Genomic DNA, 69,800 nt, shown 5'->3' with positions numbered 1-69,800 from the left:
AGATCAGTTCCACACTAATACTTTGTGGAGAGAAAGTCACTGATCAAGACATGTTAGAGAAGACATTCTCCACTTTCCATGCATCAAATATGCTCCTGCAGCAGCAATATCGTGAACGTGGATTCAAAAAGTACTCCGAGCTAATATCTTGCTTACTAGTTGCTGAACAAAATAATGAGTTGCTCATGAAAAATCACCAATTGCGCCCAACTGGATCTACACCATTTCCTGAAGCAAATGGAACTGCATTTCCTGAAGCAAATGCTAACTCGGCTCAAAATCATAACAATGAGAGAAGGCGTGGGCGTGGACATGGGCGTGGCCAAAGAAGAAACTATCATCAACAAATTGGAAAGAAACCTAAGACAAGCCACCAGCAGTGGAATTTCAGTAATGAAGAAGGAAATGAGAAAAGTTCAAAGGAGTATGAGGATAAATGTTATAGATGTGGGGTGGAAGGACATTGGTCTCGTACCTGTCGTACAACAAAGCATCTTGTGGATCTTTACCAAAATTCGATCAAGGGAAAAGGAAAAATAGAGACAAATTTTATGGATACTGATGATCCAGTTGATATAACTCATTTGGATGTCTCTGATTTCTTCGCTCATCCTGATGGAAATATAGATCATTTGATTAGGGGTGGTGTGTTAGAAAACAATGAATAATTATTTTCTATGGCCTTGTTTCTACTTTGGAGTTCAATTATTTCGTTTTTAGGTTATCTTGGTTTCGCTTTGGTTTTCAATTTCAATTCATGTTAGGATTTTTGGTGATGTATTTTATTATTATTCAATAAATTTTACTTATTTTTTTTATAGCTAATTGAGTTATATTTTATTTTAGATTAATGATGAAATATCATGATGAATGCCTCGCAGACAGTGGTACAACACATACCATCCTTCAAAACAAAAGATATTTTTTAAAATTAACATTAGCTGAAAATAATGTTATAACAATATCTGGTGCATCAAAAATTATTGAAGGCTATGGAAAGGCAAAAATCATTTTGCCAAATGATACAACCCTATACATTGAAAATGCACTATATGCTAGCAAATCCAGCAGAAATTTGCTCAGCTTTAAAGATATCCGTCGAAATGGATATCATATTGAAACATTAAATGAGAATAATGTTGAATACCTTGGTATTACATCTATTATATCTGGCCAGAAGCAGATAAAAGAAAAGTTATGTGCACTCCCTTCTGGGATATATTTTACCACAATAAAAGCAGTTGAAGCAAACACTTGCACAAACCAGAAGTTTGTCGACCAACAAAGCTTCAAACTATGGCATGATCGGTTTGGTCACCCTGGGGCAACAATGATGCGCAAAATAGTAATGAACTCACATGGACATCCTTTAAAGAACCAGAAGATTCTTTTGAATAATGATTATTCATGTGTTGCTTGTTCACAAGGAAAACTAATTATAAGACCTTCCCCTACAAAGGTTGATGTTGAAATTCCAACCTTCTTGGAAAGAATACATGGGGATATTTGTGGGCCTATACATCCACCATGTGGACCATTTCGCTATTTCATGATATTGATTGATGCGTCTACTAGATGGTCACATGTGAGTTTGCTTTCAACTCGAAATATAGCATTTGCTAGATTACTTGCCCAAATTATTAAATTACGAGCTCAATTCCCAGATTATTCAATCAAGAAAATTCGTCTTGATAATGCTGCTGAGTTTAAATCGCAGGCATTTGATGAATATTGTATGTCAATAGGGATTTCAGTTGAGCATTCAATTGCCCATGTTCATACACAAAATGGCTTAGCAGAGGCATTTATTAAACGGTTGCAGTTGATTGCTATACCATTACTGATGAGAACGAAACTTCCATCTTCTGCGTGGGGTCATGCCATAATACATGCTGCATCATTGGTTCGCATAAGACCAACTAATTATCACCAGTACTCACCCTTACAACTTGCTTACGGTCGAGAACCTGATGTTTCTCACCTTCGAGTATTTGGTTGTGCAGTTCAAGTCCCTCTACCACCCACACAACGAACCAAAATGGGTCCACAACGTAGAGTTGGGATTTATGTGGGATTTGATTCACCATCTATTATTAGATATTTGGAACCTTTGACAGGTGATCTTTTTACTGCGAGGTTTGCAGACTGCCACTATGATGAGTCGAAATTTCCAACTTTAGGGGTAGTAAAGTTGTATCCTGAAGAACAACGAAAATTTAGTTGGAATGAGAAAACACTATCCCATTATGATCCTCGAAATAATCAAAGTGAGCAAGAAGTTGAAAGAATTATTCACTTGCAAAGAATTGCGAATCAATTGCCCGATGCTTTTGTCAATACAAAGAATGTGACAAAGTCACATATACATGCAGAGAATACCCCCATGAAAATTGATGTCCCTGTAGGAACAACTAATATTCAAACTGCAAATGAATCTAAAATACGCTAGAAGCGTGGTCAACCAATTGGTTCAAAGGATACTGTACCTCGAAAAAGAAAGGTACAAGATAAAGAAAATTCAAAAGCTCCCGAAAAAGCAATTCCGGATGATATAGTAAGAAAAATCAATGAACCTGGTGTTATAAATATTCCTGAAGAATTGCAGCTCAGTGAAAATAATGAGATTTCAACAAATTACATATCATCTCGAAAATTGTGGGATCGAAATGACACAATTATTGATAATGTCTTTGTCATAAATGTGGCCCTTGACATTATGCATAATGGGGACCTGGAACCACAATCAGTTAATGATTGTCAAAAAAGAAATGACTGGCCAAAATGGAAGGAGGCCATACAAGCTGAATTAGATTCACTAGAAAGACGTAAAGTGTTTGGACCCGTAGTTCGAACACCTGAAAACGTAATCCCAGTAGGATACAGGTGGGTTTTTGTACGAAAAAGGAATGAAAATGACGATATTGTAAGATACAAAGCTTGACTCATAGCCCAAGGTTTCTCGCAGAGACCTGGAATTGACTATGAGGAAACATATTCGCCTGTGATGGATGCCACTACTTTTCGATTCATGATTAGTTTAGCAGTATCAAAAAGTCTTGATATGCAAATCATGGATGTAGTAACTGCTTATCTTTATGGTTCACTTGATAGTGATATATATATGAAAGTCCCTGAAGGACTCAAACTATCAGAAGAAAATAATTCAACTCCCAAGACTATGTTATCAATAAAGCTGCATAAATCCTTGTATGGATTAAAGCAATCTGGACGCATGTGGTACAATTGTCTTAGTGAATATTTGTTAAAAGAAGGGTACACAAATAATTCTATTTGTCCATGCGTATTTATAAAAAAGACAGATAAGGGTTTTGCAATTGTGGTGGTATATGTTGATGATCTAAATCTTATTGGCACTCCAGAAGAGCTTGCTAAAACTGCCAATTACTTGAAAAATGAGTTCGAGATGAAAGACTTGGGAAGGACAAAATTTTGTCTTGGACTACAGATAGAACATTTACAGGATGGGATATTTGTTCATCAATCATCATATATAGAGAAGGTATTAAAATGTTTTTATATGGATAAGTCACATCCATTAGCATCGCCAATGGTTGTTCGATCACTTGATGCTAAAAAAGATCCTTTTCGACCACTTGAAGATGGAGAAAAGATCATAGGTCCAGAAGTACCATATCTAAGTGCGATTGGAGCATTGTCATATCTAGCAAATTATACTCGTCCTGATATAGAATTTTCTGTTAATCTTCTAGCGAGATATAACTCATGTCCAACCCGAAGACATTGGAATGGTGTAAAACACATTTTTCGTTACCTTCGTGGTACAACTGATGTGAGATTATTTTATTCAACAAAATCAAAGTCTTCTTTAGTTGGATATGCAGATGCAGGGTATCTTTCCGATCCACATAAAGCTAAATCCCAGACAGGTTATGTGTTTACATGAGGAGACACTGCCATATCATGGAGGTCAGTGAAACAATCCCTAACAGCAACATCTTCAAATCACTCTGAGATTATGGCAATGCATGAAGCAAGTAGAGAATGTGTATGGTTGAGATCTATGACGCAACACATCCAAGAATCATGCGGGTTGCGAACAACCAAATATAGCCCAACAGTTATATACGAAGACAATACTGCATGCATTGCACAATTAAAAGGAGGCTACATCAAAGGGGATAGAACAAAGCATATCTCACCGAAGTTTTTCTACACACACGAGCTTCAAGAAAAAGGTGATATTGATGTCCATCATATTTGTTCAAGTGATAATGTAGCTGACCTATTTACAAAGGCACTGCCGACATCAACTTTCAAGAAATTCGTGCACAAAATAGGGATGCATCAGTTAAAGGACCTTAGATGATTGAGATCAGGGGGAGCATCTATTGCTGTACTCTTTTTTCTTCGTTCAGGTTTTTCCCATTGGGTTTTTCTGACAAGGTTTTAACGAGGCAGCACTCAAGCCCCCATATTTCTCTGTAGCGATTTGTTAATTCAATAATCATCTAAGGGGAAGTGTTATAGATAATTTGTTGTAGATGATCATTGAGATTAGGTTTATCATGTTATCTACTATTCAAATATGTGAATACACTCTATAAATAGAGGACTCCAATAATGAATAAAGCACTCATATTCATTCTCTCATTTCCATATTCTTTATACCTTTAACACTAATTAATATTTTCATTATTTTTGGATTGAAAGTTATTGCTGTAAACATAAAATATCATATTTTTTTAACCATATGTCTGCATTGTTAAAAATGGTATTTATCACTTAATACTCTAATTTTGTATTATTTATTATTTTTATGATATATTATTATTTTTAAGTATAAAATTTAGTGATATTTTAGTAAATATATGAAAATTTTAGGAAAATGCTTTTTTTTTGTTAATTAACTTGTCCATTTTTTGGCTTTAGTCCATGAGCATTTCAATGTTTAGTTTTGGTACAATAACTTCTAATTTTTATAATTCTTGTCTAATTTTTTATATAGCAGCTTGATACGTCAGCATTTTCAGGTGTCATGTCAATTTTCATCATTTTCCGATGTCATATCAGTATTTTTTGGTGTCACATCAGAAGTTGGACCAAAATCATTGAAAATTAAAAGTTAGTGAACCAAAACCAAACTTTAAAAGTTAGTGAATCAAAACCAAAAAATGAACAAGTTAATGGACAAAAAAAAACTAATTTTCCAAAATCAATAATGTGAAGATAAGTATATGTTCATATATTTATTTTATTACAATTATAATTATAATATAATTGAATGACTTGATTTTTTTTATTTTTATTTTTTGGAAAATAACACCACTGATTGAATTGTGTATTATTTTTTAAATTTAATTTATAATATTATGAGGGCAAAATTGAAAAAAGTATGTATGTGCTAGATAAAAGGATTAGTTTCGTTTAAATTTTTTTATTTGTTTATCGATGGAATGAATCAATATTTTCTATTATAAAAAATTCCAGTTGGCCAATGAAAATTTGGTTTTTGGATTTTGATATCCGAATTCTATAATCTTGTATTTTTTTTTATTGGCTCTTGAATTGGTTTTTACTAATTTCGATCATAACTTTCTTGCCTCTGCTATTATTTTAGTTATATTATATTTGTTTTGTTAGATATGGGTGATAATTAGTTACAATAGCTCACTTGACCTTCCCCTAAAGGGTCCCTAATTTTATATATGGAGACGGTTTTGCAGACAAAGGGTCTATTAAAATCAGATCAAAGTAATTTTAAATTTTTAAATAAAATTTTAATATTTCAAATGTCACGCGTATTTCAAGTCATTAATACGAGTTTAGTGAAATCATGTATACCAATAGATACATAATTTGATTTTATCTAAAAACAAGATAATCAAGTTTGAACTAATATGAGTGGAAAAAATATTTTATCAATTAAGAAATATTTTATCAAATTACTTTTGTATTAGAATCAATAACATAGAATGCAGTTTTAATTATATTTGATGTTATCATTAGAAAATTTACAGTGTAATCTGCTAGCTATTTCAGCAGTTCGAAACCCAACACAACAAGATAATAATATACAATGAGATTATATGAGTCATATGACAAATGGAGTTTTTAATTATAGCAGTAGCTAAATTAGTTCAAGTGCAATATTGTTTTGGTTGGTAATTAACAAGACAATATAGGAGCATGTACAATAATATTGTCAAGTTATTGTACCGAAAATATTTCGATACCGTACCAAAATGTCGGCATACCGAAATTTTGGTATGACATAAATCCATATCGATTTTACCGAAAAATTTTGTGATATCGAAATTCGGTACGGTATCGGTATGATACCGTGTATACCGACATTTTTTTTAAAAATAATAGTTTAAAATTAAAATATTAAAAATGTCGGTATACCGTGTATATCGATTTTTTTAATATTTTTTTCGATATACCAAAATACCAAAAATTTTCAAATCCTATACCGATGCCGATACCGAAAATTTCGGTAAATACGGTTTTTTTTTGGTACGGTATATACAGTATGACGACTTTTTTTTTTTTTTCCACCTCTAATTTGACCACATGCTAATTTTAGCATTGATAACTTCATTAATTGTGTGATCATATAGTTGTTAGATGATGTTGTCAGAGATGATATGTAAATAATCATCTACAATTATATAAGAATGTATTCAACCCAACACATGCCATTTTTCCTAATATTCGAAAAGAATTATAAATCGTTATTTAAAAATTCTATTCTGCCCTTAATTTAAGTTATTTTTGTTGACCCATATTTTCTTGGAGATTTGAATTTTCACGATTCATGTTAAATATTTTGTTTAAAGGGTACAAATCAAGCCTCGTGGATGAAAAAACAAAAAAAACAAAAACAAAAACAAACATTATCCCCTATGATTTTCCACACACTGTAGACAAATTGATCATAACAGGAAGAACTAAGGGCAACTTGGGATTCAGTCCCCCATTTTAAATATAAGTTTAGATTCAGTCTCTATTTCAGAAAATTTGTTTCAACTCTCTGTTCCACATTTATTTTCATAATAAAAATCGGTACAAAAGGTTAAATATATGGTACAAACATATGATATTTGAGTATTAATAATTTTAGATCTGGTATAAAAATTAAGATTTTGAGTATAACATTGAAACAATTTTTTTAATAATAAAAGCTTACCGTACATACATGTTTATCTACAAATATTTATATTAATGCATTTGTTCATTATGAATCAGTACAAATATCAGTATTTTGAGAATCACAAAAATTAAAAATTTATGCGCACTAATTTTAAAAATTTGAGTACAAAAATATTTAATTTACGTATTGATTTATATATTTATGGCATCAATTGCCTCAAATGGAGTACAAAAATCACGATTTATATTTTCAGTTTTAGAGAGATGAAATATAACACAAAATATTTATACCAAGAAAACTTGTTTTTATACCACATCTGAAATACTTAGTACTGAAATTTCATATATTGGTACCTGATTTTCAATTTTTTTATACTTGTTTTTAAATTAGAAAATAACTTGTGGGCTCAGGGAGTAAACACAAACTTTTCTTGAATCAGGGAGTGCAGTAAAAGAAAATTTCTGTCCAGAACTAAATCTTAACAAAACATATGGAATGGAGAGTTTTTACCAATTAACTCAAGAACTAACCGTTGACATGAACGTGACGTGATACACATGGACATTATTTTGAAGTTTGAAGATTGCGAAACTCTCTCTTTTTCCATTACTAGTATTTCACCCGTGCGATGCACGGACTATATCTTGTGTATAATATAAATAAATTTGAATCAATGAAAATATTGACTATAAAATTAAAATGTTAATAAATTTAATTTTACAATGAGTAATAAGAATAATAAGATTAAAAAAATTACTTTTTAAAACGGCAAAAAAGTTCAGCACACTCTATCCCAAAGTAAAAAAACTACATTTTCAGTGATGTCAACAACTCTCACTTGTATATTGAACCTAATGAAAGAATGATTCAAAAATAAGTTTCATTAAATAATCAATGTAATATATGCAAATTATGATATATATTTTTTAGCAACCCTCGTAGTTTCTTGACTATCGAAATGGTCACACTTTTTCACAGTAAAATTTTTCACCCACTGCATTGAGTTTCTTAGGACATTTTTTGTATGACAAATACCATCAATTTTCATTTGATTCCACGAATACTATTTTTGCAGATACCCAAAAACTACCTACCTGTAAACAGTACAAATAAATATTCAATTACAAATACTCATATTATTAAAAAAAAATCAATCACATTCACACCTCGTCGTTTTCAGTAGTCCTGAAAATATCCTTTGAATTTCTAAGTTTCTCGATAAAAGTTCGGGCACATGGCAATGACATTGTGTTGATTGAATTCTCTGGAGTACTGCTTGAGGTGATCCTAAATCTGAAAAGAAATTGATTTTATGTAAATTATCAAAATAAATTTATTAGAATTTTAAACAAAATGAAGTAATATAAGAGTAATATTACCTGTTTAAAAATTCCAGAATTTCGCGTATTCACCTTTTAACATCAATTTGTTGACATAAAATGTATTTGAAATACCTACTTAATTCACCTTTATATCTTCTTGCACGATACATTTGAAGAACCACAATCACCGACTCATCACCAATTGTATTAAAAAACGTCATCATTTCATCTACGAAACTTTCCAGCAAAGTGCATGGTAACTTGTTGTGCCTAAAAAATTATAAATATACATAGAATATATCTACATTAAAATTTCTTATGACCAGAAAAATGTTAGATTATAAATACTTTTACACTAAATCTTCAATGGAAAAATCAATTATCTTTGTAGGACGTCCATTGATTTCTCTGTTTTAGGGTTGTCACTTGAAATCATTACAACAATCACATATAAAAAATACACAATGATCAATAAACACATTAATATTTAATAATAAAATGCTAACATCATTTAAATTCACGAAACTTCAAAAATTAAACATACCAAAAAATTTATTTTCATCGATGATTTCTGTGCTTGTCAAATATTTGAAGTTCTTGAATTCAAATATCTTTGACGGAAAATTATGATCTTTTATTTCGCATACATTTGTTTTGTTGATGAGATTAATTTTGTATATGCTCGAGGTGGTTTTGATTTTCATTTTATTTTGTGCAACGATCATGTCTTTGATGGCATAAAAACGTCTTTCTTTGAGTATTGGCCTCAATTTATCAATGACACCATATTTTATGGTTGCATGTATGCGTGTTCCCTGGAAGCGAGAAAAAACATAACAAATCGAAGTTAGATTGATGATAAATTTAAATCGCAAATATTTTATGTACCTCAATATTTTGGAATATACATTTCATTGTAGCTAGGATCTTCCTTGCTTTTATATGGAGGTAGATCATAAATAACGTATTAATCGTAATTTCAGTGCCCAATACCAATCTGAAAGATTTATTTCACGAATAACTTTGAACAACGGTGACATTTGGTGAGTATCGAGTGGAAACTATGTTGTGATTTTTTGATTGAAGTTGAAAATATAATTATATTTATACAATAATTGTGCTCAATTCAATATTGGAAATGTTCTATATTTTTGATAATTTTTAGATTTTGTTGTATTTAAGAATGGGTCGAGAAGTTAGTAGTGATTGTATAGTTTTAATAACAGTAGTGATTTTTTATGCTTTTAATTACGGAATTATAGATAGTGATTTTGTATAGTTTTAATTACTGTTTTTATATTTTTGTATGTTTTTTATACGGAATTAAAAATAAAAATATTATTTAATTTTTAATTACATAATATTGTGATTAGGTTTGGAATTTGAATGTTTTGTAAAGATTCCTCCCTAATCAAAATATGACAAATATAAAATAACTGATTTAATAATTTGTAGAAGTATGATTTTTTTAAGTCAATCTTTTTTTTAATGTTTAGAATAATTTAAATAATATTCTGTAATTTTAATTTAATTAGATATATATATATATATATATATATATATATATATATATATATATATATATATAAATATGAAAAATTATGGAATGTTTAATTATATAAATAGATGAAAATATTATGGAATGTTCTATATTTTTGTTATTTTTTTGATTTTGTAGTATTTAAGAACGGGCCAAAAAGTCAGTAGTGATTTTGTATAGTTTTAATTACGATAGTGATTTTGTATAGTTTTTAATTACTGATTTATAGATGTAAATATTATGTAATTTTTAATTACATGCATATTGTGATTAAGTATGGAATTTGATTTTTTTGTAAATCCCAACCTAATCAAAATATTCCAAATATAAAATAATTGATTTAATAATTTTTAAAAGTATGATTTTTTAAAACCATCTTTTTCCGTTTTTGTTCTGAAAAATTCCATTTTCGAATCTTAGGTTGAATTTTATTTTAAATGTTTCTTTGTGATTTTTAAATTTTTTTTGAAGCAAATATTATCAAAGGAATGCTGAAATCAGGGAATAATGTAAATAATGTTGTGTAATTTTAATTGGATATATATATATATATATATATATATATATATATACATAAATAGATGCCAATATTACGTAATGTTTAATTATATAAATATTGTGAAATTATTCCGTAATCAAAATCGGAAATATTTTATATTTTTGTTATTTTTAAGATTTTATTGTATTTAAGAATGGGCCGAGAAGTCAATAGTGATTTTGTATAGTTTTAATTACGGTTGTTATTTTGTATGGTTTTTTATACGGAATTAAAAATGCAAATATTATTTAATTTTTAATTACATAATATTGTGATTAAGTTTGGAATTTAAATGTTTTGTAAAGATTCCTGGCTAATAAAAATATGCCAAATATAAAATAACTTATTTAATAATTTGTAGAAGTGTGATTTTTTTTAAATCAATCTTTTTTTTTCGGTTTTGTTCTGCAAATTTTCATTTTTCGAATCTTAGGTTGGATTTTATTTTAAATGTTTATTTATGATTTTTAAAATTTTTTTGAAAACAAATATTATCAAAGGAATGCTGAAATCAGATAATAATGTAAATAATGTTGTGTAATTTTAATTGGATATATATATATATATATATATATATATATATATATAGATGCAAATATTATGGAATGTATATTAATATTGTGATTTAATTTCGTAATCAAGATCGGAAATATTTTATATATTTTTTTATTTTTTAGATTTTATAGTATTTAATTAATTACGGGCTGAGAAATATTTCATGATTTTGTATGGTTTTTATTTACGAAATTTTATATATATATATATATATACACAAAGATTACGGAAATATACATAAAGACTACAAAATTATATATTTGTATATAAATATATGTAAATATTCATACGTAATTAAAAAATGATATATAATTTACGAAATGATGTTTATATGTTTATATATATATTTATGTTTACATTTATATTAAACATTTTTCGAATCTTTGGAATTTGTTTTAAATAATTCATGATTTTCAAAAATATTTTGAAAAATAAATATTGTAAATATACATGTATGTATATAAAAAAAATATATGTATATAAAAAGATGCAAAGATTATGGAATTATTAATGTATATATATGTATATAAAAAGATGCAAAGATTTTGTAATTTTTAATTAAATGAATATTGTGATTTAATTATGGAAAGTTTGATTTCCGTTTTTAACAATATGATTTTGGCGGGATTTTGCCAAAAATGGCAAAAACTCAGTTATTATATATATATAGATATATAGATTTTTAATTACATGAATATTGTGATTAAGTTTGGAATTTGATTTTTTTGTAAATCCCAACCTAATCAAAATATTCTAAATATAAAATAATTGATTTAATAATTTTTAAAAGTATGATTTTTTAAAACCATCTTTTTTCGTTTTTGTTCTGAAAAATTCCATTTTCGAATCTTAGGTTGAATTTTATTTTAAATGTTCTTTGTGATTTTTAAATTTTTTTTGAAGCAAATATTATCAAAGGAATGCTGAAATCAGGGAATAATGTAAATAATGTTGTGTAATTTTAATTGGATATATATATATATATACATAAATAGATGTCAATATTACGTAATGTTTAATTATATAAATATTGTGATTTAATTCCGCAATCAAAATCGGAAATATTTTATATTTTTGTTATTTTTAAGATTTTATTGTATTTAAGAATGGGCCGAGAAGTCAATAGTGATTTTGTATAGTTTTAATTACGGTTGTTATTTTGTATGGTTTTTTATACGGAATTAAAAATGCAAATATTATTTAATTTTTAATTACATAATATTGTGATTAAGTTTGGAATTTAAATGTTTTGTAAAGATTCCTGCCTAATCAAAATATGCCAAATATAAAATAACTTATTTAATAATTTGTAGAAGTGTGATTTTTTTTAAATCAATATTTTTTTTCGGTTTTGTTCTGAAAATTTTCATTTTTCGAATCTTAGGTTGGATTTTATTTTAAATGTTTATTTATGATTTTTAAAATTTTTTTGAAAACAAATATTATCAAAGGAATGCTGAAATCAGATAATAATGTAAATAAAGTTGTGTAATTTTAATTGGATATATATATATATATATAGATGCAAATATTATGGAATGTATATTAATATTGTGATTTAATTTCGTAATCAAGATCGGAAATGTTTTATATATTTTTTTATTTTTTAGATTTTATAGTATTTAATTAATTACGGGCTGAGAAATATTTCATGATTTTGTATGGTTTTTATTTACGAAATTTTATATTTATATATATATATACACAAAGATTACGAAAATATACATAAAGACTACGAAATTATATATTTGTATATAAATATATGTAAATATTCATACGTAATTAAAAAATGATATATAATTTACGAAATGATGTTTATATGTTTATATATATATTTATGTTTACATTTATATTAAACATTTTTCGAATCTTTGGAATTTGTTTTAAATAATTCATGATTTTCAAAAATATTTTGAAAAATAAATATTGTAAATATACATGTATGTATATAAAAAAATATATGTATATAAAAAGATGCAAAGATTATGGAATTATTAATGTATATATATGTATATAAAAAGATGAAAAGATTTTGTAATTTTTAATTAAATGAATATTGTGATTTAATTATGGAATATTTGATTTCCGTTTTTAACAATATGATTTTGGCGGGATTTTGCCAAAAATGGCAAAAACTCAGTTATTATATATATATAGATTAAATTAACGAAGTATATGATGCGTCTAAAATTTCAAAAACTTAATTTTTATATTCTTCCATATTTTACCAAAAAGTGTCCACATGTGAACAAGGGACACAGGCACAATGCGCGGATTAATATCATATGTTGTAATTAGCCAAGACTTGCTTTCTCATTATTAATTAATTTGGTTCTTTATATATATATATATATATATATATATATATATATATAGATAACGATTAGGCTTCTTTAAGTTTCAACGTTTTAAGTTTCAACGTCAGAAAAAAAAAACTTCGACCACAAATATTTTTTAGTTGTATATGACTTATTTTTAATCACACTTATTAATTAATATCTAGCTATAATATAACGTTACAAGGAATAAGAAGGTCACCCACCATGTCAGTGGGCCTAATTAGTATCGGCAAGAAACTAAACTATGCCTTGAACCGGACCTATGACCGGGTTAGACTAAATATATTATACATTTCATCTTCGAAAGCTTTATTTTCTATAATGTATTTTAAAAGGATACCAAAATGAATTTCGTAGACATCTTAATTAATCGTTCAACGTATAGTTTACAAATTACAGCTAGACACTTGAATTCATTTAACCACTTGTGGTCAATTTTAATATTTATAAATTATAAAATAATACAAAAATTTTTTAGAACACTGTCTCACGGGTTAATTTTGCGATAGATCTCATATTCGATTTGATCCATGAAAAAAGTATTACTTTTTTATGATAAAAGTATTATTTTTAACTGTATATATGAATTGAGTCGGCTCATCTCACGACTTATAAATATCCACGAGACTATCTAAAAATGATACGTGTCCAAAAAATAAAAGAAATTAAAAGCACAAGTTGACCATGCAGTGAATTTAGTGTATCAAATAAAAAATAAAATCCTATATAGGTGCAAACAAGACAAGAATAATGTTTGCATACATCGCAAAACCATGGCAAAGGACATTGAGAAAGCTTCTGTTTATATAAATTAAAGTCTAATTGGTAATTAATTCAATGTAGAATAAAATTGCTAAAACAAGTCATTATTATATATAAAACTAATTCTTTGAAAACTTTAAATGCAAATAAATTATATTTTATCACTTTAAAGCACCTAATTAATTAAGTCGGTCGAGAATCAGTGCATGCACAGATGCCTTGCTTATTGGTCTCTGATAGCTAGCTTTCATACGTAGAAAAATCTTGGGATATTGAATCAAATTTCAATATAACATATGATTTTATACACAATAACATTTTTTGTGAAATTTAGGAGTGGGTAATTTGTGTTCCAAAGTTGTTGTTTTGTTTTGTACATTTAATTTTTTTTTTTTAACAAATACGTATATATGAGATGAGAAATGTGAATAATATATGGGAAGACGTAAGCAGGCACGTGCCCATTCACCAAAAGAGTGATACACAATCTTGACTAAAAATGTAAACTTAATTGGAAATAAGAAAACAATAAGTGCACGAAATACACAATCTTGGAAACAAGAGAGAATTACTCACAAAGAAGTATCAACATGCACAATTGCAAATACAAGAGAATAGGAAAGCAAACTGATTCTGATGACAAAAGAAATTTCAGATCTAATTCACTTCACACTCGATTAGTACACACCAAAATGGATACATCACAAGACTATGAGACTCGAGGGGAAAACAAAAACAAACTCTAGCTTCTTCCAACAGCCATATATTTTACTCGAGCTTCTTCCGTTGCTCCTTTAGGCTTTTTAACCTTTCGGAACCGCCAACAGCCAACTCTTCCTTTGACTCTTCAACTATGCGAAGACAATCCTTGCGGATACCAATCTGCGAACTACACCCTGTCCGAATTTCCACTTCCTTGACAATGAAATATCCGACTTGTTGTATGCAACATACGCTAGCGACAACGAACAGTGATGCTATGTTGTTATTAGCACTCACGTACAGGATCGAGAGACAAATTGAATTTATCATGTTCCTAAATCCATAATCTCGGTATTCCACCATCGCAAGGGATGCAAAGAATATTGTGGCCATAAGCCAGGAGCACATTTCCACTCAGCCGTTTTTTGGTATTCTCTCGGGCAGAAATGTGGAACAAGCGGGAAACACAAAATATCCTATCAGTTGACACACAGCCGACCCTAATCTAGCCAAACAACTTATCAGTTCATCGGGGTTGGTGGTTCTTGCAAGATTCTGGAGCTGAGAGTTCACTAGATTTAAAAAGCGTATCCCACCGATTAAAAAGAACCAGATAATGATGGCAAGTAAAAAGTTTCTGATCCTCATCCATACTTTTGCAGGCTGATATTGAAACGACTCAGAAATATAGGGGTATGCCATAAGATAGCATATTAGCGAGATTACCAAAAAGTTCATTTGCAGAAGATTCATCTCCATTTTTTTCTCTATTGTTCAAATAATGCGAAGGGATTCAGTTGAAGAAGGATTACGAGACGTGAAACAAAGAATGAAAAAAAGGGATCGAACAGTAGAGAACCAAACAAATAATATTCAGATATCACTAATCAACCACCACAAAAGAGATCTGAATATCTTAGGCGAGAAAATTGCTACAAACAGATAGCATAGAAAACATACCGTGCTTCGTTGCCAACAAAATGTGGATTTTAGTCAATTGCTTTGAAGAATTTTGGTTCTTTGACACTCGATAAACTTATAAATCTACATCCACCATATGAATTTATTATTCAGTGAAATGAAAACGTGTTCGACCCAGCTTTTAGGGTTTAGAACCGGCGGGGTGGGATGCGAACACTATGTTTAGCAACCTGGATTTTGGGGGATTTGATGGGATTTGGATTTCAAAATCCCATTTCTATTGTTTGGCATTATGGCTTTAAAAAAGGAATTTGAATTTGTTTAGGAATTCACATGATTTTGTGGGATTTCAATCAATGTAACCAAATCCTATTTTTTATTATATTTCTATATATACATGATATTGATTGATTGACCTTTCAAACTTAAACTTTCTCATATTACCTATTATAATTTTTATTTTATTATTTTATAAATTTTTAAGTATACGTTTAATTAAATAAAATAATAATAAATATACTCTTTAAGCTTAATTTAAAATATATTTTTATTTAGATCTCGACTTTATTGAAAATATATAAAGTTTTATTTATGAAGTTTTCATTAAATAAAATCAGAAATAAAATATTAAATAAATTTACATTTATTACTAAATTTAGTTATCTTATTTTGATTTTTAATTTTTAAATACATTTTATTATTTTTATTCATAATTTTTTCTCAAGAATTGAATAAGAAATCAAATAAAGTTCAAAATGAAAATAGTTTTAATTAGATTATTTTTTTAAAAATCAATTATTTTGATTTAATTACACTATTAACTCTTTATTTTATTTGTTCGAAGTAAATTCACCTAATTTCAGTTCATTGATGGTCAAATCAAGTAATATACATAACTATGTAATTATATCATACACACTTGAGTACAATATTACAAAATCACAACAAACTTTAAAAAAAATTATAAAATATAGTATCATGATCCTAACTGATATTTCACTGAATCAAAAATTTAAAAAGAAAAAAAAAACTAATAGAGTATAACTATATACTTTTGCATTTAATATCCTTTTAAAAACGCATAAAAATTAGTTGCATAATTAAAATATTCAGTGACATAATTTTTAAAGTTATTTTAAAATAAATTTTTTAAAATAAAGTTTATATATTATAATAATATGATATTTTATGTCGTAAAATAATTTTATTAAAAAATAATTAACTTTTAAGTATATATTATATATGGAAGTTGTATTTTATATTCATGATAATATATCTAATAAATAAGAAAGTATTAAAATTTAAATAGATCAATTGGCTTTACAAAATTAAGAAGAACATGTAGGGATATAAATGTCAATTTATAAAATAAATAGATGAAATGGAGTGTGATTAACATATTTTGGAGTGTAAATAACATTTTTCAAATTTTAATTATAATATAATATATTCTTATATTTTTAGTATAAATAAATTATTATTAGATAAATTAAATTAAATCTTTCCATGAACATTTATGGATTATCTAACCTCGGTCAAACATGTTTTTTTTTTCAAATAAAATTACTTTCTGGAGTGCAATTCAAAAACACTTGGGGATATTAATTTTTTTAAAAAAATGTTTGACTGAGTCCATTTTTCCAAATATCGCTAAACCCTCTCAAATTACTTTTTACCTTTTCTCGTGTACAAGATCAGTTTTGTTATAAATCATGAGAGAAATAGAGAGATGAGTAGAGAGAATTTATGAGATGAAAGAGAATTCATATGAGTCAATACTTAGGTGTAATTTTCATTGAACTTAATCAACCATATTCATAGGAAAAGACAAGATACAAATCTTTACAAATATTATCTTGACATATTTATATTGATCACATATTAATAAGATAATCATCTACAATAATAATATATTTATAACACTCTCCCTTATATAATTATTTGCACGAGCAACCAATTCTTCAAAATCTTCATTTGGCAAAGATGGATGCTCGAGACTTCATTAGGATTCGAGTATTGCCTCATTAAAACCTTGACAGTAAAACTCCGTGGAAAAAATCTGAACGAAGGAAAAAAATACAACACCATATACTTTTTTTGTATATCTTCCCGACAATGGATGTGCCTCATTAAAACCTTAACAGGAAAAACCAGTGGAACAAAATTCTAATGAAGGAAAAAGAGTACGACATCTCGTGATATACTTTTTTTGGATATCTTTTCGACAATGGATGTGTCTCATTAAAACTTTAAGAGGAAAAACCAGTGGAACAAAATCCTAATGAACGAAAAAGAGTACGACGTCTCATGATACTTATTAATTGTCTTATTAAAAACCTTGTTATAAAAAACTACGTGGAAAAAATCATAGACAAAGGAAAAAAGTACAACTTCGATTGCTCCCCCTCTTGCAAGCATCACTTGAAATTGTTAACTCTTAATATTTTAATCTTGTGTACTTATTTGCCAAAAATTGATTTAGATGCTGATTTTGTCATAGATATGATACTTCAAAACCAAATATTTTTTCTTTTTTTTTCAAGTTGAGGGATAATTCATTAAAATATCCCTCTAGTTTCAACTGAGTCCCAATAATATCCCTAAAGTTTTTTCCTGGCCATTTATATCCCTTATGTTTTGAAAATTATCCCAAATTCAATCTCGTCGTCAACTCTTCTATTATGTGTAAGGGACCTATCACGTGAGATGCACGTGTGCATCATCTTTGCCCAACTTAAATTGGGTTTTTTATTTGGGGGCACGGTTTTCCATGTTTTATTTTTTAAAAACATTTTGTTAATTATATAATTTATAAAAAATATTATACTATATATTATTTTTGTTATCCAAATTTTATGTATTTTTTTTCTAAAAACTTTCATATTTTTTGTTTTGATTTTTGACTCAAAAATCATCAAATAAATATTTTAGGAAGATAAAAAAAATATTTAATATATTTTTTAAAAAATATATATAATTACAATTTAACAAAAATAATTTTTTGCTATTCCTTGAATATATCAAATGCTTTCATTAATAATTATGGTACAATAAATATATCTTTTGAATTAATTTGGAAGAAAAAATATTTTATTTTGATTTTTTTTTAGTAAAATTGTAATAATTTTACTGTTAGATAAATATATAAAAATTTTCTTCTAAATTTGAGGTATTTGAACAAGATTGAAAAAATATAAATTTGGATTTTAGAAAAACACTTATTTTAGTTTAATTAAGTGTTTTTAAAAATTTTACAAGATCCATTCAAACACACTAAAAACCGTAAAATACTTTTTTTCCAAAAAAATAATAAGAATTTTTTATACTTTATATCCTTAATCCAAACCCATACATTTATTTGTTTTCAATTGTATTTAAAAAAATTAGTTAATCCCAGTCAAAAAAAAATTAGTTAATCAAAATAAACATTTTTTAAATCAAAATCCCTTTTTAAATATATAAATTTATATTTAATTTCTAATACATTTTTTTATTCAAATTTGATATTGAATTTAAATTTTCGTTTGTGTGGTTAACAACACTTAATTAAATTAAACTACGTGTTCATCCAAATTTATAGTTTTTCAAATATTTTTCAAATAACTAAAATTTAAAAATATTTTAATCATATTTATATAAAGATGAAATTATTATAATTTTACTAAAAAAACACTTTAAAAATAAAATATTTTTGTTTCCAAACTAATTCGACAAAATTATGTCCAAATATTTATAAAAAGGTAAAATTATTACAATTTTATTAAGAAAATTCAAAATAAAATATTTTTACTTCCAAATTAATTCAACAAGATATATTTATTGTACTATAATTATTAATGCATGCATTTGATATTTCAAGGAATAGCAACAATTTTATTTTTGTTCGATTTCAATTATATAATTTTATAAAAAATTATATTCTAATTTTTTTTGTCTTCTTAAAATATTTTTTTTGATGATTTTCGAGTCAAAAATCAAAACAAAAAAATGAAAGGTTTTAGAAAAAATATATATATAATTTGATAATAAAAATAATATATAATATAATATTTTTTTATAAATTATATAATTAAAAAAATGTTTTTAAAAAATAAAACATGGGGGACCGTTCCCCCAAATAAAAAAAACCCAGTTTAAGTTGGGCAGAGATGATGTACACGTGCATCTCACGTGATAGGTCTATTACACATAACAAAACAGTTGACGGTGAGGATGAATTTGAGATAATTTTTAAAACATAAGGAATATAAATGGCCCCTAAAAAACTTTAGGGATATTATCGGGACTCGGTTGAAACTAGAGGGATATTTTAATGAATTATCCATCAAGTTGACAAAAATAATATTTTGAGGATCAAATCATTCGATGATGTTTCTATATGTATCATCGTCCAATCAGTGCATTCATGATAAGTGCAAATATTTTCTGATAATCCGCTTGAAATACTTTGAAAAACTTTGCTAATATTTGCTCATATGTCACATGTCATTTGTCAATCATTTTTTATTTACAGTCGTTATTTTGCATATAAATAGAAAAAAACACATTAATAGTTATATAATTTCGATCCCAAATAATTTGTGAATTCTCATCTTTTAATATACTTGTTATTCTTCAAGAATAACATAATCCAAAATTAGATTCATTGAAATAATTGGTCGTTCACGCTTCTAGCGTCCTTTTTCATTTACTTGCAAATAATATAAGATATGGTCCTACAAGGACATTAATTTTTTAATTTTCACATCGACCAGCCTCCATTATTCTTTTCATATTGAGATATTCATTCATTTTCTTTAAAGGAGTTCTTCGTCACTAAAGACGATTTATATATATTGTTCAACTTGAACATAAATGAAGCTAAACGATCTTATACACAAGATCAAATAATACATTTTGAGATTTAAACTTTGAACGCCATATCCACTTTATATTTCATTGGGATCGATCTCAAAAATTATTCTTATAGCTTTTATTTTCTCCCCCTCAATGTTGGAAACATTGTTTCACAAGAATAACGAATGAGAATTTTGCGTCATAAATTCTCATTGCTCAAAATAATTGATCATAAGATCCAATTTGTTTTCAACATATTTATAATTTTTTCGAGAGATTTACGTAGTGCATTTCTCGTACAAACATTAACTTTCAGTACATAATCATTTGACATAATATTTATAATATATATTTCAGATATCCCCAAATATGACGCATTTATTCTCATGGTTTAATAGTTGTTTGGAGGCAAAATAAATCAACTAAACCAACATATTTATAATCATAAAATTCATATGCATATCCTCTTTTTTTTTTTTATCAAACTTGTCTTGATTAAATATTCTGAAAGTTTTTCTCAATACATATTTTCACAAATATTGCGAAATTTGTGCCCGCATGTGCACGGTGTCAGGTTTTAATATAGTAAAACATTATATAGTAAAAGTTTCAAGTTTAAAAGTAAAAAACGAATAGAACGACTCACGTGGATTGATTATGATATCTATTGCATATGTATGTAAATTTTCCTCATGAAACTTATCTTTATATTGAAATTCATGATATTTTATGAAGTATGACACGCATGAAATCTATTATGCATGAATGAGCATGAAATGACGACGTTATGATGATTTTTATGATAATATGTTGCATACATATAAAATATTTTGGTGTTGTATGTGACATTGTGGTGATATAACAAGATAGAAACAACGAGAATAGGACTTTCGGGATGAGCTCGGGAATGTCCTATCCAAAATACGTGCTCAAGATGATGAGAAAATGACACCCTAGGATGAGCTCCGGGGATGAACTTTCCAAAATACGTGCTCAAGAGATAGAGGAATTGACTCTCTGGGATGAGCTTCGGGGATGATCGTTCCAAACACGTGCTCATACGACGATTGCCACAATTTCATATATTTCATCACGTTCATATGACATTTTTAGTTATATTTCATGCTAATACATTTTAAGACTAAATTCAGTATGTTTTCACATGCATGTTTTTCGTAATGAGTCTTTAAACTTACTATACTTGGATGGTACAGATAATGATGATGCTTTAGACGATTTTATCTATGAGTATGGAACGAAACATGAAGAGGAGCAAGCGGGGTGTGTTCGCGGGTGATGCATGAGCGCCAAGTTTTTAGAATGAACCGTTTTTAGTTGTTTTGAGAGAAGAAACAAGTTTAATGATTTTTATGTTGGTCAAATTGGCAAAACTGCAAAATTTTATTTTATGCGTACGGTTGTTGATGCATTTTTTTTGTTATTCTACTTTAAATGAAGAGAATTTTTATTTTCTGCAAAATTTTCAAACTTTTAAAGAATATATGTTCAGTAATTGGCTTTTGGGATGTTACATACTTACATTAATACACACATATTCATTAAATATGAACACTAATTATTTATGGGTCCTAATGTCCACTATTAAATAAATAAATTTCTTTTTTTTACAATTTTAAAATGATTTTTATTAATTTAAAATTAATTTAATTTTTGTTTTGACTAAAAAAAAATTAAATAAGTTTTAAAAATATGAAAGAACCATTGGGGATGTAGATATTATTATTTAAAAATATAAATTGTAATTATTTTAAATAACATAATATTATTGGTTTATAATTTTATTATAGTTTTGAATAAAGGAGTACAACATAAGGAAACAAAAACATTTGCATAAAATTAAAAACAACATATAAATCAAATGATATGAAATTTGAAATAAACTAACTCACGGATTTTTTTTTTTTGTATTGTGACCAAATATGTTCAACTAACTCAGCACGAAGTTGGTGATGGACTTGAGTGTCAGGTAGTTCAGAATTTCTCTGGAGATAATGATGAAATCCTTGGTTAGAGCTTTGGATGGGTTTGTTTGAGTTCGTCACCTTCGTCGTTGTACTAATTTGTGACGTTACACTCCTCATCTTCAACAATCATATTGTGCAAAATAATTCATGTTAACATAATAAGTTTAAATTTTTTTCTGTACCAATAACGAGATGGACCACTAACCATTGTTCATCAAGATTGAAGCACTCCAAATCCACGTAAAACATATTTTCTTGAAATTTTTGTCTTTCTTTAAACAACTTCCTTTTAGGATTCTCCGAACAAGGAAAAGTCTTCACAAAAGTAGCTCATTCTGGATATATTTCATATGTTAGATAATAACCCTTCGTATAATGAGTGTCGTTAATCGTGAAATTGATCTCCAGGACATTTTCTTGCGAGACATTGTTGAATATGGGAGTACAACATGATAATATCATTACGTGAACCCGCGACCCCAAAGACTGTGTGTCATATACACAAGTCTTGAGATGCAACATCTTCAAGTATAATTTTCAGGGACCCATGGCCTTTTGTAAACTGGCCTTTCTAAGCAACTAGGCAATTTTTCCATTGTCGGTGCATACAATCAAGGCGACCCATCATTCCATGGAATCCATACCTCTCTACATGAATTTGAAGAAGACGTTAAACATCATCAGCATTCATCCTTCTCAAGTATCGTCCACCAAAAAAGTTCACAATTTTTTTTTTCATTTCCAGTGCATACACTTGATGACAGTTGATTTAGTCATACGTAGGTACTCATCAAGATGGTCGGCAGGGACTCCATAAACCAATTGACGTATAGCAGCCATGCATTTTTTGTGGTGGTGACAATCATTTTCTTCTCGCATAATCATTTCTCAATTAAGAATATGTTGAATGAGCCTCAAGTGTATTCACAATACGAAAGAATAACTGTCTTCGCATCCAAAATCTTCTACGATATATATGATCTGGATACATCGAATTTTCGGAAAAATAATCATTGACGAGCCTCAAGTGGCCGGCTTCACAATTTTTTCGATAGACATTCTACTTCTTCGCATCTCGTTATTATTTTGATATGATTTATGTATTTGTTTGCTTAGTTCAAACATGCATAATATCATTCTTCTCCTGGATCATAAACTTCGTTTTGAACGTCAACTTGTACTTCATCTTCAGTTGTTAAGCTAGAGCTAAAACTAGAACTAGAACTATAACTCCTCGTATAATGAGATATTTGGATAAAAATTCAGATCCAAGAAATAAATACTGAAAATTAAATTGATAACATGAGAATGTTAGAGAATAGATATTGAGTGTGGTTTGATGAGTAAAAATGTGTTGGGATGAATGAATAAATTTGTAGAATTGATTAGTATTTATAGTGAGAAATATTATTATTTTATTAAAATAGCCGTTAGAGTTTTTTATTTTATTTAAATCTTAATTTATATTTTTTATTTATCCAAAGAGTAGTTTTTCAAAAACTTTATTTTCTTTAATTTGCGCCTCATTCATTCTATTTTAAAAGGATACCAACATGAATTTCGTAGACACCTTAATCGTTCAATGTACAGTCTACAAAATACAACTATACACTTGAATTTCATTTAACCACTTGTCGTTCATTTTTAAAATTTATAAATTATAATAAAAAATGACACAAAAACTTTTGTGAGAAAACCGTCTCACGATTTAATTTTTTGAAATAAATCTTATATTCAATTCGATGCATGAAAAAAATATTATTATTTATGACACAAATATAATATTATAAAGTCTATATATGAAAATTGGGTCGTCGATCCATCAAATATTCAGGAGACCATGCATCTAAAAAAGATACTTGTCCAAAAAATAAAAGAAAATAAGAATGCGCAAATTGACCATGCAATTTATATAACGTACCTATAATCCTATATATGCTGTCTGCATGGCAAATTTGGTATGACCAGACAAATTAAAACACTAGTGCCCCCCACTTTTTTTTTAGTTCCATAAATAATATATGTATATATATGTTTGTTGTAATTTTTTTTATTAATTTTGTTATTATTTCATCTAAAATTTTTTTATAGAATTTTATTTATCCTCTTAAAATAGTAATATATTTTTATTTATTTGAATTAATTTTACAAAACTGAGAAACATAATTTATCGAATGTGAATCTCAATTTGTGCATGTAATATTTAGTCTTTAATTTTTTTTCTCTTCCTTCATCTTGTTTAAAGGCTACAATTTTCAAATAAAAGGTGTGTTTCTTTCTTTTATTTTATTTTTTTTACTTTCTTGACTTATAAATCGCTTTTAAATTTTTGTGAGACAAGTTTTTTTTTAAAAAAAAATCCATTGATATTAATGTTTTATTACGGGATTTTTTAAATAACTTTCTCTATTTCATTTATTTCTAGCATGTACTCCAGAGGATTCTTAATATTTTGAAATATATTGATTTATTTGTTTTTAAAGATATGTAATTAAATATAGTCAAAACTATGCTTCATAATATGATGAAAGATGAATTTCTTAATGATTGTTTGCGTATATTGAGAATCAAATTTCTAAAAAGTTCGATATAGTTCACTTGTAGTCGTAGATTATTTTCGTGATTTGCAAAGAGAATTTCTAAATTCTAATAGATTCGAGAAATAATGATGTATTTATAATTTTTTATGATGAATATTGATGTAGTATTTGATGTAAATATAATATATTTAAAATTTTATTGTTATATATAACAAATATTTGATCTTTCTCGAGTTTTGTATTGGCCCCCTAATATCTAGTCCTGACTCCGCCCCTACATTTAGTGTATCAAAGTTGAAAAAAAAGAACAAACAAACAAATCGTATATAGGTGCAAACAAGACAAGAGTAATACAATTATGCGTGCATACATCGCAAAACAAGTCATTATATATATATATATATATATATATATATATATATATATAGAGTTTCTTTCAAGTGCCCACCTATCATGCCCACTACTATGTCCACCAATGATGTGATACTATTCTATTGGACCTACAATTTATCACATCCAATAGAATAGTGCCACATCATTGGTGGGCATGATTGGTGGGCATGATAGGTGGGCACTTGAAAGAAACTATATATATATATATTTCAGCTGCCCAACTCGACCCCGACCACTAAAACCCACTACCGAGTTTTAGTTGTTTTTTTTAAAAAAAAAATCGTATCACTAAAACCCACTACCGGGTTTTAGTCGTCGGGGATGAGTTGGGCATCATTGGTTGGGCAGCTGAAAATTTCTATATATATATATATATATATATATATATATATAATTCTTTGAAAATTTTAAATGCAAAAAAATTATATTTAGGGCCCGTTTGGTTTCAAAAGCTAGGCCAAAAAAGCACTTTTTTAAGTGCTTTTCATTTAATAAAGTGTTTGATTGACCAAAAAAGTGCTTAAATAAGCACTTTTTTAAGTCAAAATTAGAGCTTTTTCAAAAGCCAAAAATTATAGCTTAAAAAAGTGCTTTTTTTTAAAAATGTCTACCAAATCCAAACGGAGCCTTAATCACTTTAATGCACCTAATTAATTAAGTCGGTCAAGCATCAGGACATTTAAAGCATGGATATATAGGGATGGGTTTTCGGCACGTACCAAAAAACCGATATAAAAAATTTTTATGGCAATACCGATATCGAAATTTTGAAATTTTGGTATGAAAAAAATACAAACTGATACCATAGAGATACCGAAAAAATGTCTGTATATTTAAAAAAATTCGATATAATATCTTGATAATTCGATATTTTGATACAGTATATCAGACTTAAGATTTATTAAGTCAATTGCAAAAATACACAAGTACAAACTGAGATAAACAAATATGCATTCGTATGTTTTATGCATTTTACTTGCAATTGTTACGTATATTTTATTGTTATACATATGATGCATGTGCACATATAACGTTGTGCATGTATCCCTTTCGAGAAGATAACCGTGTTAAAAAATTGTAAAAAAAAATTATAATATGCAAACAAGTCGATAGAGAACCGCTGACACGAGGTAACTTCACTTGTCATATGCTCTCTCATCTCAGCTTCGCATCCAATTAGCCCCCATGAATGCTGTTAAATTTGCCGTTTGTTTGGATGTTGTGTTGTACGGTGTTAAGCGATGTAGGGGATACGAAAACAATGAAGAAAAGTCCCCAAAAACGCAGCCAAGTTGTTGATATATAGGGGAGTTACTTAACCGGCCGAAACTGCTCCAGAAAAGTTCAATCTAAATTAGGTTTTTGCACATCAGAACGACTCAGCGCCTTCAAATAACACTAGGAAACTTCGAAAATACATCATTGTGTCCCGTAGCCAATGCTGGAGCATGATGCTGGGTGGCGTCCTTTTTGGACCCCTAAGCTTCAGGAACGTATGTTTTTCATGCTTTTTTCATTCCTGCAACTGTTTTGGCCAACGAAATGAAGATAAACAAATATTAGATCATATATGAAAACCAAACGAATAGAAAACATTGAAATCATGGTATATAAAATATGGTAAATTATGACCTCACAGACACAATAATATCGAACAAGCTAAAATTTTCAACCCAGTGTATAAACATCTGCATGTACATTTTCAACCCAGTGTATAAACATCTGCATGTACCTTGGTAATCGATGTAATATAATAATAGCACGACTCACATTGAAATAAAGTGAAATGCACTCCTTGTAAAGATAGCACGTGGATTTGATTAAAACCCATCAAAAACAGCGAATTAAGATGCTCCCAGTTAATAGACAAGAGTGAAAATATATTTTTTGGAAACAAATTCCAACGAACCACCAAAGAAGAGTATAACCTTCTTTTTTTTCTTTTTTGAGATGAACAAGAGTATAACTTGGATCATGAAACTAAGGTATGGATAATTAGTCCGTTTTGAGATGGCCAATGGTCTCCTCAAAATTCATATACAGAGTAATCTTCCCAATACTATCATTTTTCTGTAAAAGGTTCAAAGCTTTTTCAACTTCAGTTACTGGAAAACGATGCCCGACTGTAGGAACAACTTTTTGTTGAAGAACGGCAGGCCACAAATGAGTTCTCAGTTCGGCAATCACAGAAGCTTTATAACTAAAATTTCTAGATCGTAGATCGACAACTGCAAACAATAATAACAACAATATTAAGAAACTGTAAACTTAAAAAACAATGGCAGACAAGGGTTCTAAGCCAACAAAAATTTTTGTGAAAAGGTGTTATTTTGTACCTTTAATTTCAGCATGCTTCCGTTGGAGCGCAGTGAGTTCTATACTAGCATGTTCCATTCCACGCAAATCCACAATGACAACTTTACCCCTGATACGACAGCACTGGATGTTTCTCTTGAGATTCGAAGCTTGGTAATCAAGAACTATATCAACACCTGAAAAGATGATTAGCAAATATGTAAAAATGTCTCCACAATCTATACTCACTCTTGACAACACATTTGCAGCTAAATAAAATAAATGTCTCCACAATTTCAGTTTACTGATGACAAAATATTAGCTGCTCCAAATTTCTAAATTAAAGTGCGCAGATACTAATGAAGGGTAAATTAACATGCTACTTTAATAAGAAAGTGTTCGCATAATTACCACTACATAGATGCATGAGTAAACTCCATTTGAATCTCCAATATTAGGAGTTAATCAAGTCATGAATCCCTTATGATTAAGGCGATGAAGAGGCAATATGCATCATCCATCCTTGTGCCAACAAAAAATATCAATGACGCTATGGATAGAGCATCTTCGATTTTGAGAATCGAGGGTATGTTTAAGAAACTGACGCAACAGTGATGCCCTACTGCATCATTGCGCTCAACAATTCCATGAAGGGACAATTTTTTTAACAAAAAGTTCATGCCGAGCATCAGATCTATCAATAAAAAGATGGGTGCAATCTTACCTCCATATCCAGCTTTCTCGGAAACGGCGTAAACAAAGTCCTCAGATGTGTGATCAACACAAAAGTCAGCGCCATACTGCTGACAAATTGAAAACTGGTCGCTACTTCCTTAAAAAGCCATCAACAACGATGAGCATATGATGCAACAATCAAGACATCACAAATTGTCTTTGTCAAAAAAAAGACATTATAAAATGTCACGAAAACCAGAATGGACTTAAGGTTATAATGGAGTAATTAAAGCAATGGTATTACCTGTGGAGGCAATGACTACTGAGCCCATGTACTTTGCATATTGTATTGCCAGTGCACCAATTCCGCTAACTCCTTCATGAATCTAAATATCATACAACTCTAAATTAGTTCATGACTTTAATAGATCGCAACAAAAGATCAGAAAAAAAAGATAAGAAAATATAGCAGAAAACTCTAATATTACAAATAAAGACATATCAGGAAAGAACCAGTATTTATCACTTATCAAAAAAACTTATCTCAATGACAGTGAACCAAAATATTATCTTACATAAGGATGTTCTCATACTTCATAATTAAGGTCTGAGCAAGTGCCAAACAAAATATATATTCAAAACCACTTTTCCACTTTTTAGAATATGGTCCTTTTAGATCGTTGCTCGGTGACTTTTAGTCTTGGTTCTCACCAATATCTTTTTGTCTTTAATTGTCTTGGGATCTAGTGTTCTGAATAAAGCCAACCATATGCTACATGATGCGTAGGGTAAACCTGCAGCGTCTTCTAAATCAATATCACCGGACAACGGAAGAAGCAAGTTTGCTGGTACAGCCACCCGTTCAGCATACCCTCCTCCCTCAAGAATGGCACAAACCTGAAATTCACAAAGTTGTGTTCCACATTAAAATTGTGGCGTAGGTTAAAGAAACAAAAAAATGTGTTTCCTCCAACAGTCAGCATAAAGGTATAAAAGAAGGCAGGAAAAACATAATTTATCATTATATAATCATACATCTCCGGAGGAGATGGCAATTACCCTCTCTCCAACTTTCCAACAATTAGCATTTCTTCCAACTGCTTCAATTATTCCAGAACATTCAAGGCCTGGGCAGAAGCCATCATCACTTGTAGCCACATCAATTATATCACCTCTATTGACACCAACGGCGCACACCTTGATCAATACTTCATAGTCCTTAATTTCAGGCATTTTAACTTCTCGCTGCTCCAAAATACTTGAAAAGTAGCTTTTTTTAGCCACCATTGCCTTCATTGTCGAAATACAAGATTGATTTCTAGCAAACGCAAAACAAAATCAATGACACAGAAATAATATCTTGAGGTCACACATATTATCTTGGCAAATTAAGTCATGGCGGAGGGAAGATGAGAGGAGAAAGAAAGTGGTAGAACAACAGTGAAAATCCTGAGAATAGAAATTGGACATAAACCTTTTATTCTCAATATTTCAGTCAACATACATGGCTGGGGAGATCCATCTACACTTGCCAAAGGAAAAGGAGTATGATATGCAAATATCTAGGTAAGATTCTTAAAATTTATATATGGGCCTGAGATATAGGATATAAAAATAAGCTTTGTTACTCTAAACATAAAAAATCTTTTAAGGTTGACTAACGTGGGAATCCATCAAACATGCTAACGAAGGAGTACGATGTTGAATTTGCTATATAGGATTCGATAAACAAAAACATACATATTAAGAAACAACATCAAGCATCAGAACTAGTAAACTGTAAACGTTTTGTTATTTGCATACATGATGCAAAATGAAATGACAAAGGAAAAATCTAGCACCTATCATAACTATTGTGTTCTACATTTTGGTAAGATGTAGCGACCAATATTATTTTGTCCTGTAATTCTGTTCAAAGTTAATGAAACAGAAAATGATAAGCCTCAACACATAAATATAAATGTATACTGTCCTTCAGATATGATAGCCAATTCACCAGGTTGTACACCCCAGTTTGGTAATTCACTATCAATTTTCCCTAAAAGCATGAGGAAAGTTTAATCTGTAGAAGACATGCTATCAACTCCAAGGGGAACGCAGTCATGATTATTTCTATCAATGCAATAGACAGCACATTAAATTTTGTTAATCACACCCCACTTACCTTTTTAAATTCATAAGGTGACCAAAATATCCTGTATTACTCTAATTAATTTTTGATATAAATAAAACTATAAAAAAAACTCCAATAAATACTTTCCATTTTAACAAATATAATTCCATAATATGAAAATTCGTTTTTCTTTCAATTAATTTTTTCTCAATTTAATATCAATAACAATTTTTTTCTAATTTGACGTGTATGTAATATGTGACACATTATTATATTACAATCTACTTTCAAAAAAAATATATTATATTACATAATATCATATTCAATATTTGTTTTATATTTTAATATAAAAATCATGTGATTTGTGTTTCAGATCTCATTTATTTACTTCGGTTTTTTATTAGCTAAGGTGTCATAACTTCTCAGTTTTTTTTATTAAAAAATATTTTTGAAATTATTTCTGATTAATTAAATCATAATTTTTTATTGAATTCAAAGTTTCTTTCATTTAAAAGAAAAAAAATTGAATCGAAACTCCATACATTTAATAGTTCTTCTGAAATAGTTTCAATTTAATAAATTTTAGAATTTTTTTGACATTTTTATTATTCATTAAATTTTAATTTAATTTTTATAATTATAAAATTATTATTTTTATTGAAAATTAGAGAAATTATTGCACAAGATCAAATAATTTAAATATTTAAATAGATTTAAATAAAATTTATAATATTAAATAATACTAAAGATATTAATATTATCATTTAATAAGTATACATATTATATGGACATAAATATTGGCATTTTGTAAAAAATATTTTTGGTTATAGTACATTAATGGGAAAAATTAAATGAAATAAATTTAAAAAATCATGTTATGAAATTTTATGAATAAAGTTCACGGATATTTACAAGATTTTTTTATTGGGTGTATTTATGGAAAAAAATTGATTAGAATGATAAAGAATATTATGGTCATCTTATGAATTTAAAAATTAGGTTGGAGTGTGATTAACAAAATTTGGAATGTAAATAACACTCTCCTTACATATTTTCATTATTCACTTTAAACGTAAAATATCATGTTTCTTTTAATCATATATTTAAATTATCAAAAATGGTTTTTATCATTTAATACTCTAATTTTTTGTATTTATTTATTATTGTATTATGATATATTATCCTTTTTAAATAAAATTTAATGATATTTATGTAAATATATATGAAAAATAATAATAATGAATATAAATTTTTTTATTATAATTATAATATAATTGAATGAGTTTATTTTTTTGGAAAATAACAGGACTGGTCGAATTGTGTATGATTTTGTAAATCTAATTAATCTTATGAGTTATGATGGCAAAATTGAAAAACATATGTGTGTGCTAGATAAAAGGATCATTTTTTTAAAAGATTAAAACCTAAAAAAAATTATTTGTTTATAGACGAATTAAGTTAATCAATATATGCGGTAAAAAGTTTCAATTCTCTGGAACATTTGGTTTTTGGACATTGATATTAGGAATTCTAGAATTAGAATTTGTAATTTTCTTATTGATTATTGAATTGAGTTTTACTAAATTTGTCCTTGCATTTGTTATTATTTTAATTATAATTTATATTTTTTGTTAGATATTGGTGAAAATGAGTTATAATTATCATCTCATATAGTAATATTATTTTATTTGATTAAATTTGAATGTACGATTCCTGTTTTTCTAGAGCCGGTCCTATGGACAAAGGGTCTATTAAAGTCAAATCAAAGTAATTTTAATATTACTATATTAAAATTTCTTGCAATGCCATCGACCCATCCGGCCATGTCCGCGCCATATGGTCCTGGGTTTAGTATATGCCGCCCGCAAGGCACTACCCTGCGGGTGATGTGTAATTCCATAATTGGTCAAAATTAGTGGGTCCCACGTGGAGCCCACTAATTTTGACCAATCATGGGATTACACCTCACCCGCAGGGCACTACCCTGCGGGTGATGTATAACCCCATGATTGATCAAATTTAGTTACCCGCGGGGCACTACTCTGCGGGTGACGTGGCGGCTTATTATTGGTCAAAATTAGTTGACCCCACGTGGGACCCATTAATTTTGACCAATCATGAGATTACACATCAATTACCCTGCGGGCGGCATGTACTAAACCCAAAAAGTTGAGTAGATGCTACCCGCAGGACATTACCCTGCGCGTGACATGGTCCTGATATCCTTGGACAAGATATTTGGTCACTAGCTTGCGTGTCAATATCTCCAATATCAAAATCCCTAAACACCCAAACAAATAATTTATGTTTGATTTATGCAAAAGATAAATTGATTAATATTTTCAATATTCACTTTAAACGTAAAATATCATGTTTCTTTTAATCATATATTTAAATTATCAAAAATGGTTTTTATCATTTAACACTCTAATTTTTTTTGTATTTATTTATTATTGTATTATGATATATTATCCTTTTTAAATAAAAATTTAATGATATTATGTAAATATATATGAAAAATTAATAATAATTAATATAATTATATGTTCATCTATTTATTTTATTGTAATATAATATAATTGAATGACTTGATTTTTTTGGAAAAGAACAAGACTGATCGAATTGTGTATGATTTTGTAAATCTAATTAATCTTATGAGTTATGATGGCAAAATTGAAAAACATATGTGTGTGCTAGATAAAAGGATCAATTTTTTATAAGATTAAAACGTAAAAATTATTTGTTTATAGACGAATTAAGTTAATCAATATCGATCTGTTGTAAAAAGTTCCAGTTCCCGGAACATTTGGTTTTTGGACATTGATATTTGGAATTCTAGAATTAGAATTTGTAATTTTCTTATTGACTCTTGAACTGATTTTACTAAATTCGATCATAATTCCTTGCATATGTTAATATTTTAATTATAATTTATATTTTTTTGTTAGATATTGGTGATAATTAATTATAATTATCATCTCATATGATCTTCCCAAATTTTCTTAAGGTTCCTACTTTTCTGGAGACGGTTCTACAGACAAAAGGTCTATTAAAGTCATATCTAGGTAATTTTAAATTTTTAAATATAATTTTAATATTTCAAATATTACCAATTTTTCTTAGGGTTCCTACTTTTCTGGAGACGGTTTTACAGACAATAGGTCTACTAAAGTGAGATCTAAGTAATTTTAAATTTTTAAATATAATTTTAATATTTCAAATGTCAAGTATAATAAAGAGGAATTTTTGTATTATGAGTTATTAATGTACAATTCAAAACAAAATGGTTTTCCAAAGTTGATGTTTAAACACATGACTTGAATAAATGAGATGAATCATCAATGATAAAAAAAAAAAAAAAAAACTTAACGTTTGAAGTCGTTGATAGAAACTTACAAGAAGAGATTGAAATTCGAAAATCGTTTGGGTAAAAATGTGATTGTACTTGGGATTAACTTCATGCAAGTTTTACTAGCAGCTTGAAAGATAACAATTAAAGAAATCATTAATACAAGTTTAGTGAAATCATATATGTACCAATAGATACATAATTTTATTTTATTTGAAAACATGATAATCAAGTTTGAATCAAGATGCATGAGTGGAAAAAATATTTTATCAATTAAAAAATATTTTATTAAATTACTTTTGTATTAGAATCACTAAAATAGAATGCAATTTTAATTTATATTTGATGTTATCATTAGAAAATTTATAGTGTAATTTAACTGTTTCTGTTGAAGTATGCTTCTATCAGATTGAATGAGAATATAGAAGAGATCGGATCAAATAGTACAGATCAGATGAGCTCGGTGTTCAGATGAGTTCATGGTCCAGATCGAATACTGGGATCAGATCGAAGTGATGGTCAGATGAGTCTTCGGATGAGTTCATGCAGATAGATTGCTCGAGTATTGTGACTTGGTAGGAAGTCAGCTGGAGTTTCCGTAAAGCTGGAAGCTTGCAGGCAGATCGATGCAGATCGAAGTACAAGAGCAGATCAGACTGGTGAATGAAGGCTTATCGGATTGGACCATGTTGACTTTATAATTGGGCCGTAAGTTACTGTTGACCTAAATCCCAAGATGAAAGTCGTTTTAAATCTCTATATAAGCAGATGGAAGATGGCCGCAACGAACATAACAGAAAATCAAATTCTTCAAAATATATTGAGAGAGAAGAAGGAGAGATTTCGGAGGAGAAAACTTGGGCGTAGGTTGTGACGGGAAGATTCAAGTATCAATAGCTTGAATAGTGTTTGTATCTAGCATTAAGAGTTTTATGGTCTATCTCTGTAATAAGCTTTGTTGATTGAGCTTGGTTTGTTCTGTTGGTGATTAATAAAGTGATTGTGTTGCTCTCCCGTGTACATAGGCAAATTCCTTGTCGAACCACGTAAATACTTGCGTCGTTTATTTGCTTTTGCGTGAGTGTTGGTGTTTGATTTGTGTGCGTTGGGTTCATCTGTTCTCTGAGATTATTGTTCTTGTTTGCTGTGTGATCGTTTGCGTGGTGAATTCTCGAATATTAAATTTCAGATTGATTCCTAACAAGTGGCGCCGTCTTTGGGAAACTAAGCAAATATGGTGGGATCAATGAAGTTTGATATTGAGAAGTTTACGGACAATAACGATTTCTCGCTCTGGAGAATTAAGATGCGGGCAATCCTGATATAACAAGGGTTGGTGGAAGCTCTTAAGAAGAACGAGGAGATGTCTGATAAGATAAAGAACAAGGATGAATTGCTCGAGAAAGCACACAGTGCGATTATTCTCTTTCTGGGAGATAGACCTCTTTGGGAGGTGGCCAGAGAAGAATCTGCAGCGGCTGTGTGGCTTAAGCTCGAGAACCTATACATGACGAAATCCCTGGCTAACCGTCTGTACATGAAACAGATGTTGTATTCTTTTGTGATCAAGGATGAGAAAAACTTGGAAGACCAGATCGAAGAATTCACCAAGATATTGGATGACTTGGAGAATATTGAAGTAAAGCTTGAGGATGAAGATCGGGCTTTGATACTTCTGAATGCTCTTCCTAAAGCATATGAAAATTGCAGGGATGCTTTGCTATGTGGAAGAGAACAGACGATAACATTGGAAGAAGTATGTCTGCTATTCAATCCAAGGAACTTCAGAGAAAATCGAACACAAACACTGAATCATATGGAGAAGGTCTTACGGCGAGGGACAGAAGTGATAGAAGGACATCCAGTGGGAAATACAGGCCAAAGTCCAGATCGAGGAGTCAAGGAAGATACCAGAACAGAAACTTGGGTAATATGAAGTGTTATGCTTTTCAGAAAGTTGGACATCTAAGAAGAGATTGTCCATAAAGGAAAGGGAAGCAACAGGAAAAACCCAAAGATGATGGTACTCTGGCCGTAGCTACAGATGGATATGATTCGGCAGAAGTATTAGTGGTTTCTAAAGGTGATCAAAACCACGAATGGATATTGGATTCAAGATGCTCCTTTCACATGTGTCCTATAAGATCTTGGTTTGAACAATTGGAGGAATCAGATCAGGGCATGGTACTGTTAGGGAATAATCAGTCATGCAGAATAAAAGGCTCTGGAAATATCAGAATAAGGATGCATGATGGGATTGACAGAGTACTCACCAAGGTGAGGTATGTGCCTGAGTTAAAGAGAAACTTGATATCATTGGGAATGCTTGATGCTCAGGGATATTCATTCAAATCTGGAGCAGGTAGTATCTCAGTGTCTAAAGGATCTCTGGTTGTTATGTAGGTTGTCAAGAGGAACCTACTGTATGTACTACAAGGTGAAACGATTATTGAAAGTACAGCAAGTATTCAGGAACAGCAGGACATAACCAAGTTATGGCATCTGAGGCTTGGACATGTAAGTGAGAAGGGATTACATGATCTATCTAAACAGGGTCTGTTAGGTGGAGATAAGATCGAATCACTGGAGTTGTGTGATAGCTGTGCTCTTGGGAAATCAAAAAGAGTATCGTTTGTCAAGGAAGTCACACAACTGAGCAACCATTGGCCTACATTCATTCAGATCTATGGGGCCCTTCTCAGACAGAAACTCATGGAGGAGGTAGATACTTCATGTCTTTGATAGATTATTACTCAAGGAGAGTATGGATATTCATCTTAAAGACTAAGGATGAAGCATATGACAAGTTCAGAGAATGGCTGCTGGTAGTTGAGAACAAGAGTGATCGACGAGTTAAACACTTGAGAACAGATGATGGGCTGGAATACTTATCAGATAAGTTTGTGAAGTTATGTAAGGAGAAAGGCATTACCAGACACAAAACAATGGCAGGAACACCACAACAGAATGGCCTGGCAGAGAGAATGAACATGACTCTTCTGTAAAGGGTCATATGTATGTTGATCAATGCTTCTCTACCAAAGTCCTTCTGGGGAGAAGCATTATCTACTGCGTGCTATTTGGTCAATAGGTGTCCATCCAAAGCGATTGGTTTCAAGACACCAATGAAAAAGTGGAGTGGAACACCTGCAGACTACTCAAACTTGAGGGTATTAGGATGTCTAGCATATGCTTATCTGAAACAGGATAAGTTGGAAGCAAGAGCAGTCAGATGTATATTCATTGGGTATTCGGATGGTGTGAAGGGTTATAAGGTTTGGAACCTGGAGTCAAGAGGTCCAAAGTGCTTCAAAACCAGGGATGTGAAGTTTGATGAATCCAAACTGGGATATAAAATGAATACAGATGGAAAGGACAGTCAGATTAGTGTGAATGATAAACTACCGATTGAGGTGGAATCTTCTGTACCAGATGAAGGGTCAGATGAGATGCAAGATGATAATATGACAGCGAGTGATCCAAAAGAGAACTTGAGTACCTATAATCTTGCAAGAGACAGAACCAGAAGGGAGATCCGAGATCCTAAGAGGTTTGGTGAAGCTAATCTGGCTTGGTATGCACTTACAATAGCTGAGGAGGTGGAGTATTTAGAGACGAATACATATGATGAAACTATGGCGAGTAAACATAAAAACAAGTGGATTGAAGCTATGAATCAAGATATGAACTCACTTGAGAAGAATCAAACCTGGACGTTAGTAGACAGACCGAAGCATCAGAAGACATTGGGATGCAAGTGGATCTATAAACAGAAGGAAGGAACTCGTGGTACAGATCAGATCAAGTATAAAGCAAGATTGGTTGCAAAGGGTTTTGGTCAAGTAGAAGGGATAGATTTTAATGAGGTATATTATCCAGTGGTCAAACATTGTTCCATTCGGATTATGTTAGCACTGGTGAACCAGCTCCACTTGGAGCTTGAGCAGATGGATTTGAAAGCTGCATTTCTACATGGTGACCTGGAAGAAACCATTTATATGGAACAACCAAAGGGCTTCATACATCAGAAAACCCAGAACAAGGTTTGCTTACTGAGAAAATCATTGTGTGGGCTGAAGCAGAGTCCTAGGCAGTGGAACAAGAGGTTTGATGAGTTCATGATTGGTATTGGTTTTTTGAGAAGCCAATATGACAGATGTGTCTATCTGAAGAAGGATGATGGACAGGTTATCTTGTACCTACTGATTTACGTTGATGATATTTTGATCGCAAGTAAAAGTAGGACAGAGATATCATCCTTGAAACAACAGCTCAACACAGAGTTTGAGATGAAAGATCTGGGTGAAGCGAAGAGAATTCTGGGCATGGACATAGTGAGAAACAGGAAAAGACATGAGATTCATCTGAGTCAGAAGAACTATTTGAAGAAGGTTGTTCTGCGGTATAACATGAATCAAGAAAAATCTGTCTTAACCCCTCTGGGACAACATTTGAAGCTATCTGCGAGTCAGTCACCTGAAAGTGAGGAAGACAAGATGAAGATGGCTGATATTCCATATGCTAGTGGAGTGGGGAGTCTCATATATGGAATGGTGTGTAGTAGGCCCTATCTAACATACGCAATCAGTGTTGTGTCAAGATTTATGGCTAATCCGGGGACATATTATTGGGAAGCTCTGAAATGGATTCTCCGATATCTCATAAACACAACTGGGTTGGGGTTTAAGTTTGAAAAACAGCAAGATGGGATTGATCCGATAGTTGGTTATGTGGATTCAGATTATGCTGGGAATTTAGACACGAGAAAGTCATTGACTGATATGTGTTCACCTTTTATGGCACAACGATCACCTGGAAGTCAAATTTACAGTCAGTGGTTGCCCTTTCTACCACTGAGGCAGAATTCATAGCTGTCATCGAGGCCATAAAAGAAGGATTGTGGTTAAAAGGAATGATAGCGGAGTTGGGTGTAAAACAAGATCAAGTTGTAGTACACTGTGAAAATCAAAGTGCAATACACTTGACAAAATACCAAGTCTATCATGAACGATCGAAACACATAGATGTGAAGATGCATTTCATCAGAGATGTAAATGAAAAAGGAGATGTGATCCTTATGAAGATAGCATCAGAAAAAAACCCTGCAGATGCTATGAAAAAGTCACTGCCGTATGCTAAGTTCAAGAAATGTTTGGACTTAGTCAATGAGGTGATTGAAAATTATCCAAGGAGGCTAGGATGGAGAGCAGCTTTCAACCTGAAAGAATCAAGGTGGAGATTGTTGAAGTATGCTTCTATCAGATTGAATAGGAATATAGAAGAGATCGGATCAAATAGTACAGATCAGATGAGCTCGGTGATCAGATGAGTTCATGGTCCAGATCGAATACTGGGATCAGATCGAAGTGATGGTCAGATGAGTCTTCGGATGAGTTCATGCAGATATATTGCTCGAGTATTGTGACTTGGTAGGAAGTCAGATGGAGTTTCCGTAACGCTGGAAGCTTGCAGGCAGATCGATGCAGATCGAAGTACAAGAGCAGATCAGACTGATGAATGAAGGCTTATCGAGTTGGACCATGTTGACTTTATAATTGGGCCGTAAGTTACTGTTGACCTAAAGCCCAAGATGAAAGTCGGTTTAAATCTCTATATAAGCAGATGGAAGATGGCCGCAACGAACATAACAAAAAATCAAATTCTTCAGAATATATTGAGAGAGAGAAGGAGAGATTTTAGAGGAGAAAACTTGGGCGTAGGTTGTGACGGGAAGATTCAAGTATCCATAGTTTGAATCGTGTCTGTATCTAACATTAAAAGTTTTTTGGTCTATCTCTGTAATAAGCTCTGTTAATTGAGCTTGGTTTGTTCTGTTGGTGATCAATAAAGTGATTGTGTTGCTCTCCCGTGGACGTAGGCAAATTTCTTGCCGAACCACGTAAATACTTGCGTCGTTTATTTGTTTTTGCGTGAGTGTTGGTATTTGATTTGTGTGCGTTGGGTTCATCTGTTCTCTGAGATTATTGTTCTTGTTTGCTGTGTGATTGTTTGCGTGGTGAATTCTCGAATATTAAATTTTGGATTGATTCCTAACCGTTTCAATAACTCGAAACTCAAAACAACAAGATATAAAATAATATACAACTCCTTGCAAAGTTGCAATATTGTTTTGGTTGGTAAACAAGACACTATAAGAGCATGTACACTATAAGAGCATATATGTACAATAATATGGTGAAGTTCCTAACGTGACCATATATTGTGTTGTCCTACTGTAGTTAGATGGTGTTGTTCGACAAGATATTTAAATAATTAACTACGTTTATATAAGAATGTATTCAACGTACTACACACTTCATTTTTCCTAGTATTCCAGATGAATTATAAATCACTCAAACATTCTATTTTACCCTTAATTTAAGTTATTGTTGTTTGGCCCATATTTTTCTTGGAGATTTGAATTTTCACAATTCATGTTAAATATTTTGTCCAAAGGTACTATTCCTTCTTATTTTTTCCAACACACTGTTGTCGTTTTAATTAAACTAAGTAGGTGGAAGATTAGGACTACGTAGATACTGGGAAATTAGCTATTGTGATGCGTTAAAAAATTTATCTAGGGTTTGGTCTGATAGAGTAAATATTCAAATCTCTCTCAAATCGGTTCAGGTTAGGCAAGACGATATTCTGCACAGACAAAAACTTTGTTAGGGGGCACCGAAAGTATTTTCGGCGTGATTCCTTCAATGCCTAAGTCAGTGCTCAGAAAATAAAAAGTAAAGAACGAGAATAAAATGAGTGAATATGTTAATAGAAGAAGTGAATGTGTCAAACCATAAGAAATATCTGGTATTTATAGAGGCTGGAGGGGTAAGTTACCTTGTTGAGGTAGAATTTGTGTTAGAGTATGACTCAATTAGGATGATGACTAGGGCACTTTGAACCGCCTTATGAACCTTATCTAATCCCAGATTTATGGGGATTTTATTCATGCAAGGATTCTCAAGTGTTTTAAGTCTTCCAAGTTCTTATCCTTTGTATTGGGTTTGGGTCGGGCGCCTATCTCACCCTAACAGGGCTCGGCCCAATGCGAACAGGGGCTAAGACTTGGATCATGAACATAACATTTTTGTATTGATTGGGTTGTTCATTAACTTTGGGTCTTGCCATAAGATATATAATGAACTTTGGATTATTTTTCTTGGACATGAATTATCTGGTTCGGGTCGGACCAGACCCATATATTTTTTTGGAGCATCACATTGTTCAAATTATAACGATTCCATTGGTTTTGCTTTCTAATTCATGTTATCATTATTTCATAAATGATCATCATTCTTGGTCAAAAAATAAAATAAAATTGATCATTGGTTGTGTAAATTTAGAGCCGTATATATATTGTACACATTGTTCTAAAAAATGAGATTAAACGATGATTAAACGGGATTAAACGTGAAACGTGATGAAAATGCTAAGATTCATGTACAAACGGGAAAAAAACGGTCAACTCTAAGTTGACTATATTAAACGTGATTAAACGTGTTTAATCAAAATTAAACGTGATTTTTGTAAAAAAAAATTAATTTTTTTATTTTTTAAATAAATTATATCAATTTAAAAATCTCAAAATAAAACCATTTTCTTCAAAATAAAATAAATAAATCCGGTCATATATTTTTCAAAACCTTTTTCTTCAAAATTTTTGTGTTCTGGGTAATGTTTAAAATTTTTTATGCGGTCTAGCCATAGACATTGCTAAAAATTATAGTTTTGATATTTTTTTTTGCTTTTAAACATTTGAAAAATTGTATGTTACTATTAAATTTATTATATATGTGTATTATTTGGCCTATATATTGGTAATAGATGATTAAAATTTAAATAAAAGCTTGAAACGTTTTTCCACGTTTAAACTTGTATTAAACACATTTAAACTTGTGAAACTTGAAAATTGATCTCGACGTTTTGCCGCGTTTCATGTTTTTTAGAACCTTGATTGTACACATGCATTTAACTATTTAAACAGATATGTGTAACATTAATTAGACACTTATTAATGATTTGTAGTTCATCTAACATCAAAATTTCAATGTTTAATTTTATACGAGAAATATGTTGTCCTAAACTTTTAGAAAACTAACATTAGTTGAAACGCAAATAAAATGATACTACCCAAAGGAAACCTCACATTTTTTGTTGTTTCTTCTCAAGTCCCACAAAAATTAAATTCACCCGCACCGTGTTTCGTTGACGCAATGTATCAATTACACACCAATGAAATTATTTATTAACTCCTATTTAAGTTATTTTATAATTGAAAATTTTCCTTATGAGCTAAAAGCCATAAGTTAGGCAGAAAATGCCTTCAATAGAAGCTCACTTCTTGACGTGTTTCCTCGATCCTTGTCTCCTTGACTCTTGTACATAATTTAAAGTCTAGTACATAATTTAAAGTCTAAACCGTATGGTACATGAGATGAAAATGAGATGAGGCAAAAATTTAATTTTACTCGTTCCATGTTAATTTCTCTCATTTTTTGTTAATCCAATGATATATCATGGTCCGGTATGACATTAGATGTAGACTTGATGACAAATATCTCTCAACTCATAGTATTAGTAAAGGATGAGTATCATATAAGTAAGATTGTGTGAAATTAGCAATGATAATTAAGAGAACAAACACAATAATCTTACAAAATAAAAAACATACAAAACAACATATTATTCATATCAATGTCTTACTTATCCACATCTTATCATGTTTTTATTCATTTATCGTACATCACATCCATAATACCAAACGGTATCTAACAAATAACAATCATGTTTGTATTATATATATTATTTATTTACATTATGTTGTTGAATTTTATTTTATTTTTGATGAAAACATTATGATACATTAGAAACTTTATTTTGGTTGATAAGATATGAAAAGATCATATATAAGACTATTCAACTGAAATACGTAACTCCAATTAATAAGCATCTATGTTTATATAAGAGTGTCTTCCACGTGCAAGACATATCATTTTTCCTAATATTGCAAATGCATTATTATAATTTGTTACTTAAAAATTCTATATGTTTACCCTTAATTTAAATTATTTTTGTTTGACGTACACTCATATTTTTTTTCTCAGAGATTTAAAGTTAAATATTTTTCGAACTCTCAACAGTTTATATAATATTTTCAAAAACTAAAACAATGATCACAAAATCTTCTATGAAACGGTTTCACGGGTAAATTTGTGAAGCATATATATATTAATGCACTAATTTTGATGCTAAAAGTATTGTTATTTTTATTGTTAATATGGATAAAATTGACATGTCTCACGAATAATCCGTAATACCGCTTCACAAAAAATTTACTCAATAATGATTAGGCTTGTTCCAAAAAAAAAAATAGAACTTCGGCCACAAATATTTTTTAGTTGTATATTACTTATTAATGATTTGTAATTTTATTAATCAATATAGCTATAATATCACACCACAAGGAATAATAAGGTAACCCTCCATGTGAGTGGGCCTAATTGATATCACTGCTAGAAACTCTATCTTGAAGCGGACCTATGATCCGGTTAATTTAGCTAGGGTTGATAAAATTTGATAACGCACGCTCAAATCGACCGAACCGAATCACACTAAATCGACATGTTCAATTTTTTTTTGACTAAAATGGCGGTTTGAAAAAAAAACAGCTAATTGCATCGCATAATATGATTTGCTGGTAATTTTAGTGAAAAATCGCAATGGCCGCACAACATAAATAAATACAATGGAAAAACAAATTAATATGAGGATCAGTTCTACATGACAAAATTGCAAAACTACCAACGAATATAGTGATTCCACATATCACGTAATCACACAATTTCAATATACTTCAGATTTCAATAAGCTAATCATTAAGCCGAAAACACCATATCAAACAGATTTACAAATTAAATTATTCATCTATTCACGTAATAAGGTAGTGTTAGCAATCTCAAAAAATAAGTGACTATGAAGTTTTTCTTCACAACTTAAATAGCATTTAGCAAAATAAAAGGCGAATCAATCGAACAAGCAAATTACCTTAGAAAAGATTGGGCACATCGATTCTGCTCCTTGTTGTTTCGCATCAAACATGTCAATATCATTACTAATGCTTAAACACAAAAATCGAACCGAAAAAATCTCTTACTCAGAACACTGAAGAACGTCACCGTCGGAGAAATCTGAATGGATTGAAAATCTAACTAATGCCTTGTTCTACACCTTTTTCAGCAAGAATCAGAGGAACCCAAGCGCGCTTGAACTTTTTTCACCCCAAATCAATCTCGAATTTAAACACTCAAAATTCATAAATTCAGCAATATCCCATGATTAAAAAAAATTCGCTTCAAAAAATGAATGATCACATACGCACCAAAACAGGTAAAAGGAAGAAGAAAAGTACATACTCATGAAGAACACAACTCACACTACTTCAATTTTCTCCACCCATTCACCGAAAGCCCAAAAAACAATAAACCTAAACCTGATCAACATCTACTAAAAGACCACGAAACAAGAGAATAAAGGAACAAAACTCACACGTACAATGATGGTCGCGACAGGACAACGCCGAGATTCAAACCGTAAACTCGAGATTCAAGTCACCATTGGAGTTGTTAAGGCTTGGGCTAGATCAAATGAGGTCGGACAACCTGTTTTGGTGTCGATCGGCGGCTACGGCACCGGAGCTGAGCTGAGTCAAAGGCGACGGGTTGGGGCTTAGGGTTTGGACTCTGCCTTTTTCTCTCCTCCGTTTTTTTTCTTGTGAAACGAGTAGCCTATAATGTATGTTTTTATTTTATTTTTAAAAGAAACGACAACGGTTTGATAAATGTGTTGTCTTAAAATACACAAAATAATAAAAAAATACAATGATAAAAAAACCATTGTCGTAGATCCCTCAAAATACACACATAGACAACGGTTAATTAAAATCATTGTCGTATGCCATAAAAAACCCGCACATAGACAACAGTTTTAAAAACCGTTGTCTTTGACACATATAAGACAATGTATTTTTAAAAACCGTTGTCTTTTTCATTAAAAATACTGTCAACGACAATGGTTTTTGTCAAAGGCCAAAATACAACAGTTTGTGTATAAAACCGTTGTCTTTTTAGCGTTGTTAATTAACATATTTGTTGTAGTGTTATGAGATTACGTGATTAAAAACTTGACTTGTTTCATGTCATTTATTTTTTACTTAATGATTTAGAATTTTGGATTGTATTTTTTTATTTGAAAAACATTCTAAGTTCATTAAATATTTTTGTATCAATTTTTTTTTGGTTTTATTGTATCCATAACCGCGTATATTTTGTTCTACTTAGTGATCATTCTTAATTCTATGTTAAAAAAAATCGATAACCCGCCGGAACGCATATCTAGCTACATCATGATATTTATTATTTGAAAAATCGCAATTACAAACTATATTTGAAATCGAACCGTGCATAGCAATTCGATTTGAATTTTATTAAAATACCGTTCGAATCATACCGTGATCACCAATTTATGGTCTAGGTCTAAATGTACATAATCTTTGAATTATTTTCTGTAATGTGCGCCATCATTCATTATTCTATTTTAAAAGGATATAACAACATGAATTTTGTAGAAATCTTAATCGTTCAACCTATAGTTTACAATTACAACTATACACTTGAATTTCATTTAACCACGCCTGTGGTTAAATATTTTTAATTTTTTAGCATATATAAATTATAATAAAAAAATAACACAAAAACTTTTGTGAGAACACCGCCTCTTGGATTAATTTTGTGAAATGTGCCACGTATATTCAAATCGATTCATGAAAAATATATTACTTTTTATGACATGCACAAATATTATTTTAACTCTATGTATATAAAAATTAGGTCGACCCAGGGGCGGATCTACGGTAAGGCGAAGGAGGGCCACGGTGCCCCACTGAAAATTTTTGAAAAAATTTAGTGATATATATAGTATAAATTTTCTGTTTTATATATATATATATATAGAGAGAGAGAGGAATGTTCCCCTGCACCCTAGGGGTGCAGGGGAACTTGGGCGCCAGCTGAGCTGGCAGCCCAGCTGGCGTCCACATAATTTTTTTTTTGTATTTTTTTTAATTTTTTATTAAAAAAATTTGGGCCCAATTTTTTAGGATTCAGTCGTCTTTTTCCCTTCTTATTCCCTTCTTCAAATCCCACACCGTCATCACTCACCCTAACGTCAACCTCGGGCACCACTACGACCACCACCTCCACCTCCACCCAATCTTCCACCAACACCACCGTCCACCTCCACCAGCCTCACCACCACTACCGAGACCAGCACCACTCTACCCCACCCGGTCAACCCTAACCACCATCATCTCCGCCCATCGTCACTCTCGACCAACCCTAACCACCATCGCGACGCTGCTATCACCGCCACCAAGTACCACTATCGTGACCAATTCCACCACCTCCTAATCCACCGCCAGCACCACCACTGAGACCTCCACCTCAGCTGTCGCCCCAAGCCCGACGACCCACGCTAGTCCGACAACCATCACCACTACAAATCACCCCGGGCGGCCATCATTGTCACCACAAATCTCCCGATCTCAGATCGCGTCTTGACAAAAAGGGAAAATGGATTTTCTGAAAATGAGAAATGGCCATATGAGAAGAAGAAAAACGATTCTTCATGGGCCCAAAATTTTGGTCCAATTTTAGTTTAAAAAAAAAAAAAAAAAGATAAAACACAAAGTGCGCCAGCTTATTTCCATGCAGTGTAGGGGAACAATTATATATATATATATATATATATATCATGTGTTGGTCTATTGGTTGGGCGCCCAAGTCCCAACTCTCCTATCTAATTCGGAGATTCGAGGATTATCCGTGACATCCCTCGAAAGCTTTTTTAATTATTATTCTTTTATTACTCATTTTATTTGTAAAATGAATATTTTATAATCGAAAAATATTTTATACCTATGAACACAACAGATCTTTTAAAAAATCAAAAAATTATTCCGCATTTCATATAATTTTGATAAAAATCAATCAAATATACGAGACGTCGTGATATTTCTGTTTTAATTTATTGTATTTTTATTATTGAAAATTATATAAACATATAATATTTATTTTTTTTATTATGTATACTGATACGGCCCCTCATAATATAACATCCTAGATGTGCCCTTGGGTCGACCCGTCAAATATCCATGAGATCACCATCTAAAAATGATACTTGTCCAAAAGATAAACGAAAATAAGAAAGTACAAATTGACCATGCAATTATATACGTACCCACACACACAAATATATATATATATATATATATATATATATATATATGTATATGTATATGCATTAGGGGTGCAAACGAACCGAACCTGTTCGTGAGCTTTACGAGCCCGCTTGATAAATATTTGATTCGTATTCGAGCTTATCGAACTCGAGCCGAATTCGAACATGTTCGAACTTTTTTTCGAGTCGAGCTCGAGCCGAAATTACTCTGTTCGATAGTTCGCGAATAGTTCGCGAGTCTTAATATTTAATTAATATAATATAATTATATAATAATATATATACATTTCGAGCTTTCGAACCATAATATCTGAATAGTTCACGAATAGGTTCGAATATTTCGAACCGAACTCGAACTCGAACTCGAACTTCATTTCGAGCCGAACTCGAGCCAAAATATTTGAAATTATAGAACTTCGAATCGAGCTCGAACTCGAATATACTCTTATCGATCCGAATTCGAACCATAAAATTTTATCATTATTCGGCTCGATTCGATTCGTTTGCACCCCTAGTATGCATGAAAAATTTGGTAATGAGTACCTGACAAAAACACTAGTGCCTTTAGGGTATCAATTTTTTTTAAAAATAAATAAATAAATAAATCCTATATAGGTGCAGACAAGACAAAACAAGACAAGATTAATGCATGCACACTAGGGGTGTAATCGATTCGAACCGAGTCAAGTAGTACACTACTCGAGATAGATCTCGAGTCATATTTAACTACTCGCAAGCTCGAGCTCGAGCTCGATCGAGTAGTTAATTTCGTACTCGAGCTCGAGCTCGTCTATATCTCGAGCTCGAAAATTATATATAATTATATATAAATATATATATAAATAAATACTTATATGAATAAATAAATAAATAAAATATTATATATATTATATTTATATATATATATATATTTATATTATATTTTATATTTATATGTATTATCGAATAGCTCGTGAGCAACTCGAACACATATATTTCGAGCTCGAGCTTGATTGTATGTTTTCGAGCTCGAGCTCGGTCAAATCGAGCTCGAGTCGAGTTTTGATCGAGCTACTCACGAGTAGCTCGACTCGTTTACATACTTAATGCACACATCGCAAAACCATGGCAAAGGACATTGAGAAAGCTTCGGTTAATTTATTTATGTAAAAGTCTGATTGGTAATTCAATGTAAACCATGGCAAAGGACATTGAGAAAGCTTCGGTTAATTTATTTATGTAAAAGTCTGATTGGTAATTCAATGTAGAATAAAATTATTATTATGTAATATATATATATATATATATATATATATATTGGTAATTCAATGTAAACCATGGCAAAGGACATTGAGAAAGCTTCGGTTAATTTATTTATGTAAAAGTCTGATTGGTAATTCAATGTAGAATAAAATTATTATTATGTAATATATATATATATATATATATATATATATATATATATATATATATATATATATAAAATAAGTAATTCTTTGAAAAGGTAACCATTCAAAACATCCCCTAATGCACACATCGCAAAAACCATGGCAAAGGACATTGAGAAAGCTTCGGTTAATTTATTTATATAAAAGTCTGATTGGTAATTCAATGTAGAATAAAATTATTATTATGTAATATATATATATATATATATATATAATAAGTAATTCTTTGAAAAGGTAACCATTCAAAACATCATAAATACAAGTTTAGTGAAATCATATATGTGTGCCAATAGATACATAATTTGATTTTATCTGAAAACATGATAATCAAGTTAAGATGAGTGGAAAAAAAATATTTTATCAATTAAACAATATTTTATCAATTTACTCTTTGTATTAGATCACTAAAATAGAATGTGTAAGGGATATCATGGTTCATAAAAATTATCAGAATCTGATGTTGTCACTAGGTGTTGACAACATCCTACACAACATGCAGCGGAAATATTAAAACGCGAATAGTAACAGCAAACCAACAGTAAAACTACTCAAGAGTAAATATGCACAAGTACTAAAGTAATAAAAGGTTGCACATACAAACAGATTCAGATGTTGTCACTAGGTGTTGACAACATCTTCAATAACACCTTGAGTAACATGCATCAGAATTTATGAAAGCATGAATAACATAGATAAGAAACCAAGCAAATTAGACTCAGATTTTTAAGCAAGAGTATAAAATACTCTTGCAGCGCCTCAGGACAAAACTTTCACTAGAAAATAAATCAAAGAGTTTTACAAACCCTAAAACTAGTGAATTATTGTAAAAATTAATTTTCTCAAAGCATGTGAGAAAATAAAGAATAAAACAAATAAACCAACTCTTAAAAGTCTACTGAAGGTCGACAAGAAAATCAAGAGAATAGAGTTGGCCCTTAGATGCCAAAATACGAGAGCAAAAAAGATTTCAATATTCGATCTTCAATCTTCAATCAACATGCTCTCAACCTCTTCACGACATCTACGGAAAATAACTTCAACAAATAGACAAGGACTCTTCAACGTGAAAGCACTCCAGAAATTCGAGTTCCTTGTCTTCTCCACTTAAGCTTTCTCGTCTCTCTCTTTTATTTTGTACGCTCAAATTCTCATCTACGGCTTGATCTCTCTTTTCTGCGCTCTCTCGTTTTTTCTCCAAGCCCCAGATCTCTACGTTCTTTCTTCTATTTAAGCGTGTCAACTTATCTCCAAACAGACTTGATCTTGTTTCCTTATTTCAAACTTGAATCTACAATGATAAAGAAACAAAGATAAGTTATGAGATAGATATATATTATGATAAGTCCAAATATATCTCCTACCAAAAATATCAAACGACTAAAACTATAAGATATTTAAAAAGATCTAAACTTCAAGTCCAAGAAACCATATTTTAAATCTAGAAATATTATATTATCTCAATTCAAATCAAAACCATTCCTAGTTTAAAATATATCAAGCATATAGATAAGAAACACAATATTAACTATCAATCCTAGAAAGGCAAAACACATTAATATAATCTTTCAAAACATGGAAAGAAATCAAGGAATTTTACTCCTTTCAATCTTCCCCTTTTTGCCTTTCTGGACAAAACATCTAAAAGTAACTGAGTAACTCCCCCTGAATAATAATTCTCAGAACTCCCCTGAGTTCAAACTTCTCAAATCAGTTCTCCCCCTGAATTTGATCTTTCAATTCTGAGTGTTGTCAAGAATGTTGGCAACACCTGCACACAACACTTGGTGAGATCAGAAAATACTTAATACATGTTCAGAAGTGAATTACAAAACACATTTAATCAATTCAGCACACATCACAACTCTCCTGAATATCAATTCTCTCCCTGAATACGAAAATACATTCTTCCCCTTAATTAAAGCTTGGATGTTGTCGAGGATGTTCCCAACACCTTCTCACAACACTTAAGTCAGAGCAAAAAAAACTTATAAGAACAAACCAGAGAGTTATAATCAAATAAGCTAAAATTGATTAGAACCAGATCAAAGCAAAAACATAAGATAAATCAGAGCAGAGCAAAATAAACTTAAACCACAAAAAAAAAACTAAAACTTATTGCTCTGTGACAATCCATCATTTGCTTCGCCAGAACTAGCTTCTTCTCCATCAGAGTCAGAGTCACTATCTTCTCCATCAGAGCTAGAGCCATTAGATTCAACATCTTCTCCCCCTTTTTGTCCAGAAGAGGTACCTACACCAAGAAAAAATTCGATATTGAGACATAAGAGCTTCATAGTAAGCAATGTCTGCTTTGACTTGTAAAATCTTCTGTTCAACATGCAGCATCTGGATTGAATAAAGATAGAATCCAGTTGTTGAAGTAGGAGGAACAAATATGGCAGTGGCAGGGGAGGTGTTGGCAACATCTGCCACAGTATCTGCAGCAGCACCTGTTTCTGACCAAGGTAGGTCCAATTTCATGTTACCTTTAAGTAATGCAGGTGCAAGCTTCAGGACCTCAACAACAGCAGATAAAAGCTCATCATCATGTTTTTCAAAATATTGAGATACTAGCACAACAAATATCAAAGAAAAAAACATGAGCATGTAAGATACCAACCCACAGTTTGCATATTGCATAACTGTAGTAAAACACAAGCTTTCCAAAGTTCAAAGCTGCTCCAGTTCCTATAGTAAACAACACACCAACTTGTTGTTTGGTGACAAATATGGAATTTGTGGACGGAGTCCAAGTCTTGATTGCAGTTTTGTAAATAACATAAGCTATCTTATCAGAGCAGGCTGCACATTTTCTTCCACCTCGGGTGGGTTAAAAAATCCATTAATCACAGTAGGACTAAACTCGAAAAATATGAACCCTCACATGAATTTTCCCAAATTTTGCAAAAGAAGGTTCGGCACAGCTTTAGTCAAATTTCAGTAGAATTCCAAGACCATAGGTCTACAGTAAGGAGTAGCATATGTCACAGTAGAGAGCATATTCCTGAGTTGGAAAATTCTTACCAGATTTTGAGCGCCATATACTTCCAAATCAATGATGGGGTCCTCAAAGAAGTCACAATTGGCATAGTATTGCCAATCGTTTGCAGCATTCTCAGTAAAAAAAATATAGAGGAATAGGATTGGCTTACTCGATAGTCTTTATCCAAGGTGTTGTCCAGGGTGTCAGCAACACCTTCAGAAAACATCTTCTGCAGAAACAGCAACCTTGGATTCCTACATAAAGGTGTAATAACAGTGACAGTAGCCAGCAAATTCCGAATTCTAAAAAATTCTACAATATTCAAATACTCCTCATCTAAGATGTCAGCAGAAATGTCAACAGTATTTGATGCAACATTTTCTTTTGAGGCAGATTCCTCAGAGTCTTCATCAGAGAATGCAAGGGATGGATCAACAGCAGTAAAAATGACCATCAAAGATGGATCAGCAGTAGTAACAATGACCATCAAATATCTCAATTTTAAAAAAATCATCCTCTAAGGTGTTGTCAGAGGTGTTGTCAACATCTTGCTCAACATCTTCTTTGTAGCACATCTCTGTTTGAATATCAGTGAATCAAAATTCTTCTCTGCCATAAAATTTTGAACAGTTAGAATAAAAAGAGAAGAATTTGACAATAATGCAAGGACCGACAAAATTCTGTAGAAGTGATAATGTGGTGAGGGAGAGCAAAGAGTAACAAGACCATAAATATTATGATGATAATATCAAATCTAACAACAAACCCTTCACCGCTTAATCACTCGGTCATAGTTAATGTTCCCTAACAGTAACAATTGTCAATGTTAAAATGGAGTTTGAAATCATTATGGCAACAAATTTCCGAAAAAAGTTAATAAATCAAGCCAATTTATTTTCACAAAATTTCCATAGATAAACTCCACATCGAATTTAACTCCACTAAAACATTTTCGATCACAAAACAATTCGAAATATTAGTGGATTGGGCAAATCACTAAATTTTGCTTATTTCGAACTTCAAACTTCTCAGCAAGATATATTCACCATAAAATAAATATGCATGTCCTAATTATTTCTAAAAACAGAGTGTAACAATGCAATAAAATGCAATCACATGCAAAAACAAATATGTTGACAAATGAGGTGTTATCCACGATGTTGGCAACATCTTCCAGCAACACTTCAGGATTCTAAAAAACTTTGATTTCCAGACATTCATAAAATTCTTATTACAGAAGTGGTAGCCTGCACACTAAAGGAACGATCTTCAACGAACTTCTTTAGGTAGCTTTTTCCATTTGCTTCTGATTTTTAATCAAATTTGATGATTGAATTGATTATGGTGAACCTTTTTTTTAGTTATTTTGAGTTTCTGAATTTGCGAAATCACTTTTCACTTGGGACGGATCATGGAATACACGAACATCCCTCCACTACTTCGTGATTTAGTCAGAACTCTTCTTCAATTAAATCTCATTAAACTGTAAAACAATTTGCAAAGAATCCTGAGTGAAAACTGGTCAATGATTACCAAGTATCAAACACTTCACAAAACAGAGTGTATGCATGAATGCAACATGCCTAATAATCCTAAAGATGCACATGCATGAAAAGGTGTTGTCGCAGGGTGTTAGCAACACTCCAGACAACATCTCAGTTATGTCTATAATGCACACAAACTGAGAGACTTCCTTAGACTGGAAAATCTCTCGAAATCCAAAGCTTTGGTGAAAATATCAGCTAATTTGTTATCAGTTCTAATAAACTCAATACAGATCATGCCTTTCTCGACCAAATCTCTAATGCAGTGATGTCAAATGTCTATGTGTTTGATTCGAGAGTGTTGTACTGGATTTTTGGACATATCAATAAAGCTTGAATTATCACAGTACATACAACTAAACATGATATCTAGCCCAATAGCACAAAAAAAATAAGATACTTCCAATTATGCTTCTGTAGAGGGTGTTGTCAACACCTTCGACAACATCTTCCCTCGACAGTTTTTCACTTGACCTCATTGGTGTACGCATGTGTTTACAATTTTCATTCAAATACTTTTTCATAAGATTTCTAGCATACTGTATTTGACACACAAAAATTCCATCATGCATTTTTTTCACTTGCAACCCCAAGAAATAATTCAATTCACCAACCATACTCATCTCAAAAGTAGACGACATGCACTTCACAAATTTATCGACAAGTTTTTCACAAGAAGCACTGACCGGCTAAATCGGTTTGATAAAAATCTACTGGCAAGCGCACCAGGTCAAGTAATAGTAAAGTGGACTGAGAGTCCAAGTATCGATCCCACAGGGACTGCAGTCAATTCTCAAGAATTAATTATTTTACTTAATCTAGACAAAATAATAGAAGGATTTTGAATTAAATAAAATAAGAATATAAAATAAAAACTGATTAAGAAATAAGAATAAAAATAACTGAATATAAAAATAATCAAGACAAAGACAACCAAGACACACGTAGGTACCGAACAAATTTTGTAACATGTAGTCGATTCAGGACTCAGATTTAATCTTAATTCACGGGAATTCTCCTAATTTGTTCAAAGGTCTATTTCTAGAACAATCAAACCTATTCAAATATTGATGAACTAATCTTTCGTAATTCTAATCAAATTTGAATGCATTAAATATTTGTGAAAATTCAGTTTACACCTAAACCGCACACTGAAACCGAATTCTATTTCTAGTCGGTTTTACAATATGTTAATTATCAGAGTGATCAAAATCAAAACCTCCTCTGTCGATTTAGAATTGATTAACATGCAAGCAAACAGTTGATCAGACTATTCACAAGACAAATATAAATCTGACAATTAATAAAATAAAATCAACTCTAAAAAATCCCAAACAAACATCCAAGTTTTCTACATGAATTTGTTCGGCCCAATCACGCCGTATTGGTTGAAAATAAACTACTCAATAATTAAAAACAATAATTCAAAAATAAAAATAAAAAGAAGAAAAGAAAGAAGAAATCTTCTCTCCCAAGCCTTGTAGCCGCCTCCTCTTGCGTTGTCTGCGCTCTGGAGCTTCCGAAACCCTAAAAAATATGTTATATCTTCTATATATATGGTCCGGAACGCCTACCAATTAATTTCCTCTCAAAATAAGGATTTTTCGGAACACATATGACCCCCGAACACGCGCGCGCGCGCACAACACATAAAAACAGAGGCCTGTACGTCGGACTCGCGCGCGCGCGAGCTTGATTCTCGCGCGCGCGCAGTACAAAAAATTTGCGCCGAGCGACAATTTTCAAAAATTCATATTCGAGATCTAGCCGTCGGATTGAGCTGAAATTTGGACAGCAGCTTCAAAACATCTTTAATTTAATCTGAACGGTGGAGATTGGATTTCAATGTCTCTAAAATTAAATATGATTTTTCGATCAAGGCTGCTCCGTAATTCACTCTTCAAAAATCCATTTTCCTACAAAATTAACCCAAGGAGTGAAATACATACACATGCACTAAAACACATAAAAACACATAAAAATAATATGAATGCACACAAAATAGACATAAAAATAATATGAAATAATGCATACAAAATGCACTTATCAACACCCCCATACTTAAACCTTGCTCGCCCACGAGCAAGACATGCAAAAACAAAATGCAGACAAAAACATAGGTAAGGACGATTCATAAATGTGCAAAGCCTCTGAGAAGTTTAATCACAAAACAAAAAACACAGACATGCTCTCAACTTTTCATAATACACCTTCGGTTTAACGTGAACGTGTGTGTGTGAAATGTCATTCCAGTTTCATACAACTTAGACCGAATTCGTTTCAAAACTGCTTAGCGACCTATGACAAATTAGTGCAAGTTTAACTCTTCAAGTGCTCATTCCTTCCAACGACCTCTAGACAAACCCACCTCCCTTGAGATAATGAATTACACACCTCCGGATTTTGCACCCGGTATTGCATTAGCCCCAATAATTACCCGCTGACTTAGCTATAACTGGCTAGGATACGAAAAATCATTCTATTTTTTCTTTCTAATCCCCTCGTTTATAGCCCGGATGGAGCATCAATCCCATTGAATCCGCATACTTAGCCTTAAATTTGAATTATTTTTTTTTTTTTAGGATTTTAATCCTTTCAAGGCCCGGATGGAATTGTATATAAATTTTTCTAGGTACGCCCAAGATCATAAGTGTAAACTAGAGCCTCATCAAAATTCATAGAACACAATCAAGATCCACAAACCACCTATTGCCGTGCAATGGTCAAACAGACAGAAACTTCATCAAATCTTTCGCTACAATTCACTGGTCTAACATTAGTGCTTAAAAATATTCACGGTTCAACCTAAAGTTTCTCATGTCCAGTCAAGAGCAAAAAATTTTCAAAAATCCATTTTTTTCAAACTTCATCATCATAGGCTACCATGACTTATCCTACCCATGCAGGACAACACAAACAACAACAAAAATACACTATATGCAAACAGACATGAAACGAACTTTATGCAACACAAACACAAAACATAATGAAATAAACTAGTCTACCCCCCCATACTTATCCAAAGCATTGCCCTCAATGCTTCAGACAATGAACAGAATTCAAAACGAACAAAAACACAATGAAAACAGAAATAACACTCCCCTAGTTTTTGTTTCATTCTCTTCCTTCTTGACGGCATCAGCTGGGACAGTAGCATCAGTCTAGATATATCGGCAGGCATGACCAACTGGCATGGGAAAGAAAACAAAATCAAATAAAAACAAAATATAAAAAAAAAACAAAATAAAAACAAAAGCAAAAACACTGGGTTGCCTCCCAGTCAGCGCTAAAATTATAGTCTATAGCCCGACTATGCAGAAGCCACCATCAAAGAGCGGCTGCCGCCCATAGTAAGAATCATACGATTCTACGTATGGGTTTTGAATTTCTTCGCCCTCAAGCTTGGCGTGATATTTGCAGTTTAAGCTTGTCGGTCCAACAGTACTCGACATGAAATTTTTCCTTTGGAAAGAGACTCTGATTCTAGGCTGAAGCTCAAAGAGGATGTAATACTGTGGAGGTGGCGTCAATGGCAAAAAAGTATCTTCTAACGGTGTACATAAAACGACCACTGACGAGGTAAAATCTCTCTCCTTGTATGGTTCTTCCTCCTCCACTATCATGTTTGGCTCATCCTCACAAGAAGATTCCTCAAAAATGATTTCTTCATGCTCTGGCTCAGTTACTTCACTCAATTGGCAGATATCCAAAATTGGTTCTCTAATAAGCGCAATCTGTTCATCCAAAACACTTATGCGGCTTTCTAAAAATTGATTTGACTCTGTCTGCTGTCGCACAAGATTTTCCAACCGAGCCACATAATCTTCGGAACGCCCTATGCAGTCTTCTTGATGCTCCAGTGGCTGGTTCGCAAAATTTTTAGAGTTGATATCTGGAGGATATTGTTGACTCCAACCCTGCAGTGAAGGATCACAATGCCAATGGTAGTCAAAATCTGCCATATCATTTAACAAGTGCATCGCACTGTCTTCATCTCTTCTAAACAATTGACTGCCAGTGGCCAACGCTCCATAATCCACCCAACTTCTTGTAATCTCATCCAAACCACCATAAAAAAATTGAGTGAGGGTGTAGCTTGAAAATTTATGGCATCGAAATCTGTTCGCCAAATCATTGAATCTCCCCCAAACAGCATAGAATGGCTCCAAGTATTGCTGGCCAAATCTTGTGAACACCTGATGATGATCCATCTCCAAGTACCTCACAAGCAAAAGAAAAGAAAAGAAAAATTAAAAAAAAAAAACGAAAAGAACGAAAAGATAGAAATAAAAAAAAATGTCTAACCTCAAGCAAATAATCTATCCTAATATCAACTAAACAGTCCCCGGCAACGGCGCCAAAAACTTGACCGGCTAAATCGGTTTGATAAAAATCTACTGGCAAGCGCACCAGGTCAAGTAATAGTAAAGTGGACTGAGAGTCTAAGTATCGATCCCACAGGGACTGCAGTCAATTCTCAAGAATTAATTATTTTACTTAATCTAGACAAAATAATAGAAGGATTTTGAATTAAATAAAATAAGAATATAAAATAAAAACTGATTAAGAAATAAGAATAAAAATAACTGAAGATAAAAATAATCAAGACAAAGACAACCAAGACACACGTAGGTACCGAACAAATTTTGTAACATGTAGTCGATTCAGGACTCAGATTTAATCTTAATTCACGGGAATTCTCCTAATTTGTTCAAAGGTTTATTTCTAGAACAATCAAACCTATTCAAATATTGATGAACTAATCTTTCGTAATTCTAATCAAATTTGAATGCATTAAATATTTGTGAAAATTCAGTTTACACCTAAACCGCACACTGAAACCGAATTCTATTTCTAGTCGGTTTTACAATATGTTAATTATCAGAGTGATCAAAATCAAAACCTCCTCTGTCGATTTAGAATTGATTAACATGCAAGCAAACAGTTGATCAGACTATTTACAAGACAAATATAAATCTGACAATTAATAAAATAAAATCAACTCTAAAAAATCCCAAACAAACATCCAAGTTTTCTACATGAATTTGTTCGGCCCAATCACGCCGTCTTGGTTGAAAATAAACTACTCAATAATTAAAAACAATAATTCAAAAATAAAAATAAAAAGAAGAAAAGAAAGAATAAATTTTCTCTCCCAAGCCTTGTAGCCGCCTCCTCTTGCGTTGTCTGCGCTCTGGAGCTTCCGAAACCCTCAAAAATATGTTATATCTTCTATATATATGGTCCGGAACGCCTACCAATTAATTTCCTCTCAAAATAAGGATTTTTCGGAACACATATGACCCCCGAACACGCGCGCGCGCGGCATAGGCCTCGCGCGCGCACAGCACATAAAAACAGAGGCCTGTACGTCGGACTCGCGCGCGCGCGAGCTTGATTCTCGCGCGCGCGCAGTACAAAAAATCTGCGCCGAGCGACAATTTTCAAAAATTCATATCTCGAGATCTAGCCGTCGGATTGAGCTGAAATTTGGACAGAAGCTTCAAAACATCTTTAAATTTAATCTGAACGGTGGAGATTGGATTTCAATATCTTTAAAATTAAATATGATTTTTCGATCAAGGCTGCTCCGTAATTCACTCTTCAAAAATCCATTTTCCTACAAAATTAACCCAAGGAGTGAAATACATACACATGCACTAAAACACATAAAAACACATAAAAATAATATGAATGCACACAAAATAGACATAAAAATAACATGAAATAATGCATACAAAATGCACTTATCAAGCACAAAAGATTATGTCATCCATATAAATTTGGCAAATAAGAATATTACCTTGAGACTTTTGCACAAACAATGTCTTATCAATCTCACCTCTTTTGAATCCAAGATTGAGCAAGTATTTGGTTAATCTTCCATACCATGCATGTGGTTCTTGCTACAATCCATACAGTCCCAACCTTTTTGGTTCACTGTTTGACACAAAGCATGAAAATCTTACCTATGAAAACGTGGAGCTCATGAGAATTAGTCCAGCCATATTTCGATAATCCACATTTTCTTTTCTTCGGGTTTGCATATCTCCATGCACATATCCAATGACCTCACTGTATTCATCCTCATTTTCAGCAGTGGATTGTTCAAATTTTTGTTTCTGAAGATTCTGTAGGAGATGTTGTCACAGGTGTTGTAACACCTTGAACAACATCTAAATTTCCAGAATTTTCAAACATATCATAAACTTCAACTTCGACAGTTTTCTTCTTCAAATCTGCAAAGTCATCAAAAACAACATTAATAGACTTAAAAAATTGTTCGAGTTCTTAAGTTAAACATCATGTAATCTTGAATATCCGAAGAATAACCTAAGAACAAACCCTTGTCACTTTTATCATCAAACTTTGCAAAATGATCAATATCATTCAAAACGTAACATACACAGCCAAAAACATGAAAGTACTTAAGGTTCGGCCACTTTCCCATGAGAGATTTATAAGAAGTCATAGTAGAACCATTCCTCAAATATACTCTATTTGAAATGTGAAGTGTTGTGATTAAGGCTTCTGCCCAAAAATGTTTTGAGATATTTTCAGAACTTAACATCACTCTAGCCATCTCTTGCAAAGTTATATTCTTATTTTCAACAAATTCATTCTGTTGTGGGGTTTTGAGAGCAGAAAATTCATGATAAATACCTTTCTTACCACATAAATTCTCAAAAAAAAGAGTTTAGAACTCCTTACCATAATCAGTGAGAATTCTGGTCACCTTCAAGTTGTGAATATTCACAATCCTAGTGAGCAAATTCTTAAAAACATCAAATGTATCTGATCTTTCTCTAAAAAAACTTACCCAAGTATGTAGTGAAAAATCATCTACACAAACAACAGAATATTTCTTACCTTCACAGCTTTCCACATCCATTGGACCCTTCGAGTCCATATGTACAAACTTAAGACAAAGTGTTGTCTCAGATGTTGGCAACATCTGGTGCAACACCTTGGTTTGCTTCTTTTTGACATGCCTCACAAACAAATGAAATTCCAGATTTTAAATTATTCATACCTCTAGCAGCATCAAAATTACTTAAATTCTTCAAAGTCTTGAAGTTTGCACGACCCAACTTTTGATGTCATAGGTTAAATTCATCTACCTTTGAATTTTTACATGCCATCTCCTCTCCAAGTTGATAGAAATTATCAAACGACCTCATACCTGTCATCAAACACATGTTAGAGCTATAAAAAACTTTGCATAATTTCTTATCAAATTGCACATGCAAGTTGTCATCACAAAGCTGACTAATGCTTATTAAATTTGAAGTTAATCCTTCAACATGAAGCACATTGCAAAGCTTAGGCAAACCAGCAACATCCAGTGTGCCTTTTCCTACAATATTTCCCTTTGTTGCTTCTCCATACATCACTTTCTCACTCTTCTGTTCAACATAATCTGTGAGAAACTTCTTAGAACCTGTCATATGACGTGAACTTCCACTATCAAAGTACCAAACATCTGAAACATTAGTTCTTAAAGAAGTATAAACCATGTAGCAGTGAATATCAGCTTTTGGTACTCAAACCTGTCTTACAGTAGATCTGTTTTTGGACATGTTGTGGAAAGGTGTTGGCAACACCTTAGGCAACACCTTCGATCCAGACCTCTGCCAATAATCTTCCTGCAGCTTAAAACAGTATGGTTTGATATGACCAGGTCTATGACAGTAATGACATACAAACTTACGCTTTCTCCCAGACTTTATAGGAACAGTAGGTTGTGGTTTTGGTTTTGGAGGATCGGTTGTTGTGACATTTTCTGTTAAGATTCCTGGACAACTATTTTCTTTGACAAACACAGGAGCTTTTGAACATTCACCAACCTCAAATTTACTGTTCTCAAAACCTAGTCCAGCCTTACCATCTCTTCCCATCATGAGCAAAGAATCAAGCTTGGTTGTGCTTGAGTTGAATTAAGCCAGTGTAGCCTTAACTTTCATGAGTTCATCCTTAACCTGACTCAATTTCAGATCCTTCTTACTCAGCATAACTTCAAGTCTTGATATATCAGCCTTCAAATCAGAATTTTCTCTTGAAAGAAAAGTGTTCTTCTTATTTCGTTCAACCCAGTCATCATATAACTCTTCATATTGCATTCGCACATCTTCCAGAGACATTCTTTCATCACCTGCATCAGTATTACACACATTATCAATAGTAAAAGAATTTAAACATACTGACATTTGGGAGATGTTGCGGCCAGGTGTGGCAACACCTGCGGCAACACCTAAAGGATTGACTTGCATAAGCTTCTTTCTTCCCATCAAAGCTGTCAGGGATGTGTGGCTTTCTTCTTCATTCTGTTCTTTACCTTCTTCAGAATATTCACCACTCAAAGATGTGATCATCCCTTTTCGAAGCGTGTTTGCACATTCATTGGCAAAATGACCATAGCCTTGACATTCATGACATTGCACCGTGTCAATCTTCTTTGCAGTAGGCTTTTTCTTTCCTTCCAGCATAAGTCGAGGCTTTTGAGGATCAGGAAACTTCCTTGATGATTGATCAGGCCCGCCTATTTTAAGAGTTTTGTTAGCAGCCGGAAAAAGTGGAGCTTTGAGTTTCTGATCGGTTTTCTTTGTCTCCCTCGTCTTCTTTAGATACTCACCAAATTTTTTTATGATGAGTAACAAAGAGTCATCTCCCAAATCCGATTCAAATACTTCTTGAGGTTTGAAGAATGAGTTTGCTGTTGTTGAATCCATAATATTCCTGAAAAAATAATCCAGAATCAGCTCCTAGTGTATCAAGAATAGGCTCTAATACCACTTGTAAGGGATATCATGGTTCATAAAAATTATCAGAATCAGATGTTGTCACTAAGTGTTGACAACATCCTACACAACATGCAGCGGAAATATTAAAACGTGAATTGTAACAGCAAACCAACAGTAAAACTACTCAAGAGTAAATATGCACAAGTACTAAAGTAATAAAAGGTTGCACATACAAACAGATTCATATGTTGTCACTAGGTGTGACAACATCTTCAATAACACCTTGAGTAACATGCATCAGAATTTATGAAAGCATGAATAACATAGATAAGCAACCAAGCAAATTAGACTCGGATTTTTAAGCAAGAGTATAAAATACTCTTGCAGCGCCTCAGGGAAAAACTTTCACTAGAAAATAAATCAAAGAGTTTTACAAACCCTAAAACTAGTGAATTATTGTAAAAATCAATTTTCTCAAAGCATGTGAGAAAATAAAGAATAAAACAAATAAACCAACTCTTAAAAGTCTACTGAAGGTAGACAAGAAAATCAAGAGAATAGAGTTGGCCCTTAGATGCTAAAATACGAGAGCAAAAAAGATTTCAATCTTCGATCTTCAATCTTCAATCAACATGCTCTCAACCTCTTCACGACATCTACGAAAAATAACTTCAACAAATAGACAAGGACTCTTCAACGTGAAAGTACTCCAGAAAGTCGAGTTCCTTGTCTTCTCCACTTAAGCTCTCTCGTCTCTCTCTTTTATTTTGTACGCTCAAATTCTCATCTACGGCTTGATCTCTCTTTTCTGCGCTCTCTCGTTTTTATCCAAGCCCCAGATCTTTACGTTCTTTCTTCTATTTAAGCGTGTCAACTTATCTCCAAACAGACTTGATCTTGTTTCCTTAATTCAAACTTGAATCTACAATGATAAGGAAACAAAGATAAGTTAGGAGATAAATATATATTATGATAAGTCCAAATATATCTCCTACCAAAAATATCAAACGACTAAAACTATAAGATATTTAAAAAGATCTAAACTTCAAGTCCAAAAACCATATTTTAAATCTAGGAATATTATATTATCTCAATTCAAATCAAAACTATTCCTAGTTTAAAATATATCAAACATATAGATAAGAAACACAATATTAACTATCAATCCTAGAAAGACAAAACACATTAATACAATATTTCAAAACATAGAAAGAAATCAAGGAATTTTACTCCTTTCAGAATGCAATTTTAATTTATATTTGATGTTATCATCAGGAAATTTATACTATAATCTAGCTGTTTCAATAACTCAAAACTCAACAAAACAAGATATAAAATAATAGACAATGTATAATAACAAATTAATGAAGTATTTGGTTATAACTGTAGTTAAATTAGTTCAACTCCTTGCAAAGTTGCAATATTGTTTTGGTTGGTAAACAAGACACTATAAGATCAGCATGTACAATAATATGGTGAAGTTCCTAACGTAACCACATGCTATTTTTCCTAGTATTCCAAATGAATTATAAATCAATAATGATTAGGCTTGTTCGAGAAAAAAAAAATAGAACTTTGGCCACAATTTTTTTTTAGTTATATATTACTTATTAATGATTTGTAATTTTATTAATAAATAAATATCTAGCTATAATATCACTCCGCAATGAATAATAAGGTAACCCTCCATGTGAGTGGGCCTAACCGATATCACTGCTAGAAACTTTGCCTTGAAGCGGATCTATGATCCGGTTAATTTAGTTAGGGTTGATAAAATTTAATAACAAACGCCCTAATCGACCGAACTGAATTACACCAAATCGATATGTTCAATTTTTTTTGACTAGAACGGTGGTTTGAAAAAAATAGCTAATCGCACCGCTTGATGGTAATTTTAGTGAAAAATCACACTAGTTGCACAACATAAATAAATAATTTATGATATATTAATATTATCATGGATATTTTTTATATAATTTATTTTAAATTCAATAGAGTGATTAAACATTACTATGTTAATTATGATATATACCAAAATAATGATAGAAGTCCAAAATATGATATATCACATGAATTACAAATTAACTTTATTTCATCATTATGTTATCATAAAATCATGCACATTCAACGACGTTAGGAAAAAATTCTATATTTTTAATTAAAAACAAACTTTAGTTCATATTTATGAAAATACCGTCCGAACCGCATGCACCGTAATCCCCAATTAATTATGGTTTAGGTCTAAATGTATATCATCATCGAAAGCTTTATTTTCTGTAATGTTCGCCTTTAATTCATTCATTATTCTTTGTTAAAAGGATATAACAACATGAGTTTCGTAAAAATCTTAATCGTTGAACGTATACTTTACAAATTACAACTATACACTTGAATTTCATTTAACTACTCGTGGTCAAATTTTCCTATATATAAATTATAATAAAAAATAACACAAACTTTAGTGCAAACACCATCTCACAGATTAATTAATTTTGTGAATGTATCACATATTCACTTCGATTCATGAAAAATATATTACTTTTTTATGATATACACAAATATTATTTTACCTTTATGTATATGAAAATTGGGTCGACCCGTCAAATATCCACGAGACCATCTAAAAAAATGATACTTGTCCAAAAAATAAATCCATATAGGTGCAGACAAGACAAGACAAGACAAGATTAATGCATGCACTCATCGCAAAACCATGGCAAATTAAGGACATCGAGAAAGCTTCGGTTTATATAATATATATATATATATATATATATATGTCCTTAAAAGCTTCGGTTTATATAATATATATATATATATATATATATATATATATATATATATAGTCTGAAAAAGATGGAGCCTAGGAGAACATGAACAGGGACCAAGCAAACCTTGGGTTTTCAGATCACAATGGGCTTCTATGTGGCCCAAATATATTGGGCTGCCGTAGTGTCGTGGTTTCTACTTTCTTTTCTTCTTTTTTTTTAAATTTTATTTTGTTCTTTTATAGCAACTATTGAGATTGATTTTATATAGAAATCAAAATAATAATATATCTATATATACAAGTTACAATAAGGTAAAATAATAACCAAAGTTGCATCCTCAAACGGTTAAATGAGTAGACTTATTACAAATTGCAATACATATCTTTATATCGCATTCTGTATTGTACCACAGTGATAGACTGATAGTCAACTTTTGTGATTTTTTTTGGATCATCCCCCATATCGAGTTAGCATTTGCCTTTGTGATGATGCTCTCAAAATTTTCTTCCTCAATATTGGTGCATCAATCGATATATCTTTGTCTAAAAATCAGTGTCGTACCTGTGTTCGATAAGGCCTGAGGTAAACAATAAAGACCGGGCCCTCTTATTGCGATAAATAGTTTTAAAGTTCAGTTCTTAAATAACAAATATATCAAATAATACATAGATATATCGGAGATAATATATTACATAAATAACAATTTAACAAATATTTGAAATGATTAAATAAATACAATCATCTAACTGTTTTAGAAAGACAAATATTTATCAAATCTGTATGATCCAATTTTCGGAACATCTCTTAATCAACAATATGGTTTTTTTATGCAACTGTTATTGATATGATTAACAAAATATTATAGCAATATAAGTATTTTGAAATAACAATTCAGTTTCTTCAAACACAGTAGCATATCAATTGCTCTTTTTCACTAATATGTTCAGTAACATCTTATGAACATCAACTCCAAAACAACTCATCCTCATTACTATATGAAAGTATATCATGATTCAAAAATTGTTGAAACTTCATAAAAGACTTTATCCAACTAGTTAAAAACTCATTCTTTTAACTTTTCAAAATTTAACAAAAATCCCGAAGTCTATTTATATTGTATCTAAAAGTTATTAAAAATTACTAAATTCAAAGCATGAGCAAAACCAACAAGAAAAATTGATTAATGTAGAATTAAAAAAAAATCATGTGAACACAAAGAAATTCTAAAGTATTTTACTATTACTATGAAATATCAACCACGAAAATTTTTAATTTTATGTTGCCAAAGCAATTATACATAAAATAAATAAATCAAGAAGATTTTAGTAAAAAAAAATATTGAGAATTGGGTTGAAGGGGCTAAAATATTGGAGTGTCTGTTGGTTAGGATTGTACATATGATATTAAGTAATTGAGAGTTTAAACCAATACAAAAAAAGGGCTAAAATATTAGTCATATTAACCCATTTCTCAAACTCAACATATACATCTAATAAAAAAAAATGGGCCCCTATTGGGCCGGGCCCTGAGGCGATGGCCTTTCTCGCCTTACATAAGGTCCGGCCTTGCTAAAAATCATGAACAAAACTAGTGATGACAATTTTCCCCGCGGGTTCGGGTACCCGCGGGGAAAATCCGAAACGGAGCGGGTTTGGGGAAGTATTTTTTGGTATGGGTTCGGGTTCGGAGATTTTTAAAAATTCCCAAAACATATTGAAGCGGGTATGGGGATGCTATCCCCATCACCGAACCCGCCTCTAAAATAATAATAATAATAATAATATTTTAATTATAAAATTTTATTAAATCTAAAATATTATTAAAAAATTAAAATTAAAGTATTATTATTATTTCGTTTATATATTTTTTTATACATTATATATATAATACATTATTTTATTATAGTTTAGTTTTTTATAACATAAAAATATTATTTGAATCTCATTCATGTTACGTACACATATAAAGTATTTATATTAGTCTAAATATATATATTATTTATTTTGATAAATTTAGAAACAATATATAATCTTAATAAATTTTTGATACATGATATTTTTCTTTAAAATATTAATTTTTATTTATAGAAATATTTTATATTTAAAATATTTTTATTAATTTTAAAATTTAGTATTATAATAAAAAATTTGACCCAAAATATTTTAGGTATTTTATTATAAAATTGAATAATAATTTTTATATTTTTATATAATAAAATTTACTAATTCATATATATATATAATTTATTTATAATATAGATAAATATATATATTTTTGGGTATGAGTATGGGGATGGGGACTTGATCCCCGCGGGGATGGGTATGGGGAATCCCCGATAAAAATTAATGAGGATTGGGGCGGGTATGGGGATCTGATTTGAATTCGGGGATGGGGAAGACGTCTCCGTCCCCGAACCGCCCCATTGCCATCCCTAAACAAAACGTGAGGCACCTCCCTTTTGTATAGATTTACAGCGGGAAGCGGTCACAAATGGGTTGGTTTTTTTTTTTTAAGGCATGTTCGGAAATTAATTTTAATTGAATGTAAAGATGTCTTAAATTCTAAATTAATCTGTTCTCCTATAATTGGGCGATGATATTATAAACGAATAAAATTTATTTTGGTACACGAACTACTGATAATATCAAATTGATACATGAACTAATGAAAATAACTTAATTGGTATATGATCCAACTAAAAAGTCGATTTTATCTTTTAGTAAAATTATTTTTATGTCCAATTACTTTTAGTAAATTAAACATTAATTCCAAATGAATTATAAATCATACTTAAACATTCTATTGTACCCTTAATTTAAGTTATTTTTGTTTGACCCATATTTTTCTTGGAGATTTGAATTTTCACAATTCATGTTAAATATTTTGTCCAAAGGTACTATTAATTCCTTTTTCTTTTTTCCCCCAACCCACTGTTCTTGTCGTTTTAACTAAACTAAGTGGATGGAAGATTAGGACTACGTACCTATCGTTAAAATTATAATGATTCCATTGGTTTTGCTTTCTAATTCATGTTATCATTAATATTGTATAAATGATCATCGTTCTTGGTCAAAAAAATAAAATAAAATTGATCATTGGTTGTGTAAATGTAAAGCCGTATATCTATTGTGCACATGCATTTAATTATTTAAATAGACATGTGTAATATAAATTAGACAGTCAAAGATTTGTAGGTCATCTCACGTCAAAATTTCAATGTTTAATTTGACACGAGAAAAATATGTCGTCCAAAACTTTTAAAAAGCTAGCATTTAGTTGAAACGCAATAAAAAATGATACAACCCAAAGAAAACCTCACATATTTTGTTGTTTTTTCTCAAGTCACACAAAAATTAAATTTGCCCGCACCGTGTTTCATGTATCTATTACACTCACCAATGAAATTATTTATTAACTCCTATTTAAGTCATTTTATAAATTGAAAAATTTCCTTATGAGCTAAAAGCCATTGGCAGAAATTGCCTTTAATAGAACCTCACTTCTTGGCGTGATTCCTCGGCCCTTGTACATACTGTTATATATATATATATATATATATATTTCCATTATGTTGAATTTTTTTTGGATGAAAACCTTATGATACATTAGAAACTTTATTTTGTTTAATAAGATATGAAAAAAAAAAAATCATATATAAGACTATTCAACTGAAATACGTAACTCCAATTAATAAGCATACACATCATTTTCCCTCATATTGCAGATGCATTATTATAATTTGTTACTTAAAAATTCTATATTTTTACCCTTAATTTAAATTATTTTTGTTTGATGTACACTCATATTTTTTTCTTGGAGATTTGAACTTAAATATTTTTTCGAACTCCCAACGGATTATATCATTTTTTTTCAAAAACTAAAATAACGATCACAAAATTTCTTATGAAACTGTCTCACGGATAAATTTTGTAAGATATATCTCTTAATTGGGTCACTCATATATTATAAATTATAATGCACTAATTTTGATGTTAAATGTATTGATTTTTATTGTTGATATGAATAAAGTTGACCCGTCTAACGAATAAAAATCTATGAGACTATTTCACAACAAGGCCAACTCCAATCCAGGTTGGCTCACAGTCAAGGCAGGTGGTGGAGGTAAGTAGAGAGTATTTGGGATTGGGTTTGAAAATTCGATTTTTGAAGCGGGTGAGCATGGGGTGAGCAGGTGGCGGGTGGGGATGAGTGTGGTCGGCTTGGGATGAGGGAGCAGCACGAGCAAGCAGCTGGTCAGCATCCGGGACCATGTCAGAGGAGACATCCACAAAGAGAGGGACAAGAAAGACAGGAGGAGCAGAGGACGTGACGGGGGAGGTGGTCGACGGTGTGCTGGTAGGTAATAAGGAAATATGTGTTCAAAGAAGCGAACATGACGAGAGATGAACAACTTGTGGGAAGAGATTTCAAGGCACATGTAAGATCTTTGAGTAAGAGAGTACCCAAGAAAGATGCATGGTTGGGATTTCGGGTCTAGTTTATGATGGGCATATGGACGAAGCCAAGGATAGCAGAGACAACCAAAAACACGTAGTTTTAGGAGATTAGGGGGTTGATGGAATAATTTTTCGAAAGATGATAACATAGATAAATTTTTCTTGGGCATACGATTGATAAGGTAGGTTGCAGTGACAAAAGCAAAAGGCCAAAGGCTGAGAGGAAGAGACGCTTGATGGAGAAGTGTGATGCCGGTTTCGACGATGTGTCGATGACCGCGCTCGGAGTAGCCATTATGTTTAGGGGGTGTGGGGAGGGGTAGTTAGATGAGAAATTCCATGAGTTGCCAAAAACGACTTGAGGGCCAGAAATTCACCACCCTTGTCTGTGTAGAGGGTAATAATTTTAGGATTAAATTTATTTTCGACGAGAGATTTGTAGGTTGTGAAAACAGACAAGACATCCGATTTTCGCCGGAGGGGGTATAACCAAATATATTTTGTAAAGTGATCCACAAAGATAACATAATACTTGTATCCATCATGAGAGAGGACGGGAGAGATCCAGACATCCGAGAAAA

At 31.1% G+C, this 69,800-nt stretch overlaps 2 protein-coding genes across 5 annotated transcripts; one reads left to right on the top strand and one right to left on the bottom strand.

The window, feature by feature from the left end:
- Positions 1–26,543: 26,543 nt before the first annotated feature.
- LOC140883863 (uncharacterized) lies at positions 26,544–44,747 on the bottom strand. Of its 4 annotated transcripts, XR_012150472.1 has the most exons (9): positions 44,157–44,747; positions 44,048–44,073; positions 29,574–29,856; positions 29,250–29,435; positions 28,843–28,924; positions 28,588–28,695; positions 27,905–28,060; positions 27,497–27,796; positions 26,544–27,093 (listed from the first exon to the last, which is right to left on the bottom strand). XR_012150472.1 is itself a non-coding variant. In XM_073290462.1 (8 exons), exons 3-8 carry the CDS (start codon positions 29,832–29,834, stop codon positions 27,564–27,566), a joined length of 1,026 nt encoding a protein of 341 aa, XP_073146563.1. In that variant the 5' UTR covers positions 29,835–29,856; positions 44,048–44,073; positions 44,157–44,747; the 3' UTR covers positions 26,544–27,563. The 4 variants fall into 4 exon arrangements, 3 of the variants coding, with proteins under 3 accessions (XP_073146563.1, XP_073146565.1, XP_073146564.1); XM_073290462.1 differs by having other exon boundaries at positions 26,544–27,796; XM_073290464.1 differs by lacking the exon at positions 27,497–27,796.
- LOC140879139 (uncharacterized) lies at positions 35,364–38,871 on the top strand. The gene is made up of 9 exons (XM_073282799.1): positions 35,364–35,561; positions 35,711–35,883; positions 35,989–36,083; positions 36,174–36,277; positions 36,404–36,630; positions 37,092–37,234; positions 37,367–37,555; positions 37,913–38,105; positions 38,589–38,871. Exons 1-9 carry the CDS (start codon positions 35,364–35,366, stop codon positions 38,869–38,871), a joined length of 1,605 nt encoding a protein of 534 aa, XP_073138900.1.
- Positions 44,748–69,800: the final 25,053 nt, after the last annotated feature.

Source organism: Henckelia pumila, chromosome 2 (assembly GCF_033568475.1).
Source record: "Henckelia pumila isolate YLH828 chromosome 2, ASM3356847v2, whole genome shotgun sequence".
Lineage (NCBI taxonomy): Eukaryota > Viridiplantae > Streptophyta > Magnoliopsida > Lamiales > Gesneriaceae > Henckelia > Henckelia pumila.
Note: the sequence above shows the minus strand (reverse complement) of the source record. Positions and strands in the feature narration are given on the sequence as shown.

Bases quoted from the DNA above. Each gene is read 5' to 3' on its own strand.
- LOC140883863 (XM_073290462.1), bottom strand. From the start codon at position 29,834: ATGAAGGCAATGGTGGCTAAAAAAAGCTACTTTTCAAGTATTTTGGAG. The intron at 28,696-28,842 runs GTAATACCATTG...TGGCTTTTTAAG, and splicing joins AGTAGTCATTGCCTCCACAG to GAAGTAGCGACCAGTTTTCA. The intron at 27,797-27,904 runs GTACAAAATAAC...TATTGTTTGCAG, and splicing joins GAAGCATGCTGAAATTAAAG to TTGTCGATCTACGATCTAGA.
- LOC140879139 (XM_073282799.1), top strand. From the start codon at position 35,364: ATGTCTGATAAGATAAAGAACAAGGATGAATTGCTCGAGAAAGCACAC. The intron at 35,884-35,988 runs GTCCAGATCGAG...TTGTCCATAAAG, and splicing joins AGTGGGAAATACAGGCCAAA to GAAAGGGAAGCAACAGGAAA. The intron at 36,631-37,091 runs GTTTGTCAAGGA...TTTGGTCAATAG, and splicing joins GGGAAATCAAAAAGAGTATC to GTGTCCATCCAAAGCGATTG.